General features: G+C 44.1%; 1 pseudogene; it reads right to left on the bottom strand.

Moving 5' to 3' along the window:
• Positions 1 to 21,805: 21,805 nt before the first annotated feature.
• LOC138480558 (GDP-mannose 4,6 dehydratase pseudogene) lies at positions 21,806 to 68,806 on the bottom strand (annotated as a pseudogene).
• Between the last annotated feature and the right edge of the window lie 3,283 nt (positions 68,807 to 72,089).

The following is a 72,089-nucleotide window of genomic DNA, read 5'->3' as shown; positions in this document are numbered from 1 at the left end:
TCATTAATGAGAAATTGTTGCAAAAAATTATGGAGAGGGAAGAAATCCCGAAATTTAGGATTAAAAACCAATATGTTTCTGGGTTGGACAGTCCAGACTTTGAAAACCGAATTACAGGCAGATGCATGCTTAAAATTAGCATTGGCCAGAAAACAATTTACCATAATGTATGGATAGTGAATGGAGCACAAAATGAATTTTACATGGGCAATGACATCATGCACAGAATGTGTATGGTGTTAGATTTCCTTAATCAAAAAATATGGTCACGCCTAGGTGGGCCGGCGCCTGAATTTGAAGACAAAAGAAGGGCTTATCATTGTGCACAACTAGTTCCTTATGCAGTCGAATTACAAATGAGGAAAAATACTATTGTTCCTGCATTTACAAAACAGTTTGCAATAACACTGCAATGCAAAAATGGACAGCAGATGAAAGGCTCTGATGCATTTGTATGCCTGAATGAATCCATAAAACAGCAAGGCCTGGATTATGAATACATTCCATTGGTAGACATTGGTGAGGGATCTGTAAAAATCATGGTAAATAATAAAGGTTGTCAGGACGTTCATTTAGAGGAAAACTCCCCATTAGGAATGGCCATACAAAAATCACATTATACGGCAGATTTAAATAACATGGTGATTGGGAATATTCCTGAAAAATATGTAGATGCCAAGGGCGAGTTGCCAGAACACCTGGACTCTCAGCCCAAAGGAATATTTAAAATTCACTCTGTGTATCCTTATGATTCAAATGAGACAGTGTGCTGCCATCAAGAGGATTGCATAATATTTAATTTAAATGAAAATGAAACAGGAAATCAGCCCATTGAAGTGGAAGCTGATATGCCAAAATATTTGAAAGTGGCAGCTCTACAAAAAGACACAGCCACACAGTTAGAGGAAAGCGCTGAGATTCCTTTACCAGAAGAGTTTCCAGAATTTTCCAGAATGGTAGAAGAGCAGATCTCCTTAGCGGATGCATGTAACAGCGATGAGGATCGACGCAATCTGAGGGAAATATTTATGGAGTTTAAGGATGTATTTGCAAAAGATGCTTATGATTGTGGTTTAACTGATTTACATGTGGCCACACTACCAGAAGGTTGTAGCAGAAATCCAGTGTTTGTACGCCAGTATAGACTACCGCTGGCATGTTTAGAATCATTGGCAGAGATTATTAAAAATTTGGAATCACGGGGAATAATTAGGCCCATTCATAGCACATCCAATACGCCTATTTTAGGTGTGTTAAAGCCAAATGGTCAATGGCGGCTGTGTGCAGACTTAAGAGAGTTAAATAAAAGATTACCAGTATCTAGATGGCCACTACCATTCATTGATCAGGGCCTAGCTCAGATACATGGTTCAAATGTATTTACCACGTTAGATCTCACATCTGGATATTGGTGTGTGCCATTGGCAGAGGAGATACAACACCTATTTTCCTTTACATTTGACAGGACTCAATATGCCTGGCTTAGAGCTCCGTTCGGGTACATCAATAGTGGGAGTGAATTTGGCATATTTTTGAGAAAGGCCATGCCGGATGCAGCGGAAAGAGGGACAATAGTTTATGTGGATGATGTCTTGATAAAAAATGAAAACCTTAAAAGCCATTTTGATGAAATAAGACATGTGCTTGGCCAATTGCAGAAAGCAGGCGCCAAAGTATCTTTGCAAAAAGCACAATGGTGCAAGAAAAAAGTGAACTTTCTAGGGCATGAAGTGACTGAACATGGGCTAAATCCACAAAGGAAGAAAATAGAGGCCATACAAAGATTAAAAAATCCTAAAAATGTGAAAGGAGTAAAAAGTTTATTAGGGATGACAGGCTATAACAGAAAGTTCATTGAGAATTATGCAGAAATCACTCAACCATTGACTAAACTGCTTAAACTAAATACTCCCTGGAGATGGGAAAGAGAGCAGTCTGATGCAGTGGCTAGATTGAAGGAATGTCTTGTAAAGGCACCATGTTTAGCATACCCCATAAAGGACAGGGATTTCTTTATAGAAATAGGCTTTTCTGAACATTGTATGTCAGCAGTGTTATCACAAAAACACGATTTGAATCACAAAACCATTGCATATGCAAGTAAGGCATTTTCCCAAGTTGAAATGAAATTTAATGAATGCGAAAAGGCCCTATTAACCACTGTGTGGGCGCTACAACATTTCCGCCCCATTATTCAGGGAGAAAAGGTGATTATTGAAACAAATCATCAACATTTGCAATTTTTAGAGAGTAAAAGAATTAGATCAGGCAATCTAGCGCAATCCAGAATCACTTCATGGACACTGGCATTACAAGGTTTTCCCGTAGAAGTAAGATATGGACAAAATAAAAAGAGCCCAATTGCTCAAGGGTTAGCTGACTTACATGACTGTGCAGCTGAACAAATAACAAATGAAATGGATGTGGAAGCTAGTTTACAGGAATTCGAACAATCACCACACAAAGCTTTTGATGAAAAAACATGCAAGGATTTGCCAACTGTATATGTGGATGGTTGTGCTTTTCACATTGAAAATGACAGTAATAAACAATTAGTGGCAGGAATAGGAAATGTCTGGTTGAAATGTGAAGGCGTTCCTAGTATAGGGATGAGGATTGGAGATAGGAGCAGTCAGGTGGCGGAATTGGCAGCCATCTATAAAGCAATTGCTACTGCAGTTGATAAAAAGTTCAGTGAAATTGTCTTGGTGACTGATTCTGACTATGCACGGAATAGCTTTGTGGAGTATTTGCCTGGTTGGAAAGCAAGAGGCATGGTTACATACAACAAAAAGCCACTTAAACATGGAAAAATGATACAAGCCATAGACAAATTGGTGTCAGAAAATAATTTAACAATATACTGGAGAAAAATTCGTGGGCATTTAAAAACACCAGGAGAGGATAAGGAGGGAAATGATAAGGCAGACCATCTGGCTAAGATTGGGGCTGTGATGGGAGAATTGCTACCTATTGATTATTTAATGGGTGAAATACAAATTGATGCAGTCACACGTTCTAAAGCACCAAAGGAGGTAGATCAACCGGTGGTGCAGTGGAGTCATGACACGCCAGACCAAGATTTGATTGAGGCACAAAAGAATGATCAAATTTTAGGAATCTATTATAATCATTTGATAGATCCTGAACAAAATCCTTTAACAGAAAATGATTGTATGGGAAAAGAAGAGTTGAGGGTGTTATTAAAGAACAAAACACGAATTAGATTACAGGATGGACTCATGATTAGAGAGTCCATAACAGGGCAAATACAGTGGGTAGTACCCCTTTCATTCAGAGGACTAATGCTACACCATGCACACGATGCCATAACTGCAGGCCATAGAGGTTCACAAAAGACATTAGAAATACTAAAAGATTATGCTTACTGGCCACATATGTCCCAAGATGTGGAATTATATACTAGAGGATGTCTAGTATGCGCCCAATTTAAACCTGCTTCACCAATGCATAGAGCACCATTGATGAAAAGAGGCCTAACTCTCCCATGGTCAGATTTGCAAATAGACTATGTAGGTCCTTTAAAAAGGTCGAGCAGGGGACACCGCTATATTTTGAGTGTGGTATGTTTGATGTCAAAGTGGATTGAGTGCATTCCCGCACCAGATTGTAGTGCGCAAACAGCAGCCACATTGCTGGTGAACCATGTGTTCTCAAGGTTTGGGTTGCCACAAAGAATTGAGTCAGACAGAGGAAGTCATTTCACAAGTACTCTAATGAGTAAGGTATGGCAAATACTAGGTGTGAAAAGGAAACTACATATCGCATATCGGGCGGCGTCTTCAGGTACAGTTGAAAGAAGCAATAGGTCTGTTGTGGACATTTTAAAGAAATTTGTGGCAGAAGCAGGTTCCAGCTGGGATTTGCGTTTACCATTGGTTTTGATGGCAATCAGGTCGACTCCTGCCAAAGCAACAGGTGTTAGCCCCCATGAGGTCTTAACAGGTAGGAAAATGGTGTTACCACAACACCTACTATATAGAACACATGAGCAAACTCTAGTGAGTGCATCCACAGTTCATGAATATATTGATGAACTGAGGAGGCATTTGCAACATGCATTTGCTTTTGTGCAGAGAAATCTGGAAAGAGCTGCTGACAGTGCTAAGTCATATTATGACAAAAAGACATCAGTAAAGGAATACAATGTAGGGGATCAGGTGTACAAGTTTCATTTTGGAAAAAGTAAACAGAAAAATTCTAAATTTCTGGCAGCCTGGCAGGGGCCATTTCGAATTATAGATAAAGTCTCTCCTGTAGTGTATAAAATTTTGAAAAATGAAGGTGAAACAGCAATAGAGCAGTTTGTCCATGTAAATCAAATCAAACCATGCCATCCCAGACATGAGATCAGGCAGCTTGAGCATGTGGAAACGGATAGAGTCCCTTGAGAAAATAAATGGGTGTGATCAGGAGGCAGTGACAAAGAAGTTAAAAAAAAGTTGATTGTTAGGATGGCACATAAACACTGTAATATATGTGAAAATATATAATATAAATAAATAAATAAATAAATAAATAAATGCACATATAACGGAAGCTCGTGGTTGGTGTGCAGAGAGAAAGTGTATTAAATATTGAATGCTGTCTTATATGTGTTTGTTTTCTTTAACTTGTGTTTAATTTCAGAAAAAAAAAAAAAAAAAAAAACGAAGTATTTTTACCAAGCATGTTTTATTTTTGGCAAAAGGATGAAGTTAGTATTGTGCTATGTACTTAATCTGTTTATTTTCTATTTTGATTTAGACAATTAACATTATTTGGTCGGAGGTTCTGGGACCAGAGGCCACGGGAGACGATGGAGTCCTGGAGACCGCGAGGACGGATTCCGGGAAAGCCCCAAAGAGGGGTGAAGACCAAGGCTACAAAGCGATCAGCATTGAAGATGATACCGATGACATGTTTAACGATGGTGATATTTGGAGGGATCTTCAAGAATTCAGAAGCACAGGTTGTCATTGAACCTGGACCAGCATCTGGTATCGCGGTGGAAGAGGCACCAGGATTCATCATGAGTGATAGAAGGATGATTTTCCAAAATATATACATTCCATTAAATCCTGAGATTTTGATTGAAAAACACTTGAACAATACCGGAATTAAGATTGAACAGACTAAAGAGTGGCTGGAAATAAGAAAAGAGGACACTAAGCAGTCAATAAGAGATATATTAATGCAATTGGAAAAAACATTCGTGAATTCAGCAGACATTAAGAAGAAGAGAGGAAAGAGAGGTGCGGTGATGCTCGCGATATCAATGGTAATGTCTATAATTGGAGCAATAATAGGTACTACAATATCAACAGCCAATTCTATTTCGGTAGGAACACTGAGTACTAAAGCACAACAACTGAGTATTGACCTAGAAATAATACAAAAGACATTAGATGGAATTAGAGGGGGACTGGATGAACAAGTAAGATTCATAAATGAAACTGCAATCATTCTAAATGAACAAGCGGATGTGATGCAACGGGCGACTAAAATAATACTTAAGCATGACAGAACTTTAAATGAAATATTGAACATAATGAGTCCTGTTGATAGACTATTAACGAATTATATGAGAGAAGTTCAAACTGCAGTTTCACAATTGATTCAAGGACATATTCCCTTGTATTTTGTTTCGCAGGATATCATTCGTCAAATGATAGAAAGATTGACCAGGAGGGAAATTGACCTTATACAGATAAAAATTGCATTCGAAATGGGGAATGCAATGCCGTTATATGTGGACTTGGAAAGACTAGAGATCGGATTTTTGCTATGCATCCCATTTGTAGCCCCTGAACTTATTTATCAAACGAAGTGGGTACACAACGTGGGATTTTGGCAAGAGGACAAATTCATTAAGATTAAGACTCCAGAAGTGGTGGCATTTCAGTCATGGGAACCTGAAGTTTATTTAATACCAAACCTGGAAACATGTGTAACATTTAAAGAACAAAATTATATGTGTCCAGGTAAACCGTTTGTTCCTGATGCCACAGATGCTATTTGTGGATTGAAATCTGACCCAAGTATATCAGAGGGATGTGAAGTGATTATTAGTAATATGGGGAGTGAAGAAATGGCACAGGCTAAGATGGTCAGAGGTAAATGGTTGGTCAGCACCTGTTTAAAGAACATGACGGTAGTACATTTAAACCATGGAACATACGTGGTTAAACAGGTAAAATATAATGTTTTTTATTTACAGGTTCCAAAGGATGCAATTGTGTCAATTGGGGGATTAACATTGTTCCATGTAACAAATGATGTTTGGGAAAGCCAAGTGGAAAATATCGATTTTTTTCAAAGGGATACTTTTCCAATAGATCCAGATGTGGAATATTTATTGAATCACAAAGAAAGACATGTTATGAAAATGAATTTGCGAAAAAACAATATTACAATTAGTAATCTGGGCATAATAGAAGTGGAAAGATTTAATTGGGGAACCTGGGGGGAACGCTCAATAGTGGGTTTGGCTATCCTGGTGCTAATCATGGGTGGATGGTTGATTGTGCTATCAGTAAAAATGAAAATGTTACTGATTTTACTGACTACGTCAGGAAGAGAAAGATATCCCAATACACATGCATTTTAAGAGAAAAAGAAAGAACAAGTTGTTTTTAGGAATTGGCTTGGATTATAGCCAAGTTCTAAAAAAAAAGGAGGGTATATGTAAGGATATTTGGCGTGTTACAGTACACAGTACAGCAATACTGCACAAGTAGCATTTTTTTTGCAGCACCACCACAAGGGTGCGGTGCATTGCTATATGGGTTAGCAGATTAACAAGGAAAGACAGACTATTCAGTCAAAAACGATTTTAACATATAAGATGCAAATCTATTTTTACAGTTAAAAGCACACGTGTTCATTTAAAAATGCACACTATTTTTCACCTGAAATGCCTATATTGCTAGAGACACATTTGAAAATTAACAGCTAACATATTAACCATTAACCTGACTAATAAAACCTTATTTTAATATAAATCACTAATAAAATGTGTTCTCTACTGCAGAATTAGGCATACTTTGAAAACCAGTTAAATGAGTGTGCAGATTTTTTTTCCTCTCTTCTCTGCCTGATTATCCGTGTTGTTGTGCACAGTAACTGCAGGAGGAAGGAAGTCAGATTGGCAACAATTGCAAATGTATAAGCGAAGCTATTGTTGAAGAGTAGGAGGATCAGAGATGATGGATTTCATTGGAACACGTCATAAAGAGGGCTGAGAGGAAAGTTTTAGTGGGCAGTAGCAGGGAAAAAGAGAGGAGACATCTTTCTGCACTACTGGGGAGAAGACCTGGCTGTGGGGGTGTCCTGCTGCAGTCGAGACTGGGGAAAGCTGAAAGAATTACCTTTCCACTGGCAGAGGCAGTCCTATCTGAAAAAGCTGAGAATTCCAGGCAATGACCCCGGCTTGAGAAGGCAAGCGTTCCTTTTTGTTGGAGTTAAGCCAAGAGAGCCACATTCACAGAGAGAAGACTCTGAACAGATAAGGTAATTACCTAACTGGGGGAGCTGTGTGTGTGCACGAAAGTATGCAGTCAGTGTAGAAAAATGAAAGTCCCGTGCGTGTCTTAATCAAGTGCTAATGTTGCAATTTAAGTTCTGTTCTCCGCCACTATAATTGCAGTGTGTCATTGAAAATGCTTTGATTGTTCCATTTTATTGCTGTAAAGAATGAGATCATGTCTAAATGCAACTTTTATAATACAGAAAATATTTGAAAACAGACGGGTGGTTTATTTTCTATTTACCATTACAATGCCAATGATGTGGGGAGATTTTTAAACAGTGCAATGGTCATTTTAAGACAGATGTGTGTATGTCAGAATCAGTATGAATAATTGTGAGTGACTGTAGTATAACTTGTTGGAGGTACATGAGCCAACGGGAAGAGAGACTCTCTGAACATAGCTCCCTACCGTATATAAGGTAGTGGAAATTACCACAAGACTACCACATATAGCTCTCTGTCGTAAATAAGTCAGTGAGTTTGCCCATGGTGGCGCACCAACAATATCACTGGGAATTGTGGTATCTCTAGAATGCAGGTCTGAGGTCTCTCTAGTGATCACATGAAAAATCTAAGCGAAGATAAGGGATTCTGGACATTGGGGCCACAAATAAAACAAGGGAATTATGCTCACCAAAATACCACCAACCACGTATACCAAATATGCAGGTCTGGGTGCTGAAATAATGCATGTCCATTGTATTATTGTTGCACATGGCCAAATCTGAATACAAAGAGTGATTATTGCTAAGTTATTTTTCGGCGGTAATAAAATACCGTCAGGCCCCAAATCTCCACAAAATACCCTACAGTACTCATCTTATCAACACTGTATTGGAGTGTTGCTGTTAATACAGGAACCTAATCATACATAAGCATAGGCAATGGCTTCAGCATGCACCATAGAAGTACAATATTCATAACTTGTAATTTTTGATGGTATAATAATGAATGCTACCTTATCAGAGTTTTGAATAATGTTAAACTTGTAATAACTAACTAACAATTCAAGACTTACTGCACACTTGTGCTAGTACAAACAATACATATGAATGACCACAATGCATACAAATCAGAGGCACATACAGGGAAACTAAGGTAAGGATGAAAGAAAAAAGCATCCTCAGAAAATGTTAATAACATTAAAGTTTATCTTCATGTATACGAACAATTTGTGTTTGAGGCCTGCTTATTTGCCCATGTGTGTGCACCATGAGCTGAGAGCAAACCCTAAGGAAAGTACTTTAAGAACATATGACAAGGTTAATGTCTAGATATATAGCACCTTTTTGAATTTTTATATTCCGACTGTCAGTGAAGAAAACCACCTGGCCTACATATGTCAGTGAACAAAAACAAGTGGCCCAGATATGTGATGCAATCAGTGATGTCATCAATCATATTTTTGTTATCATCTTTGATGTCCTGAGTATTAATCTTAGCAGTGCACAGTGGTGGTGCTAGTTATGGTTGTTTAACTTACCATAACTGGTGAATTTCTGAGGTTTTTCGGTTAGGTGTTTGCTCTAATGATCTGCAGTAAAGGATGTAAGGGCAATATAAACAAAGAGGGTGAGGAAAACCAATGTTGGCAGGTTGCTATGAAGAAATGGTACACTTCAAGAAAATGCATGCATTGAGAGCCTTAAAGTGTAACAGCACAGAGGACGGAAATCATTGGCAAATGTTGTGCCATTCCAAAGATGCCTTCATAAATTCTCAATAATAATGTATATATGTATGCATGCATGTAGGTATGAATGTTTGAATGTATGTATATGTATGTGTAAGATTTATAAAGCACTAACATAGCTAGGAAGCAACAGAGCCCTGTACATATCGGAATGATGATGCACCTAGGTTATTAGAGGTAGGGTGCAGAGATGGCAGAGCTAAACAGCAATTGGTAGGTAGGGGGGTGCACAAGACAGTTCTGGAGGCAGAGACGAAGGGCTGAGTGTAGCAATCAGCAACTGGTGAGCTGTTCTTTGGAATACAAGGTATTCAAGTATTTCTTGAAGTGTAGGATTTAGGGGGCAGTCTCATCTGCATTGCTACCTTTATCCCGAGACAGGGCGTGTATTTGGAAATGGCCTGTGTCCCAGTTATTTCCTTTCACAGAGTTTGTTTCCAGGCTATCTCATGACATCTGTTTATTTTTTTGCCTCCAGAGATACACAACGTACAATATTGTTTTCATTGTGACCTCTTTGAAGGTGATGGAGACTGTCTTGAACATGATGTGTGATTGAAGTGTTATCCAGTGCACACCCTTGAGCATGGGAGTGAAGTGGTATGCTAGAGGTCTTTCAGAAGGGCAATGTGTCACATACTACTTCTGGAGTAGGGTGTTCCACAATTCCAGGGGTAGATGACCAGGGTATGAACAACTGTTGAGAAACGTGACCGAGGAAGAAGCTTTTAAATTATGAAGTTCCATAATTGGGACCATGTGTGTTGTGTCGTCCTGTTGATGTGTGTTTTGAATGAAAGTTCACAGTTGAAGATAATCTACAATGATTTTACATTGGCTGAGGCTTAAGGAGCAAATAATTTGAGCTTCATGTTCATCAGTAAATAATGGACTTGCCCATGTTCGGAATGGTTTTCCAAAAGAATGAATTTACAGCATAGTCACCGAAAACAGAAATGTTTGTTACATTCATGACATACATGACTGAAGGTTCTCTCTGCATCCAACATGATTGAAGAACATGCCTCATTTGAAAGTCAAGTTGGGTTCAATAAGCTACAAAGTCCTCAATTTCACAATCCAAGTCTGATCAGTTTGAATTAGAGGTCACCATGTTCAATATATAGCATCAGGATGCATGTTAGAAATCATTATACTTTTAACAATAATTAGTGACATTGGACTTCAGTTCGTGGTCCATAAACGGTCGATATCAGCTTTTGGGATTAGGGTTATCATTGGCCACTGAAAGGTTCCAAATGGCCTGTCCACAAGATTAAAGCTGGACAAAATGTACATAATTGATGTGCTTGGATATTGGAAAAAAAACATTATAAAACCAGGCACAGTGGGACTTTGGGTTTTGCTGTTCTTCAGAAACACGCTGACCTCATTCAGTTTCCTAGAGAAATGTTCTCTTGCAAACATTCCAATTTCACCTTACTCAATTTGGGGATTTTAATTTGGCAAAGTGTTCCGTGGTTTCTGTTGATGCAGTGGTGGTTCTGATGTAAAACCATCTATTCATAATACAATTTAGAGAATACCGTCTTTATACCATCATAATCAGTCATCATATTTCCCTAAGAATTAGCTAGAACTGATATATGGATGCATTCAGTTTATGTGCTGAGATAAGGGAAGTCGATGTTCCATTTTCCCAGAGGGCTGTGTTGGGGTGGGGTGCTGGTGTTCAACATTTTAGGACGTCCAATTTCATTTCGTATGTATTCGTTATTTGGAATGCACCTATACACTCAAATTCATCAAAACAAGGTGGTGGAGTGGGGGGGGGATATTAATTCAAGGTAAGAACGGCTCTACTAGGTTTTAGGACATTCAGAAGGTGCAGGTGCTAAAACAAGAATGCAATGCAGGGAAGGGAAGAAGAAGAGGGGGAGGGAGTTTAAGACAGGGGAAAGGAGTGAGGACCAATACAAACACACAAGAAGAAACGAAAACAAAACAGAAACAAACTACTAGGCCTTGAGACAAACATGAAATGCAGGGGGGAGTGAGAGGGGGAAGGGAGTGCATGTCAGGGAAGAACAGGGGTGAAGAACAAAAACAAAATAAAAAAAAAACAATCAATCCTACTAGGCCTTTGGGACTTGCAACATGAATGCAATGGAAGGGAGAGATGGGCAAAGGGAGTAGGGGAGTGCAGGTCCGTTAGGAATAGGGGTTGACAAGCAAAACAAAACAATGATACTACTGGGCGTTGTGACGATATAGAACGTGCAAGTACACACACATGAAGTGCAGCAATTTGAAACACAGAAGAAAGTTGGGATGAGGAGACAGTGGGGAGGGCAGGAGGTGGGAATCGTCATCATAAGGTGAACGGGGGAAAACAGGTAAGCAATGACTGGTAGACAGAGGCCCCAACACAAGGACGCACAGACTGGAGAGCCTGCCACTTGGTGAGGGTGGCAACACCAAAAGAACTGCAGCAGGTAGGAAAAGAAATGGAACGACAAGCTTGAAATCACATCTCATGTTACGCAGACAAATTACAGAACATCTCACAACCGTGTGTTAAAATAGTGAGGTCTTGAGAATAACAGGAACAGATGTTAGGGAGAATTCTCTGTTTAGGCTGAATTTCCTAACCTAGTGAGTCCCCCAGCAGCTTTGCTGGATTTCTGGAGTTTGTTTTTTTCCATCCTGCCAAGAGTGAGACTCTTTTTTCCCCACTCTTGGACATGAATGTGTGTAATTCCTTTGAAAGTCAATGTGTTCTATAGGCTATGGGGTCTTTTACTCCATAGGGTCTCATATGTTTTTCTATGTGTGTTACACCGCACCCTACATGCCGTAACACTGGGGCGTCCTAGCGAACCTCCGTCATAGACTCCATACCCGAGGACTGACTAATGTCTCCCCGGGCATGTAAAGTCACCATTGGCTTTACTAGACCTAAATTTACTAACAGAACTAGTACAAACCATCCTATTGTGGACGTACTAGTAGGGGTCATTCGATTACTCCTGGGTCTGTTATTCGAGCGGGCACTGTCCCGTCCCCCCTCGTCGAGTTTTGGCTGGTGGCAGTGGAAACTACTTGTTATGTTCGACCCCGAATATAACCCTATGGGATTCTTCCCATTCTTGGAGATTGATACTTTTTCTCGTTAGTCTCTAACATACCACCAGTCTACTTATCTTAAATAAGTCTATCGGATGGTATTTTCTGCCATAACTCGGTTTTTAAAATGGCGTATGTGTTCGTCTCTGTGACTCCTAAACCAAAGGTTGAGCCCTTTGTTCCACTTTTGGCGGGCCTCTGTACAGAGACCCTCCAAAGTGGTGCCATTCTGTCTGGGTTACCACAGGGGTGTGGGAGGGGGTTTAGGCAACCTGGACCGAGTTGCCTTGCCAACTACGGTCGCACGCTGGTGTGATTGGCCCAAGTGGTGAGCCTCCCCGCTCACCACTTAGCATGTGTTGATTGACAGCTAGGCTGAATGAATGGGGGTTTTCTGCATAAAAGCAGGGCTTTTGGGACTGGATCTTCAGAAGTCGCCACAGGACCTAAGAATCCGACGAGGGTAAAGCTGAGCTGACCTGCAACAACGACACCTCCGGTGGAGTCCTACTGAACCGACTCACCACTTCCCGACGACAGAGGAGATCTCCCTGCCGGAGAGTCTCTTCCCCTGACTGGTGGGAACAACCAGTCCCTTTTGCTTTTTCTTCGCCTCAGGACGCAGTGGTCGAATTGCCCGTGCAGAGCACCTCGGCAACCGGATAGCCACTACCCCTGTACCGTGACCAAAAGGTGGTGCCTTGTGACGGAGCACTCCGCGGCTGGTCTCTTCCCTGGTGGTGCACCGGACTTCACTTTTCTTCGACGACGAGATCCTCTCTACTCTTGGCAAAGACCCGACATGCATCCACCACCAGGAACAACTGCCCCTGCCGGAGCTGTCTCTCCTCAAGGTACTGTGTCCGCCTGGCTTCCCTTGTTGCCGGATAGAGTGAGGTGTCTTAATCCTCGCCTCTCCATAGCATCGCCTCCAAGCTTTCTCTAGCGCATTGTTCTGAACTGGTCCAATCTTCCAATAACAATTTGCTACAAAGACTCGAACGCATTTCCACAAAGATACTTTTTTGGGACATATCGCCTTGCCTCTCTCCGAGTGGGCCTGGCCTCTGAACTTTATGATCTATTGTGGTTCTTGTTTTCTTGCCTTGCATTTTTCTCGTGAAGTATTGAACTGTGTTGATTTCGTAACCTACTTATTTTTCTCTCCCGTCCTAACGAATACTAGAGTGCCATCTAGGTTGAAGCATACACTTCTGTCTGCAAATAAGTGATGCTGGTAAAACCTAGACTTATCGAACTATTGTTAGGGGGATTGATCTTTCTCTTCGTAGAGTAATTGTAATTGAATTGTTTGCCGTGATAGTGCCAGAGTGTTTTCTATAGATGTTCCGTTATAAATAAATACCTTTATATATTTACACTGAAGCCTTGTTGCGTGTTTGCTTGTGTTACTGTGAAGAATTGCCCTATATTGTATACTCCACATACTGCTTAACTCTTCTTGAGAGAAGTCTGACTGCTCAGCCACAGCTACCAAGTGAATCTGTGTGGTACAGACTGCTACCAAGTGGGTTTACTGCCAAACACATGTAGTCCTAAATCTTTTGCAGTGGTCCCAGAGGGAACTGCACAGGTTTCCGCCTAACACTGGTGTACAGCGGTGGGATTTGTATTGAGTATACAGTTTAGAGTGCTTTTCGACACTTTAGGATAACTAACCACAAAGCTTAGCACTAAAAAGCAACTTTCAAAAACATGTCTACGATGGAAGCTTACAGTCAAGAATCCTTGTCAGGTGAAAATACTGAGAGTTTACGAGCTCTCTGTAGGCAAGAGAATCTTTCTGTAAAGGGCAAGAAGTTAGAACTAATAGAGAGATTGCTGGCGAACCAAAGTCTGGGTACTGGTTCAGAGGAACCAATTTCTCCAGCAAATGTAGATAACAGTGATGGTGTTGATCTAAATCATAATTGTGATGATAGTGATGAAGAGGCTGAAGAGGAAGGAGAGGCTAACGAAACTGTCTCCCCTGCTCCTCTACCTGCCTTACCAGCTGTGCCTACGGGGCCCATACCAGGTCCCACATGTAACCCTGCTTATTTTGAACTTGAAAAAATGAAGCTCGAATTAGAATACAAACGGTTCTTGGCTCAATCTGAACGAAACCAAGAGCTCGAGTTCAGACCGATGAATGCCCAGGCTGAGCAGAAGCAAGCTGAGTTAAGACTCAGGGAAATAGAACTTAATCACGAGTTAGAGATGAAAAATGATTCTCTCTCCTCTGGTTCCTCTAGGAGCTCCAGTCCCAAAAGACCCCGGATGCCGAAGGAATTAGTGGGTATGTATGAACCGAGATTGGATGTGTTGGATTGGTTAAAACTGTTTGAGTACAATCATGGGCTCCAGGACATCACCGGGAACGATTTACTTCCCTGGTTGTTCTCTAGGCTCCCTCCTGTTGCAACTGATGTGGTAATGGAATTGGGGGAGGCGGATAAGACGGAGTACGAAAGTGTGAAACTAGCTTTGATAGCTAGATTTGGGAAGACCCCTTCCCAGTATCTTAAGAGGTTTAGAACCCTCAAAAAGCATGATGGTACCCCTTGGGCTACCTGGGTGAGTGAAGGGTTGAAAAACTTAGAGGGATGGATTAAGGGTTACAAAGTGAACAATTATGAGGGTATGAAAAATCTTTTTATGTTGGAGTCGATTTATGATGCCTGTTCTCCTGAGCTCAGACAGCACTTGGCTGATTCGAAGGAATTGGATTCCCGGAAGCTGGCTAAGGCTGCTGACTTATGGGTTGCCAACAGGGCTACCCATAAGGATTCTGGGGCAACTCAGAAAAAGGATGAGGGAAAACAGCCTAAAAAAGACTCAAAAGAGAATTCTAATAACTCAAATTCCAAAGAGGGCCCCAAACAAAACCAGAAGGGTAAGCCACAAGGAAAACCGCAGCAGAATAGTGTTTCTTCTGGTGTAAAACCAGAAGGAGGCCAGAACAAGCCACCATTCCAAAAAGCATTCGGTAAATGCTTTGTTTGTGGCTTGACTGACCACGTGAAAGGAGATCCCAGATGTAAGGGTAAACCTTCAGGGGTCCAGCTTGTCTCCTTAGCCTTCGCTCCAAAGGAGGAAGTCCAAATGGCAAGTGGAAACTTTCTACTGCTAGCTGACAAACCCATTGGAGTCTCAGCCAGCGTTTCTTTAGTATCTCTGGGGTTGTGGGAACAACAGAATTTAGATGTCTATATTCTATCCCTGATAATACTAAAGAGTATTATAAGGAGTGTCCAGGTGAATGGTCAGGAGACTCCTGCCATTAGGGACACTGGGGCAAGCATAACTGTGGTGGATAAATCGTTTTTTCAGGCTGAGGATGTTGCTAAGGCACCCAAATGCCTCACCAAGTTAGCTGGAGGGCCTGTGCAGATGCTTCCCCAATTACCAGTTCTCATCCAGTGTAACGACATGACTGAGAAGATACCTGTCAGCATACAGAGTGAGGTACCAGGACGCGTACTGTTGGGTAACGATTTGAAAACTCTCGGAGTTGTATCGCATACTCCCAGACCTCTTAGTAAATGGTTACAGGAGCTAACCAGACCCGCAAGAGAGAGGACCATGCGCGGTACTCTCCAGGAGATGATGAAGAAAGAAATCACTCCTGCTCCACTGGAATTATCGGCGCTGTCTCAAAGACAACAGAAGCGAAAGGGAAACCTAAGACTTCTGTCCCGAAACCAGCAGCCGGCATTTCAGTGCAGCCAACACGGACTTCACCGCGGTTGTCCAAAGTTACACCCGTAACTCCACCTCCGGCTGAGGCTGAGAGGGAGGTACAACCCTGTGTGGTAGAATTAGACTCTGAGGAAGAGCTAATAGAAGGCCAGGAACTCATTGGAGATCTGGATCCTGTTGACCATCCTGAGCTGCAGTCTTTACTGGCAGAAGGTGGACCCAGCAGGGTGGACTTCAGTAAGGGACAGAGAGAATGTCCAACTCTGGAAGGCCTTCGCCACCATGCATAAGCTCAGGCTGAAGGGCAAGAGCCTGGGAAATACAGGTTGCACTGGGAAGATGGCCTCTTCTACAGTGAACCGACCGAGTCTGCACCTGGAGACTACAAACGACTTGTAGTACCCCAAGAGAACAGACCACAGTTCTTGCAGTTAGCCCACGAGATTCCTTTGGCTGGTCACTTGAGTTTCAAGAAGACTAAGGAAAGGCTCTCTCTCTACTTCTATTGGCCAAAGATGGGGGCCGAAGTGGAAAAACACTGCAGGAGCTGCCACACCTGCCAGACCTCTGGTAAGGTTGGCTCCAAGAATGTGGCACCTTTAGTGCCTCTCCCAGTTGTGGGAGTCCCATTTGAGAGAGTAGGGATTGACATTGTTGGTCCCCTTGATCCTCCAACCTCCTCAGGCAACAGGTTTATACTTGTTGTAGTAGACCATGCTACTAGGTATCCTGAGGCAATTCCTATGAGGACTGTAACAGCTCCGGCTGTGGCTAAGGCCCTCCTTGGTATTTTTACTAGGGTCGGGTTTCCTAAGGAAGTAATCTCTGACAGGGGGGTCACACTTTATGTCCCACTACATGAAAGCCATGTGGAAAACCTGTGGAGTTACTTACAAGTTCTCAACAGCTTACCACCCACAAACCAATGGGTTGGTAGAACGGTTCAACCGAACCATGAGGAGCATGATAGGTGCTTTAGAAGAACCCATTAAGCGTAAGTGGGACCTCCTACTGCCATGCCTTCTCTTTGCTTATAGGGAAGTCCCTCAGGAGGGAGTAGGTTACTCTCCCTTCGAACTTCTCTATGGTCATTCTGTCAGAGGTCCATTGGCCCTGATTGAGGAGGGGTTGGAGAGTGCTCCTTCCCCCAAGCCAGTCAGAGTGACTGACTATGTGATAGGTCTCCGGAGGAGAATGTCACACATGATGACGGAAGCAAGCGATAACTTGAAAGCTGGACAAGCATTGGTCAAGCACTGGCACGATCAAAAGGCTAACATGGTTGAGTTCGCTCAAGACCAGCTAGTTCTCGTTATGATCCCAACAAGGCAGAGGGCCTTGCAAGACAAGTGGATGGGACCCTTCAGAGTTGTGGGTAAACTCGGAGAGGTCAACTATCTGGTGGACTTGGGCAATCCCAAGGGGGCTCCGACAGTCTTTCACACCAACCGACTCAAAATGTATGTCTCAAGACCCGATGTAGGAGCGTTGCTTCTAGCATCATCCGAGGAAGAAGAAGAGAGTGAAGCTCTTCCGGATCTCCTCAGAGGCTTACCTTTAGGCGAAAAAATTGAAGGAGTAAATCTCTCCTCCAATCTGACACCCGAGCAACAAGAAGAGTGCAAATCTATGTTGAATCAGTTTGCCTCTCTGTTCTCGCTTTCACCAGGCTTGACCCCTTGGGGCCAGCACGACATACTCACTGGTGACTGTCTGCGGTCAAAAGCAGAGGATACAGAATGTCAGAAAACGTACAAACCCACATCAAAGGTGAGGTCAGCAAGATGCTCGATCTCGGGGTAATAGAGCCCTCTACTAGTCCATGGTCTAGTTCAGTTGTGTTAGTACCAAAGGCTGGATCTAAAGAACTTAGATTCTGCGTGGATTATAGAGCTCTTAATGCAGTCACCAAGACTGATGCCCACCCTTTGCCAAGAACAGATGAGTTGGTGGATAAACTTGGCACCGCCAAGTTCCTCAGCACATTTGACCTGACGTCAGGCTATTGGCAAATACCCCTGACGGACCATGCCAAGGAGAAAACTGCATTTTCTACCCCCGTTGGCTTATACCAGTTTAAGGTAATGCCTTTCGGATTGAAGAATGCACCTGCTACGTTTCAACGGATGGTAAACCAGGTTCTGAATGGGATGGAGGACTTCTGCATGGCATACTTGGATGACATCGCAGTGTTCAGCAATTCCTGGGAAGAACATGTAACCCACCTGAGAGACGTTTTGCAGGCTCTTGGACGAGCCAATCTGACCATAAAGGCGAGTAAATGCCAAATTGGACAGAGTAAGGTAGTCTATCTTGGACATGAGGTAGGAGGTGGAGAAATAAGGCCTTTGCTCAGTAAGATTGAAGCTGTGCAAAATTGGACAACACCTACTACTCAAACCCAAGCGAGAGCCTTCCTAGGCCTCACTGGGTACTACAGGAATTTCATAGAGAACTATCGGACCATAGCTTCTCCACTGAATGTCATCTCCTCGCCCAAATTCCCTAAAAAGGTTAGATGGAACGAGGAGTGCAATCAGGCTTTTAAAACCTGAAAAAGGCTCTTTGCCAAGCCCCAGTACTCAGAGCTCCTGATTACCGCCAACACTTCATTGTGCAGACATATGCTTCAAATGTAGGAATAGGTGCCCTACTCAGTCAACTGGATGGGAAAGGTAGGGAGCACCCCGTTTGCTTCATCAGCCACAAGCTGAAGGATCCTGAAACAAGGTGGGCAACAATCGAAAGAGAGTGCTTTGCTATCGTGTGGGCTCTGAAGAAGTTTAGGCCGTACTTGTATGGTTCTACTTTTGTCATTCAGACTGACCACCAACCCTTGAGATGGTTAATGCAAATGAAAGGGGAAAACCCAAAACTATTGAGATGGTCGATCTGCCTGCAAGGGTTTGATTTCACCATTGAGCACAGGTCAGGGTGTCACCACCAAAATGCTGATGGTCTCTCTAGGAAGTAGTCATCGACTAGAGGTATGAGATTCATCCAGGAGTGGATTAAATCCTCCTGTCCCTTAGTCTGGGGGGGGCGAGTGTTAGGGAGAATTCTCTGTTTAGGCTGAATTTCCTAACCTAGTGAGTCCCCCAGCAGCTTTGCTGGATTTCTGGAGTTTGTTTTTTTCCATCCTGCCAAGAGTGAGACTCTTTTACTCCCACTCTTGGACATGAATGTGTGTAATTCCTTTGAATGTCAATGTGTTCTATGGGCTATGGGGTCTTTTACTCCATAGGGTCTCATATGTTTTTCTATGTGTGTTACACCACACCCTACGTGCCGTAACACTGGGGCGTCCTAGCGGACCTCCATTAAAGGCTCCATACCCGGGGACTGACTACTGTCTCCCCGGGCATGTAAAGTCACCATTGGCTTTACTAGACCTAAATTTACTAACAGAACTAGTACAAACCATCGTATTGTGGACGTACTAGTAGGGGTAATTCGATTACTCCTGGGTCTGTTATTCGAGGGGGCACTGTCCCGTCCCCCCTCGTCGAGTTTTGGCTGGTGGCAGTGGAAACTACTTGTTATGTTCGACCCCGAATATAACCCTATCGGATTCTTCCCATTGTTGGAGATTGATGCATGTTCTCGTTAGTCTCTAACATACCACCGCTCTACTTATCTTAAATAAGTCTATCGGATGGTATTTTCTGCCAGAACTCGGTTTTTAAAATGGCATCTGTGTTCGTCTGTGTGACTCCTAAACCAAAGGTTGAGCCCTTTGTTCCACTTTTGGCGGGCCTCTGTACAGAGACCCTCCAAAGTGGTGCCATTCTGTCTGGGTTACCACAGGCGTGTGGGAGGGGGTTTAGGCACCCTGGACCGAGTTGCCTTGCCAACTCCGGTCGCACTCTGGTGTGATTGGCCAAAGTGGTGAGCCTCCCCGCTCACCACTTAGCATGTGTTGATTGACAGCTAGGCTGAATGAATGGGGGTTTTCTGCATAAAAGCAGGGCTTTGGGACTGGATCTTCAGAAGTCGCCACAGCCCTGCTGAACTGACTTACCACTTCCCGACGACAGAGGAGATCTCCCTGCCAGAGAGTCTCTTCCCCTGACTGGTGGGAACAACCAGTCCCTTTTGCTTTTTCTTCACCTCAGGACGCAGTGGTCGAATTGCCCGTGCAGAGCACCTCGGCAACCGGATAGCCACTACCCCTGTACGGCGACCAAAAGGTGGTGGCTTGTGACGGAGCACTCCGCGGCTGGTCTCTTCCCTGGTGGTGCACCAGACTTCACTTTTCTTCGACGACGAGATCCTCTCTACTCTTGGCAAAGACCCGACGTGCATCCACCACCAGGAACAACTGCTCCCGCCGGAGCTGTCTCTCCACAATCAAGGTACTGTGTCCGCCTGGCTTCCCTTGTTGCCAGATAGAGTGATGTGTCTTAATCCTATCCTCTCCATAGGGTCGCCTCCAAGCTTTCTCTAGCGTATTATTCTGAACTGGTCCAATCTTCCAATAACAATTTGCTACACAGACTCGAACACATTTCCACAAAGAGACTTTTTTGGGACATATCGCCTTGCATATTCACTTCCCGTGAAGTATTGAACTGTGTTGATTTCGTAACCTACTTATTTTTCTCTCCCGTCCTAACGAATACTAGAGTGCCATCTAGGTTGAAGCATACACCTCTGTCTGCAAATAAGTGATGCTGGTAAAACCTAGACTTGTCGAACTATTGTTAGGGGGGTTGATCTTTCTCTTCGTAGAGTAATTGTAATTGAATTGTTTGCCGTGATTGTGCCAGAGTGTTTTCTATAGATGTTCCGTTATAAATAAATACCTTTATATCTTTACACTGAAGCCTTGTTGCGTGTTTGCTTGTCTTACTGTGAAGAATTGCCCTATATTGTATACTCCACATACTGCTTAACTCTTCTTGAGAGAAGTCTGACTGCTCAGCCACAGCTACCAAGTGAATCTGTGTGGTACAGACTGCTACCAAGTGGGTTTACTGCCAAACACCTGTAGTCCTAAATCTTTTGCAGTGGTCCCAGAGGGAACTGCACAGGTTTCCGCCTAACAACAGAGTAGGCAGGTATACAAGAGGCAGGAATCAACAGGCACGTTGGCAGAAAAAAGTCGGAGTGTCAGGCGCAGCAGGCGGAGGAACAGTACAATTGAGCCGTTAGATAGCCTGGTGTAGCACAGGGTAACAGAGACAAGTTGAAGTGGTGCAAAAAGGGCTTTGAGAAAAAGACCGGGGGAGACACTTAGGAAGGACAGCCAGGCTCATGCCAGGGTGACACTATGCAGGCAGTAGACAAGAAAAGGATATGATGGCAGGGAGTGGAGCAGCAATGGACCAGAAGGAAGACAGCGAGGCCCCAGGTGGGAGGATTAAGTGGGCCGTATAAGCAGCCAGACAAGAATAAGGAAGTCAAGATGCAGGGCCCGGAGGCAAGGCTAGGGAGTGGCCACAATGCTTATCTTGTGGTCATAGTAGTAGGTCATTTTATTTCAACTAGATCCTTTAATAGGTAACAAAGTCATAGGAATAAAGAGAAATGATGCCACAGCTCAAAAATGCCCAAACTGCAATTGCAGTTCATCTTGTCTTGATCATTTAGGTAAATAGAAGAAGACACATCTGCCAACTAGTTACAGGTAACCATTTAAGTGCAGGATGAATATGCCAGCCACAAACTATAACCAACACCATTGCACACAGAGCAAATTTCCCCAGCAGGGCATATGATCTCTTCTGATATGCTGAAAGAAAACGTATTCCAGGAACAAGAGGTGTGAGTGGAAAAAGGTGTGTCATAGCTTAGGCATTAGGTTTGTTTTCCATGAGCTGCACATGCACATCTACCATTTTCTTACCGAGCTCATCAAAAGTGATTTTTACCTTCCGCCTACCTTCTCATATGCTTTTGTGCAGTCCCCCTGGAGGAATTCCACTTCCGTTGGCCTGCAATACTTGTGATCAACAGTCACATGAATTTTGCCTGTCTCTTTACTTCATTTTCGTCCTTCCCTTGCCACACAATGGTTTTCCCAATGTGCCTGATGGCTTTCTCCACAAATTCCCCAGTAGCTATGATAAAGTCTTCTGGTTTGTTAAACTGCAATATCATCCACATAGCCTCAACGTAGTCTCAGGCCTGACCTCAATCCCGCTTGGAGTCCAGATTCCCCAGGCTGAAGCGTTAAAGATCAGGTAATTTTACAGGTGACAAAATTAGCCCCTCTACTGTGACTTTCATGGTTGAACAGGATTCCATTAACAACATACAGGTTATATGCCTCCCTAAAGCTCACGACAACCTGGTACGCTTATAGTTTGGCAACACCATAAAGTGACCTGCGAGTAGTTCCTTCTATGAGATCTCTTGCACTTTGCCATAAAGCTTGCTTGTTGAGGCTTGGTAAAACTTGACAGAGTTTATAAGGCCACAAGTCTTGACCGGATCCACGACACTCAAAGGACCAACCCTGTCCACATCAGCGGTGTACTCTGGAAGGTTGAAGGAACACGTGATGTGGCTCTGGGCCTCCAGTTGGTACATCTTAGTCAGCTTCACTTTGTTTACTATCTTTACCAGGCAGGTGCTGTCCGTCAGCTCGCCATAATGCATCCTCATGTTTCCTTCAATGTGAGCCTCTCAGTATTCGGACAGGTGCTTGATCCGACCTGTGTGGAAAGAGCTTGATTGGCCCACAATTCCATGTACCTCATAGCCATTTTTCAACAGGAACTCGGCCAAGTATGAGCCATCCTGCCCAGTGATTCCTGGGCTTGCCGTACTCCGAGGAGAGGCGCTTTGAAGCAGCGCAGGTATGCTGATTTTGTGCCATATTCTGTACCTCCGGGGCTGCTAGCGAGGATGAAGATGGTGACAGGTACAAGTGAGAGGAGTGTTAGAAGGAAGCCGGAGTCCAATCTGTGCATAATTTCTGCATCATGCGGGAGGGCCTTGAGGAATTGGTGTTACAGGTGTGTTGGAATATATCAGGGTGGCTTCAAGTACAGGGACTTTAAGTGCAGATGGCCTTTCCAGGGGAGTGCCCAAGCCCCTGGCTGAGATAGGTAGCATATGGATTGCTTTATTCCTTCAACTAAAATGTGTCCTCTACATTAATCTCGTCTACTTACTCTCCAGGGAAACATTTATTAAAATTGAACTTGAGTGAACTTGACTTGTCAAAAATGTTAACTACAAGAGAAGCACAACAGAGAAGTTTACGGGGCAAGTGCAATTGCAGCACGCTGGTGGCGTTTGGTGAATGATCCTGCAAAGAAAATTAAATTGATCTCTCCTGGATGAAGGTGGATCTGTCCGCTTCAGTGTTGAACATAATTAAGATGATGAGGGGAAGAACATTCACACAGTGAAATGCTGAGGTGCAATTGAGCAGACACAAGCTCCACAGCATTTGAATTTAGTGAACAGTACTCTCAATCATGGCAAAAAAATGGGTCTTGAAGCTATATTCTGGACCCTCTGTTCCTCTGGCACTAAATCATCAACATGTCTTATTATTGCTGCCCAACGTGCCCTGCCTGGGAACTGTGAAGTCCACAGATATAGAAGTAACGGAATGTATTAATGACAACAGAGCAGACTTGTTAGGTATTCATTTCTCTTACAAAATAGTAAATAACAATTGGCTGGCAGAAACAGAAGTCCTGCTATCACTTTGTTGTAATGGGTTGTATGCAAAGGTTCTGCTTGTGACAGCATTTTCTAAGTCCCAGACTTAGAGTGTTGGGATCATATAGTAATCAGAGGTCTGAGGGTCTACACATGTGGTGTAATGCCTATGGTTAGGGCCAATGTATAGTACAGTTAATTGACAACAACAAATATAAAATGGTATTCTAATTACTGGTTGAGCTTGACATACACCCAACAAACCACTGGTAATTGGAGCACCATATTAAGCAATCCAACTATTCAAGTGCTATCATGGAACTTAAGGGTTCATTTCAACGTCCTCAGCAAGCAGGTTGCCTTCCGTACTGAAGAGGAAAAATGGGAGGGTCCCTTCCCCCAACCCACGTGTAAACTGTGGAAGACGACGTCACGGCCAAAGAACCTCTAGCCGCACGAGTATGCACCTCTGCCCACTGTCCAAGATCCCAAGCACACTGTGACCAGGCTCCACCTGTGAAACCAGGCCGCATCCCGCCCAAGAAACGTGGCGGGAACCAAGACGGAGCTGGGACCGATCGTATGGACCAGCTTGACTAAAAGCTTCGCAACCTAAGCTGCCATCGTTAGAGATGATATGACGACATAGCCATGATAGACAGAAACACATGTGCTGCCACACACCTGGATCAGATACACACCAATCCACATGAAGAACATGCTCAGTGCTATGACTTAGCAGACCGCATACACTCACAGACGTGCATCGTTATTATTTTTCATATAGGCCAGCAACCGCATCGCGGAAACGCATGACGCCGAAAGAGTTGTGTATATGCTTGCAGAGGCTTCATGCTACTAACCCTGGAGACAAGACTCTATAGATGGAACGATGTACAAGGAACCACACTGCACCCCAGAACCCCTTGCCCTATGATGCTTATGCCACAACATACAACCAAGCCAAAGTAGGCTTCAGACCAGAGCTGACAGGCCAGAAACAACTCATACGGAGCTACAAAGTGCTGAGCATGCAGAACAGCCCCTGGCTGGAGCCACCGCAGCCAAGGTCACGGTGTTGCAATCCACATTCCCTTCTCTCCAAGCCAAGGTGACACTCGCCACTGCTGCGACTACTCGAAGCAAAATATAAATCAAATCCCCATAATTCTGCCTCAAGCACGGTCTCTCAACACGTGACCCGGCCGACCTGATATAGTGCCAATTACCGAAAACTGAAGAAGCACTGGTGTCCCACGTCTGGGGCCCCTCTTGCAACAAAGTTGTAACAACTCAGACACGGCAGTAGCAGGACTTGTCCATTGTCTTTCACTGACACATAGTCAAACATTGTTGTCAGCACCAGGTACACTGCAGGCTGGGAATGACGATGGTCCCAGGCTTGGGGGCTCGCTGATGGACCAATCAGGATATGGGGGGCTAACCACTGACGACAATACCACACAACCAATCACTAACACTCTCCATGTATCATTTTCAAAGTAACAATTATTAGGGATGAACCAAGCATACAACCTGACCTCTACTCTACCAATAAATCCTTTCACTATATGGTCCTATACTAAACCTACCGCTCAGGGAACCAACCCGGAGTGGTGGTAGGTTGGGGGGTGAGCTTTCGCAGGTGATGCAAACTGTTATATCACTCAGGTACAAAACGGGCCTGCAAGCCCGATTACGATGAGAGGTTGCCTGGAACCTCCGCTCCATGCATTTGTCCCTGCTTGTTTCTTCTAATAAACAGCAGTAACTAATTGCTCTTGTGTGGCCCCTCTACTTCTTTCGGACAAGGAAGAAGTTAGGGCCTTCCGAGAGCTAGAGGTCCTCGGACCCTGGGTACTGCTCTGCCGACCACCAGAAATTACCCTAACATGTTGGAGGTCCCAGCGAGATTGTCTGTGATAAGGTGGCCTGGCAACGCAGCCCCCTCTGCCATTGCCCCTTTGGAGGACTGCAGGACCATTGCAGAACTGCAAGACGACCTGACTGCGCAATCCGGAGATTGGCCGTTGGGAGCCGACCGCAACATTTTCCCGCCCACGGTTGGTGAGTCTCCAGACATGGTCCAGATGAGGGGAAGTGGCGAGCTGATCGGGAGGGGTGTCTGCAGCCAAGCGGCACCGGCAGACGTGAGCCAAATGTGAGTATGCACCACACAACAAGCAATATTGTGTTGTGCCGGTGGGGGGAGGAATTGTAAATAGGGTGGCGGTGGTTCTTACATTGTCGCAAAATTTGGTGTATCAGTGTTGATAGGCACGTGAGTTGTAGTAGGGAACGGAGCAGAGGTAGTCCCTTCTTCTGTTGATGTGCATATTGGGTGGGGTGTCGAGTCCCTAAGTGTTGGACAGAGTGCTGCGCTGATTGGTTTACATGGCGAACACATGTCTGGGGGTGTGGTATTCCTATGAGTTGGCATTGTAGTTCGATGAGTAGATGAGATTTCCTATTAATTTAGTGTGTTAGCTTGGTGAATAGAGGACGGATTCCCGCAGTAGGTAGCTAGAGTCTCTCTCAGATAGTGGAAGATAATTGGCTGGTTAAGTTCCCCTCGTGAGCGAATGTATCACACACAAGGCAATGCAGCGGGTGCAGACTAACTATATTGAGATAGGTGATTAATGGATACTCCACCCCACATGTAGTGGCAAGACAGATGTAGGGATTGTGGAGTTTTCTTATGTGGAAAGTGGCACGCATTACATGTTCAAACTGTGTGTACGTAGTACGTTGTGCTAGCTGGTGACATCACCCATAGTGTATTGCATAGGACATCGTGTTTTTATGAAGATTGGAGGCGCGGCCAGTGGCTAGGGTGGGTTACAGGTGAGCAGGTGGCCGCGCACAGAGAACGCTGGCATGTCCTCGAGGAGGGGGCTGTGCCGAGTAGCGGTACCACCCGTGTGGGTGGCATGGTACAACCATACGCAGCACAGGCTGTGAGGCAATAAAGGAGAGGAGGGGCTCAAACAACAACACGGGCTTGCCGAGCAGTGGCTATCCCGAGAGGGTGGGGCAGCCCAAGAGCACACCACGCTGAATGCGGGATCGCGGGAACCTCACACGGCACGCTTTGAAGGGGGCCCTAGAAGCACAGAGCGGCGTGTCGGAGGACGGCGGCCCAGTCCAAGACAACAGAGAAATAGGTGTTGAAGTGATTAAGAGGATTTTAAGGCACATGTTTTCCTTCCTACTGGCAGCGGAGAGTCGGTAAACCCCAACTAGGGGCCAGGTAACAGTGGTATATATTTAAAAATGTCATTGTACTATAGGATATGAACCCACCATGGGTACCACACGTTAACATCACCACTCCAATACATTTGTCCAACATTGCCACCATACAGAGATAAGATAGTAAAGTACAGTTTAGAATGGAATAAGGGTACAAATGAAAGAATAAGAATTGCGTGGCCACCCAATGGTCATTTCTATAAGGAAGCTCAACATTAATTGCTGGTGTACTTACACAACACATACAAGGGGAAGAAGTTCACAAATCATTTAGAAATTTTCCAGCTTTGCAGGATGTTTTAGGGGTACGGCCCAGGGATGATGAGCATGCAAGAAGTAAAGAAAGAAGAGAGCGAGGGAGAGGGGTGCACTACTCCTCAGGTCCCTCCCGGCGGTGTCGCAGACAATGCTGAGGAGAGCGAAGAAGAGACAGAAGGGCTATACCCAATTAGATAATTAAAAGAAGCAGCCAAGCCCCTAGATTTGACAAGAGCAGAGGGCTATTCAAACCCTACATACAACCCTCCACCATATGCGTCAGGAGAGCATTACCGAAACACGCCACTTAAAGAGGTCACGGTAGGTATGGAAGGGACACAGATGAATGATGACGGCATAAGGAAAGCCCAGCTTGATTTAGAAGGAATGGATAGCAGCACAGGTGCTTTTAAAACTACAATGGAAATGATTCAGGCGCAGAGAGAGGAAGAGGTAAGTAGCATAGAAAAAGGGAACCGAGCAGAGGAGGAAGAAGAAAGGGTGGAAGCGAAGATAGCCAACCTAAAGAGAACATAAAGCATACCCATTAAGCACCTTGAACTAAAGGAACGAGAGAGGCAGGTGCAGCTGGGGAGGGAAAAAGGAGAGAGGATGGAACTTGAGCAGCAGGGCAAAGAAGAAAGGGAGCAGGAGGAGGCACTCATACAGGGTATTACAGAAAGGGCAGCGCGTATGGAGCAGCGGGGAATAGGAGAAGGGAAGAAGAAAGGGAAGAGGCTGACAGGGCGAGGACACTCTGGAAGAAAAAGATCCTATCAGACACGCACGTAAGTATGAAGAGGGCAGGATAATAGACACCATACTAGCGAGGGGTAGTGGAGAAGTGAGTACAAGGGATAGGGAGGCCCTGAGTGAGGTGAGTGGCGCCATAATGAAGGAACTACGCAGAGTCAAGGCGGACATGGAAAATCAGGATGAACGGCCAGGTGAACGAGCGCAAAAGGAAATGACAGGGCCACGAGGAGTAAGTCGAGTGCACGCGGTAGCGAAGTGGTGACAGCACCCCAGGTAGGGGTGGATACCGTGGATGAAGGAAAGTGCATGGACATAGATTTGGAAACGGTAACAGTCTGATAACTACGCCCAGGGGGTTTTGCTGTGACGAGGATGGGGAAGAATAATGCGGAGGACAGAGCGATGAGAACGGAGAGGGGCTTAGCAAGCTCTACATCACACGTACAGGCACAGGGTCATCATAGGAATGCAGAACTCAAAAAGAAAACACAGCCGGACAGGAAAGTACAAGCACGCAGAGGGGAGATACACTACAAACAGTAACATCGTCGGCCACACACACACCATATGTGAACAGGCTCAGAGACCTCCCCAGGCGCAGCAGGGAGGGGGCAGTGAAAGAGCACAACAAGGGCCATTCATACCAACACGGGGTACACAGGGGAACAGGGGACATGCATCATGCACGCAACCTCATAGACATATTTGATGAATTGTCCGATATGGAAGATGACACACTGGACATACAGACAACACAGCATAAGCGCACACCAGAGGACATGGCTGAATACACACAGATGCCCTTATTGGAAAGGTGTGGGACAAGGCCACAATATGTACCCTGGAAACATGCAGCCAAGGAGAACATTAAGTGCAGGCTATCCTCCTTAAGCGCAGGGGCGGGGAAATGGATATACGAAAAGGAAAAATTGACAGCAGGGCACAGTCTAGTGGTTGGTGACGTCAAGGGGCTCTTGATCTCAATTTTGGGCGATGCTGCAGATGACATTTGGAAGAGGGCGGGTTTCCCTGGGGTGACAATCAGCAACACATCGCACAACGGGTCACCATTTGTAAATTGTAGACACGTGGTATGGCAGGCATTAAGGGTACAGTACACTGACACATCAGACATAGGGGGGATTACGTCACGCAAAATGCATGAGGACGAGGATCCTGTTAAGTACATCCAAGAAATTCCGGAGAAGTGGCGCCTTGAAACATAGGAGCCGTGGGACAAAACATTAGCTATCTTTTATCATATACTGATACAGGGGCTCCCAGAAACCGTGCAGAGACAACTGAAAAAGTTGGTGGGAAAGGAAGCAAAGGCATGGCCAGAGATGCAACTAAATATAGTGCACCATTGTAGACTATGGCAAGAGAAGATGAAACAAAAAGAGGAATACAGGAAGGCAGATGAGGCAAAATTGGTTCTGAAAAAACTATCAGAATATGCCCTAGGGAGCGCCCATAACAAGCCCTGCCCCACAGGCGCAACCACTCGCACAGCAACAACCAACCATACAGCAACCACAAGTACCACCCATGACCCAACAATTGCCACCCCCGCCCACTACACAGCACCACAACAATATGCACAACCCATGGGGGAGGGTACATGACAATGGGCAATGGATATACGAGCAACTATAGAGGGAAAGCAGGTTTTAACAAAGGGATAGGATTTGGACCATCAGCACACCAACTGGGGGTGTGGGTTTCGAGGGTACTCCCAATATGGACAGCAGGGATACGAGCACAGGGGGATTTCCATGGCAGGCACGGAGCCTCCCACATGTTGGACATGCGTGTTGGTAGGACATGTAGCATGCACATGCAGGGCAAGACCGGCACAGGCAGGATGGGGTGAACAGGGACAACAGGGCTACCAAGGGGGACCAAATAATTACTATCAACAAGAGGCCCAGCAGACGGGTCAGGTGCAGATGGGAAAGCAATATAACGTGCCACAACCACAGAAACAACAGCAACTGCATGTGATGTCCAACACACAACAGACACCACACCAACATGCTCAACAACAGGCACAACAGCAAATGATAACAGCAAACAACAACATGTCCACACAGTGCAGCAACTAACACAATTACAAGACGATTCACAACAACCCATGGACACCACGGTACCGATGATGCGAATGGGGGGAGTAACGATCATGGGACATTACCCCTACACAGGTAACGGACAATCATTGTACCCCAAATAGGACAGCCAATGACTTCCTTGTTGTGTCCCATCCTGTTGGTAACACCTAACCCTGCAGAGAAACCACGCATAAAGGTGGCGATAGCTGACAAGACATTCTCCTTCGTAGTTGATGCAGGGGCCACTAGATCCTGCATCAAGGAGGGGAAGTTCAAATTGTCAGGCAATGCCATGCACACTCAAGGATTTTTATGGGGCTCGAGCGGTGGTTCGATTTACTAATAACATATCCTTATCTGCCGGAGATCACAACCTGTCTCTGCCCTTGTTATATTCAAAACAAGCACCAGTAAACATACTAGGGCATGACATCATGAGCAGATTAAATATGACTATCTCCTTCACTGACAAAGGCATAATATCCTCCACACCAGGCATACACATCCTCACAGTGAAACACATACTTCAGGCTTATTGTGGCAAAACAGTACCAGTGGACGCCGAGGTCTTCCAATATAGGACCGACATGGCAATAGCATGTCTCCCAGGAATTGTGGGTAAAGTGTGGAGGAGACCAGCCACCTACCTTTTCCAGCTAGAGATGTCCGCAGGAGATAATAATATATATTAGTGGACATTGAAGGAATAGTAGCTAGGCAGGACTGGATTGCTGTTCACGCTGTGGACGAGGAGGGTAAGGCATGGAGAGCAGTGATACCACTGGCGGAAGGGTGTATATGAACCCAGGTGTCAGATGAGGAACGGTTCTCAGACAAGGAAGCGATGGCGAGATGGTGTTCGGGATGAATGTCTACGTCTGGTTAAAAGTGACATACACGGAGGTAGCACAGAAAATGGCAATGGCACTAGAGGCACCCCTCCCAGCACCACCTGATTTTTGTGAGGAAGTCTTGGCTATGGTGCATGCCTCACTATGGATGAGTAGTCCCTATGATGTAGGTTGCATAAAAAGCATTTGCGGGGTGAAGATAAAACTAAAAAAGAGTGCAATACTGCCCAGAGTCAGACAATACCCACTGTCAAAAGAAACTGATGAAGGGATTTATGAGACAATAAGCGCACTAATAGAGAGGGGTATATTGGTACAGAATCACCATGCAATAATGCAGTGTACACTGTGCGCAAGGCCAAGGGAGGGTCTTGGCGTTTCATACAAGATTTGAGATTTGAGACCCCTCAACCACATTGTAGAGACAGAGTGCCCGGTGGCAGTTAACCTGGCCACAATATTGTGTGGGATACCAGCAGAAGCATCACGGTTCACTGTAATTGACCTCAAGAACGCATTCTTCTCATTAGGGGCTACTGCGAGTCACCATCCATTTTTAACAGAGTTATACAGATGCACCTGGGGAATGTTGAGCTTGAAATCACAGTGTGTAGCCTGAGAGCACTATATGTAGATGACATTTTCATCTGTAGCACCACCGAAGAGGATTTCAGGAGGGACTCTGTGAAGATGCTCACAGCGTTGGCCGAGAAAGGGCAGAACATAGCACAAAAAGGGCGGAACATCGCACCACAAAGAGCACAAACAATGATGAATACACCACAGCCACAAACAATACGAGAGTTGCAGCAATTTCTTGGTCTCTGCAATTATTGCAAAGCATGGGTATTTGACTACAGCACAAATATAGGACCCCTACTGGTAGCCCTCAGAGAAGCACAAAGAGGGGGCAGAAAGTTGGGGTGGACGAGAGAGATGACTGATGCATTCAATGAATTAAAAGTGGCCATATCAACAGCACCAGTCCTGGGCCTATTACTAACAGGAATTCTATATCTTTTCGCATTGCGATGGTGCAGTAATGAAAGAAGTACTCATTCAAAAACAAGCATGGAACACAAACCTCTTGCATTTTACAGCGGGCATCTAGACCCAGTAATGATAGGTCACTTCCCATGCGAATAGCACTTGGCTGCTGCAGCGTTTGCAATAGAAAATTCATCATCCATAACAATGGGATGCTCTACAACACTGTATGTGGAGCACGCCCTCTTCGCAATTCTGCACAAGCCAAAAAGCACACTCACTACCGAGAGGGCAACGGGATATGAGACCATACTATCAAGACCAGAACTGAAAATAGTGAGATGCAACAATTTTAACCCTGCACAGTTCATAGCAGAGGTAGTAACAGAAGGTGAACATGCTCACAATTGTAAATATGCCATTGAGTACTAGTTGTCCACTTGTAAGGTAGATGAAGACGCCCTCGAGGGAGGTGATATATTGTACATTGATGGGTCCTCAACCATTGATCAGAGTGATGGCATAAGAGGAACAGGTGCAGCCGTAGTGTGATTAACGAAGGACTGGACAAGCAAGCCAGTGAAATGCGTCAAATTACCCCCACAATATTCTGCAGAAGCAGCAGAACTAGTGGCCCTATTACTGGCTCTAGAAGAAAGTAATATCAAAAGAGTAACAATATATTCTGACAGTGCCTACGTCACGTCAACAGTACACTCAGGATTAATAAGATGGCTGTGACAGGGATTTAGAAGAGCAGATGGTACCCCAGTGCAACATGTTCTCCTCCTGGGTGAACTAATAACAGTAATCACATAACCACATGAGTTAGTAGCACTGGTGAAATTTCGGACACACACACACGGTGAAATCCAATATCTAGAGGAAATGAAGCAGCAGACTCCCATGCACAGCAAGCTGCATATTCTGGCGACATATGGGACCTCCAAGAAAAAACAAAAAGAGAGGTGAAGGGCATGACAAATGATAATGAAAGAAGGCTACACGCACCTCCCACCTCAGCAGCCCCAATGGCAGAAAAGGAGTTATGGGTAAAAAGAGGATGTACAATGTCCCCAACAGATGCACTATGGAGACAAAATAACACAGGGAAATTAGTTATGCCTCTGGCCCTACTAAACACAGAATAAGCCCAACTGCACCACCCCACTCATACAGGAAAAGAGGTAATTGCAGCACAAATAAAAAAGTTATGGTTCTGTCCCGAATTAAATGCACACATGGCAATCTTCATCAGCAATTGCCTCACCTGTGAACAATTTACAGCCGGTCCCACGTTACAAGTAATAAAAGGTACAATTCCATGGCCTGAAGGACCATTCCTACACCTGCACATCGACTATGTCGATATGATCAATATATGCTAAGGCTACCGATACATGATTGTGGTGGTATGCCTGTTCTCAAGGTGGATTGAGGCTGGCCTGTGCTCCCATGCTGATGCACTCCAGACAGCAACATTTCTGGTGAGGTAAGTGTTCCCGAGGTGGGGGGTCTGTGAAGTTTTAAGGTCAGACAATGGTCCCCATTTCGCGAATGAACTATTCCAGCCCATCACTGTGTTACTTGGGATCAAACATAGGTTTGCCTGTGCATACCACCCACAAGCCAGTGGTGTCTGTGAACATCTTAATGGCCTCTTAAAAGAATCCATTGTGAAAACACAGCAGGCGACTAAGAAGAATTGGCTTTACTGCCTTCCTCTAGCCTTGTTTGAGTTGCGAAACAAGCCTGGATCAGATCACCACCTCATGCCCCACGAGGTGAAAGAGGGGTACAACGTACTACTGAGGAGCTTTAACCGAAAGTGGAACGCTCCCAGGTTCATGGGTCCACACATAGTTGAAAGAGTGGCACCCGGGGCGGTAAAGTCAGTAAACAAAGACATCTGGACATGATATTGCTAAAGGACGTGTGGATTCTTTATTATTACTCAGATGTACTGTTTTTCTGCAAAAAGAGCCCCATCAAAAGACATTCTGGTTCCAGATTACAGAAAACGTTCACTGGTGCAAAGTTTGCCCTAGTGCTATTACGGCACAAGTGCAAAGTTGCACCATAAAAGCAGTAGGGCACACTCTGTACTGGTGCGCAAATGCATTGAAAGTTGACATTTTTTTCACTAGGAGCAATGTTTACATTACAATCACATCCAGAACAAGACCCAGTCATAAAAGCATTTTGAGAGACTGACTTAAATATTTGAATCATTGTAATGTTGACATTCAAAATCATGCAAAGACCGAGACATATTAAGAGTTTAAGAACTAATTAATGATACGGCATCAACTTATGATAGAGATAGGTGAAATTCCAGAGATTAGTGAACACCGCTACTGATTGACATGAATTATTAATTAACATGAAATAGATTGATGTTGGGATATTATTTTCACTTTATAACTAAATTGCATTGATGGAATACAAAGCAATATTTGAGTTATAGTGAAAACATTGTTAAGCCTAAAGTAATTGAATGACTGCAATGCAATGTCAGTGATGCACTGAAATGTATCCTACATCTAGCAGTTTTTGAAGTAATACAAAGAAATGTTTGTGAGGCAATGACATCCATTAAAAGTGTAACAGCTATGTAATAATAGGTGGCATGGTACTGGGCATTGTAAATCTATTAGTCATTGAAGAATGTAAAAGTAAAGACTATAGTGAAAGGAAACTCATTTTTCTTGTTTTAATTTTAATTATATCAAAACAATTTTTATAAAGAAGAGGATTTCAATGAATATAAATCCAAAGTCTGAAAAGTGTCTTTACTTGGGAAGGGGGTGTTAAAAATACTCATTATATGAATTGAGGTTCTCTTTGAGTACAAGTAGTGGATCTGTAGAATAGCTAGGGTAAAGTTCTTCACTGGGTTTAATTCTGCCGTGTATCCCCCCTGAGGTCTTGATCCAACCCAATGGCTTGTATGATCTTGGCAGCAGCCATTGCAAGTGGTATTCTGTCACCACTAACAAGTCTATACTGCCAAACTTCTTCTTCAAGCAAGATCTATTCTTTTAAGTGGTGTCATAGGTAGATGTCTCTGGCGTTTTCTGTGCCCGGGCAGGATAATATTAGCGGTCGAATGGTCTACGTCTGTTCATTATTTTTGCAATAGTGGCAAGAGTCGGTGATTGATTGACCCCGGATTTTTACGATCTCGTTGGTTTTTAAAATATTTAATCTGACTTTTAAGAGAGTGGCTCGTAAATGTCTGTCAGGGAATTTTGCCAAGTAGTTCCTAACTTGGTTCACCTTCTGTTTGGTGGCTGGTAAGTGAGCAGTTAATTTGTACTTTGAGGCTGATTCTTAAGTTTGGATCCAGTCCCAACGATTTAGTTGCAACTTGACTTTTGACGGGTTGTGGTCTAGCTCTCCTTCTGAGCTGCCGATCGCATCTAGAAGATTCCGATTTTTTCGGGCACACTCCATCAGAGTTGCATGTTTACTGCAGTCCATTTCATTTTTGATGAGTTCCAATATTTTGCGACGAGGTGTACGTTGAATCTTTCTATAACACAGCAGGCTCTTTCTATCTGACACTGCCTTTAATGAGACGAGACTTAATTATTGTCTAATACATGCCACAGGTGTGGAAGATGGTAAGTTCAATACTTTCCGCAAGTAAAGGCCATCGAGTTTGGCCCAAAGTTGGCCCGGAATCCTCAGCAGTGCTTTGGCACCATATGTAATTGCCAGAATGACCTTGGCCTTATAAAAATTAAAGGTTGGCATAAGAGAGAAGTGCCCACATTTTTTATCAAGAGCCATTGTCTGGGAAGCTAGAGACTTCATCTTAGTGATTAAGGTGAGCTGCATGGAGGATTCTACTAGGCTCTTGCTGACTGTAATGCCAAGGTATTTAAAGCTTGAGACTGTTTCCAGGCTGACTCCCTCTAAGTGCCAATGGAATTGGGACATTTTCTTAGAAGCTTTTTCCAGGACTAAGATTTTTGTTTTCACTGGGTTAATTTGAAGGTCGTTTTTTGTTAGATACGCTGAGATGTTATTCAATTGTCGTTGAAGACCTATTGCCATTTGATCCAACAAGATGATGTTGTCCGTATATAGGAGACATGATACCTTTTTGTCTCCTACTGTAGGTGGAAAAGATTGAGTGGAGGCGTCTAGGTCTTCATGTCTCTTATGTAGGCATTATAAAGTGTGGGCGCCAAAGGGCAGCCATGTTTGATGGCTCTTGCAGTGCGTATCATTGCCGACAAGTGGCCTGTAACATTCAGTGTCACCCTCATGGTGGTTCTGGAGTATGAGGCTTTGATGGGATCTGTTATTGGTCTTGGGAAGTTCCATTTTGACAGATTAGCCCATAGCTTGCGCTTCGATTCACCCTATCAAAGGCCTAAGTCGGGTCTATAAAGGCCATGTAGACTTTGGGTCATCCAGTCAGAATCTTGGCTTTCAGTGCACTGATCATCATGATGTTTGCCATCGTGCCAAGGCCCTTGACAAAACCTGATTGGAATTTGTCGAAGCACCATCCCTCTTTTGACCACAGTTGAAATCTGTCCAGGGCTACTGACGCAAATATCTTGCTGATTGTATCCAGGAGGGTTATTGGCCTGTAGTTATCAGGATTGGGCTTGTCTCCCTTTACAAACATTGATTTGATATTTGCAGTCTTTCAAGAGTCAGGAATTGTTTTTCTTAAGGCACACCTGTTGATGATTTCTGAAATAAGTTCAGCCCACACCTCACAGTGTAGTTTCAACTGGACATCAGTAATTCCGTCAGGGCCCGGAGCTCATGAGTTGTTCAGGCCCGCAATTTTCAATGTTCCAATTAATTGAATTGAGTGGCTGAAAGAGGACTTTATCAACGACTACATATCACTACAGAGAGAGCACTTGAGGTTCGTAGTAGAGCAGGACATAACCTGAAACTGGTTTATGGATTACAACTAGTGAATCATTATAAAAATGCAATAGTGTTCCATATGTGCTTATGGGAAGTGTAGGGGCAAATTGAGAACTATTACTTGAATTAATTGACAAAACAATCACAGATCTTGCATTTGAAAATCCAATCATATAGATGGTCAGACTGACTGAAAACAAGGTGAAATAATAAAGCAACTATTCTTCAACAGTGTGAAGAGATGGACTAGCAATAACACAAGATATTCAAAAAAGAGGCAAGAATGGCAAGCCCTGAAGAACTTCATATGGACCTTGACAGCAAGGTGAGATGAGATAGCAAAGCTGCCCACCCTAAAAAAAACAACAACAAAAAAACAATCTGAGTGAACTTTGGCCATTTGATCCAATAAGATGCTCGCGGGGGTGGGGTGCGAGGAGGGTTTTGAATTGAAATTGTACGGTCCATGCTAATAAAGGTAGTGGTTGCTATGATAACATCATGTCACCTGATTTCCATCCATCCCTCAGGTCTAGCAGTTTCCCTTATCAGAATGGTCATTGTCTCCTAGGTGGAGGAAAGTCCAACTGTCTGCCAATATCTTCTCCTTTTTTCCAGACAACTAAGAATATGACATGTAAGCTCCACTTCTAATAAATCACTTACAAAGGGGAGGTTTGAGATAGTCCCACAGTTAGCTTTGATCATAGGATCCTTTTTGGTGCCTTTTGAAAGAGGCAAAAGCCCTTCTTATTTAATATGCTAGGAACTATCCCTCCCATTAACAATAATTAATAGATCTTTAGACATGGCTGAGATACAATATTTAAAAAGATCTGTCCGGAAAGGGATCCAGCTCAGATGAAAATAGTTTCAGAGCTCTCACCATCCTGACTACACCAATACTTGTTATGAGACCTATGTGACCAAACTATATAGGGATTTCAAGTAGAATACCAACTTTATTCTGCTTCTGTAAAACATGCAAAGTGTTGATTTTTATCACAAAAGAAGATGCTAAATTACTGAACAAAGATAGAGCCTTTACTACAATATTCATAAACAAGACAGTCAGAAAATATACACATTTACAGTATTAACTGTGTGAAACCAGGGACATCTCTTGAGCCAGAAAAAAAGACTATGGGGGACCTCATTAGTAATCATTTGGAAAATGTGTTTAAAACCTGTAAACTATAACAAGAGAGATTCCACAAATGTCCAGGGCAGCCATCTAACAAACAGATAAAAGAGTTATGTACTTGAATGTGTAAGCTCAACACAATCAGTGTGAATAAAGATCATCGTTCCTGGAAGCCCAAAGGCAAGTCTTTCAAGAAAACATCACTACAATGTTCCGAATGAGAGCATTAAAACCATCATTTAGTGAATGGGCATCTCTGATTAACTTGGTATCCGAGCCTGACAGCAGGTGTTATATGTGCATCAACTCAATCAATGTGGCATATGTGTTCAATGCCTATTGAGTGCCTGATTATTCAGGTGACTATGGAAATCCAGGTAAATCTTGATTTACCCATGCTCTAATGCACCCAGCCGCAGGTGGCCCTATTCCTTACTGCCCATCCATCGTTAGGGGAAGCCCCTACTAGCCTGTCTCCCACCTACCATAACTGTCACTGCAGTCAGTGCGCCAACTTTATATGTCTCTATGTGCCTACCCATGCCTGCCAGCACATACTCTCAGACGTTACCCTATTGCATTTAACCTCAGAGTGTATTTTCCAAACTAGGCATTGCCCCAAGGTAACCCAACCTAAGAGTGCACTGGACCTGCATCGCGCAACCTCACGCCCAGACCATGATCACCTGGCTTATCCTTACCATGTTCCCCTTCTGCATCATGCTAGACAATGTACCCTGTAGCGGCAACAACTTCATAACCTTCAACGATGACCTAACCACTCTTGGATGCCCTAGGCACTACCCGATCCCTTGCCCCACGCCCCTCCTACCCTCCCAGCCGCCCTTCCCACCCAGCCTCCACCCCCACCATACCCCCTCCACAGACAATAGCCCCCTTGACAACACCATCTCCAACATAACTCCTAATTATAGTAGACCCAGTGTCCCATGCCACACTGTACCTCCCACACTGAAATCCCCATATTCTGTATGCTTTGCTAATCCGGATATCACGGCCCGCAACAACAGACTAGGTACTAGGTTCTGCCATATAACTAGCAACCACCCTGCAAAATTCAACACCAAAACTTTAAATAAATGAAAGACCCCCAACAAGCCAGAACCACTCCCCCAAAAAGGAGCCCTACTCAATGTCAGATCCCTGGCCGCACACCCCACAGAAATTGCTGACACCATTCTAACCCACGATCTCGACTTCCTTGCCCTAACAGAAACATTGCTACACGAGGCATCTGGACCACACCTATCGCTAGCTATTCCTACCAACTACTCCATCCTCAGAGCTGACAGACCTAATGGTAAAGGAGGAGGCGTAGCAATTATTTCCAAATCACTACTAGGCTGTAGACTTGTCTCCACCCTAACACTTAAATCCTGCGAGCTACTCACAGTCAAGATTCAAACCTCTCCCACAAGCACGATCACCCTTCACCTCATATATAGACCCCCATGCCCTCCTGACATCACTGCAAACAACACTGAAAATTCCAGACCACTAGCACAAACGATTATCCTCGGTGACTTCAATCTTGGCTACAACGACCCCAAGGACGCCCCAGCCACATCCCTAACTAACGCCCTAACTGAGCATGGATTTACTCAACTCAGTACCTCACCGACTAACCAGAAAGGTAGAATCATCGACTGGGTTGCAACTCTTAACTGTAACACCACCTGTAGGGACCCCCAACCTCTCACATGGATGGATTATTACCTTATCCCTCTCGAAATTCACATCAACCACACAGTTCCTAAAAAATGCCCCATGGCACCGGCCTGCCCAACCAGAAACAAGCGCAACATCACAGCTGAAGCCCTAGTACCTCTGGTCCTACCTACCCTTAACGCTCTACTGGACAATGCTGACCTTAACCTACTTGTTGACACCTTCAACAACTCTATGGCCACTGCCATTGACACCATTGCCCCTTTGAAACTACGTAAAAGCAAGCCAATAAACCACTTAAATTTCTGGTACACCCCCGAACTCAAACTACTTAGGAAAAAGAAGTCCAAAGCTGAACTCTCATGGAAATCTAACCCATCTTCTGAAAATAAATCCACCCTCAAGAACATCTCTTCGCTATACAAAAGTGAGATAATTTGCACCAAAATGAGGCCTACAACGTTAGGATAGATCAGGCAGGGTCCTCCACTAAAGAACTATTCAAAATACTAAAGGAACTAGAAAACCCCAATCCACCTCCAGATGCCTGCTCAAAAGATAAACCCTGGTGCACCAGCATCCAGAACGCACTTAACAACAAAATCATAGGACTCCAAACCAAAATTGAGGACAAACGTCAACAACTTATCAGCAATTCAACCACGAACCCAATCCTCAATGCACCAACGCCTGCCAAAGTTAATACAGCCTTCACCCTTAAGAAAGTAACTATTCTAGAAGTCCAAAAAATTATCACCTCCTTAAAACCATCCAACTGTAAAGGGGACAGCTGTACTGCACAGATAATAAAAGACGCAGCCAGAGACCTTTCCCCTATCATCACTAAACTAATCAACCTGCCATTTGCTAACAACTCTGTCCCTAGCAACCTAAAACAGTCCTGGGTTCTCCCTCTCCTAAAAAAACAAGCAATAGACCCAGCCATACCAACCAATTATAGACCCATCCCCACTGTCCCTTTCCTGTTAAAAATCTTGGACAGAGTCGCCTACATCCAGATTCAGGAGTACCTAGAATCCAACCAACTGCTAGGTATACTTCAATCTTGCTTCAGACCTCAACACGGAACAGAAACCGCTTTGGTTGACCTCAAAAGCCAGATTGATGAAATCAAAGACAAAGGCAATGCTGCAATCCTACTTCTCTTAGACCTCTCAGCAGCCTTCGATTTAGTCGACCACGAAATCCTCTGAAGCCACCTATCTATTGCAGCCCACTTCTCTTCCTCTGCCTCTGCATGGATACAATCCTTCCTGGCGAATAGAACTATGTGAGTTTTCTCCACAACAGCAGCAGCGGACCCTATCCCCATCGCATGCGGAGTCCCACAAGGCTCCTGTGTCTCCCCCACTTTGTATAATATATTTACAAAGCCGCTATTCGACAAACTGGACCGTCTGGGTGTCACCTACACCAACTACGCAGATGACACCCAGATCCTCCTTGCCATCTCGGGCAACTACAATGCGGATGTCACCCGGATTAACGAAATCTTCTCCATCATTCAGGCATGGATGGCCACCCACAGCCTTTGCTTGAATGATGAGAAGACGGAGCTTCTCCTGGTCGCCTCTCCCAATAACCTGGCTAAACTCAGTCCTTGCTACAATAACATTACCATAGACGGCAATACCATCCCTATTGTCAAAAGTGTGAAAACCCTAGGCTTCCACTTTGATGCCAACCTCAACCTCACCAAACAAATTAACTCGACCACCTCCGCTACTGCCTACACGGGTAAGCTAATCAGGGCTAGCAAACCCTTTCTATCTTCCAATAGCTGCCTTACTCTTGCCAGAGCTCTCATCCAGTCCAAACTGGACTATTGCAATAGCCTGTACCTAGGAGCCAATCAATCCATAATAAACAAACTCCACGTTCTCCAAAACAATGCTCTACGCACAGCACTCAACATCCCAAGGCGAGTGCACAACTCCACAACTAGAAAAGCTTGTAAATGGCTCTCCATACAGCAACAAATCTACCTCAAAACGATCTGCCTCACGTATAAGTCCCTTAATCACCTAGCTCCACCATATCTCACTAACAAATTTACTTTAAAAACCGCCACCAGAACCACCAGATCATCCAACTCCCTATGCCTGGTAGTGCCTAGATTTGCCCTAAAAAGAGCAGGAGGCGCCAACTTCACAGTGCTTGCCACCCAACTCTGGAACACACTACCACTTGACATCAAAACTATTGAATCCTTTCCGATCTTTAGGAAACATGTTATCAGCTGGTTACTGAACAAAGAATAGCACGTATTTATGTAAATTGTTGTACCATGTAAATTGTTGTAATATGCGATTGTATATCTCATGCCTGTAACCATATTCTTAAGCGCCCTTCTACCCACGCACGGGTCCGGAGCGCTATACAAATAAATAAAACAAACAAACAAACACTGCCCTACTAGGTCTCACCAAGGATTACTAACAAGGTATGTTTTAGCTTCAAATAATGGGAAAACAATGTATTGTACACCCCACAATGTCGATTTCAAATCCCATGCCAATTGGTCACTGTTGTAAACCTGCTATGTTTTGGAGCACTTGCTATAACAACACAAAGCTTAGGGATATATTTTGATTATGTGGCTATCCTCAGCCAGAAGCTCATAGAAAATGTACAATGACTTCATATTGTAACACTTGAAAGAGTCTGGGATAGCAGTAGACCAAGCCACAGGTTTCCTGACAGCAGCATAATGCATTGGGTAGAATTACAAAGACAGATGCCTGACCCCATCATAAGGGATGAAGGAGGCCGTGTGATTAAGGAAACCAGCCTGCTAAGGCCTTGTAGCCAGATCTGGTGCTTGGAGGTGATATTGGTAGAAGGAGTACCCACTAAACCATGTTCCTGCCCCATGTCAAACGACATGCAGTCTTACTAAAATGACGTTTATTTGGCATGCTTCCCATCTGTTGGTGGGGCTACTGCCTGAAGGTACACCCAAAAAGTAATTGGTTTAGACCAGCAATCTCTCCAGAGAATTCTGAGGCAACACTGTGTCCCATAAAACAGGAGGAACATGTGATGAGGATCTGCAGTACTGATGACATCTGTGTGGCGGGATGCAGAGCAGCTGCCATAGAGCTGTGAGAAGGCAGAGCAAATTAGAGTTAGACATTCTGTACTTTTGCCTGGACTAATGATGCCAGCCAATTCTTATGAAGCCTCACAATGTCCAGGACCTGCACAAACGTGGGGACATTAACTAATTAGTAGACAAGGTCTATCCAAATGCTCAACACAGCAGAAACTGTCTTATAAGGGTCCATAATAGACTGCACATTAGGGGTAAGGCCAATAAAAGGCCATAGCACAATTTAGAATGATTGAAGCAGTCATCCACTAAAGAGGTTGCCATCAGGATGGCAAGTACAGCATACAGAATAAAGGAAGGCAGAGGCAGTGCACACATACTGGCTGGCAGAGTGGAATGTGTTGTGGTTTATTGACAAGCTTATGAGTCCTAACAGCTTTCAGCCTTAGAAAGTTAAGAGGCCTAGGGGATGAAAATATAAAAACCTGAGACTACTGGATAATGATATCCATTATATCCTTTTTGGGAACTACATCCCTGAATTGCGATTGTTGCACAGTGAGATGGTTTAATATAATGACTGAATGTGTATCTGGGCACCATATTCCCTGTGGCAGCACAAAGGTAACTAGGCACATTAACCCTGGATGGTTTAAAAATGCCATGCTTGGTGCAATATATGTGTGTGCATGTGTGTGTTTCTTGGATTGTGTAAAGAATTTGACTGGCTGTCACCCTCCTGTTACTGTAATTGTGCAAAAGAGCAAGCTCTGCACTACATGCCAGGTACTGTGATTGTGGCAAAAAAGTGCTCTGGGTTCAATATAGTGTGACAATGATTGATGGAATCAGTTTTTCAGCAAGTATACTTTTAAATGTAGACATGGCTTTCCGCTTTAGTTTGTTGATCATCTTAAATTACTACTGGAAAGCCAAAGCATGATTGCCTTTTATTTTGAACTGTTGTGCAGGAAAAAGGAAATGCTCTAATTGAAACACATGAAATAATTATCTGATCGAAGATCTAGCCTTCGAAGGTCTATCCTCTATATGGCACCTTCGTTTGATCTTAAAATAGACATTAGCATAATTTCGCCTTTGTTAATAAGCATTGTGGACAAGGTATTTTGTGCTGTTGACCCAATGAAGAAATCTGAAAAAAGGGCATCACATGATGTTTGATAAAACTTGTTTTCACATGAAGTGACATCAGCAGGGTTCCACACTCACAAAATCATACATAGTGGTTGATAGAAATTCTTCAATAGTGGGCGTGGCTTGGCACTGTGGACGATGGCCGCCTGAGACCGCCGCTCGGACCCACCATGCTTGCTTTAATGGCTGTTTCCATGTACTTACCTGCTTTTTTCTTCAGTGTGCCCTCTCCTTCGTGTTGCAGCTGGTGGAAGGCAACGACTCTCCAAAGTCCAGCTGTCCTTGCTCGCGTTCCGGGCGAGCGCATTCTGACTCATCTCTCTTGAGCCTGCTGCTCCCGACAATGGCCGCCTCCTCTGAGGAAACATCCGGCATTGTTTGGGACGCAACGCGCAGGCTCGGGCCTTGTCGGCCTCCTTATGTGGAACAGTGCCACTGTATGCAGATAATATGTATTTCAAGATCACTGCCTAAGTACATAAAAGCAAAGTTTTCTTTTTCATTTAATTCAATGTCTGGTGGTCTTTTTTGGCGCTTGTTTGTTTTCTACTCAACGCTCACTGCTAGTGCTTACTGCACATCTTTCCACTTAATAAAAAAAACAAAGGACTGAAAAAAGGCATGGGAGAGGGGAGTGCATGAGCAAGAATTAAAGGAGAACTTATTTAAAATAACATTTGGAAAAAAGGAAGCAAGGAGAGGGAGAGGGAAAGGAAGGAAGGTGGGAAAAGAGAGGAAAATATTAAAAGAAAAGGGTGAAGACAAAGGATATAGAGGAAATAAACACTACAGCAACACCTATATTAAACAATCAGCTGATTGTATTCCTCTCTGAAGTAATTCTGAACCTGGATGTGCAGTTTCTCCTTTTTTTGTTGTTGATTTTTTAGACTGTTTCTGTTTCTCAGGGGTTTGCCATTGGATACTGCACAGTTGGATATTGCACAGTCTTCGTTTTTGTCCTCTGCAGTTTTGAGTGTGTAAGCATTTGTTTAGATCACCTTGCTGGCTTCGCCTCAGCCTGTTCTTTTCTTAATTAATTGTCTTCAATCTAGTGAACTCCCTTCTGGGTCCTTGGGTTACTATGGCCACTGGTAGGAATAACCTAAAAATGCCATCTGTCAATAAAGACACTAACCCTTCCTCAACCAACCTGAAAAGACCTTAGAGTGACTCACCTCCTCCACTCGCACCTGCAGATACAGCCATTGAGACTATTTTGCAAAAAATCAGAGCATTAAAGCCTCTCATTGAGACTACTAATCAAAAACTTCAGCAATTGGATGATAGGTGGAAGGGCTTTGGAAATAGGATGGACAACATGGAGAGAAGGGTTGGCTTTGTCGAGAATGTCTCCCCAAGGGTGGTGCTGCTAGGAAAAAACAGTCAAAGACCTTCAGAAAAATATGAGGAGTTGGAAAACAGGAGTAGGCGTAATAACCTGCACATCTCTGGTCTGCCTGAGTGCTGTGATGGTACAGACCCCATTGCATTAATTCAGCAGTTGTTGCCTGCCCTGCTCCATCTGCCTCCAGATTCTTCATTTAACATACAACCTGCTCATCGCATTGGTCCCCCGAGAGATTTTGCATCCCCTCGCCTTCCTCCCCGTATGCTCATATTTGACTTGCTTGAATGCACTCAGCTTCAACTTATAATTTCAAAAGTTAAGGAGCAAAGATCCCTAATTTGGCATGGTAACAAACTGCATATTTCGCAGGATGTGGCAAAGATTATGGCTCAATGCAGAAAAGAATTCTTATCCTTCGGCCCAGGTTTGAAACAGCTTAACATCAGATACAGATTATACCATCGCTGCTCCTTCAAAGTTACTCATGACGGGCGCACTGCTATTTTCGATGATCCCACTGATCTAAAGTCCTTTATTTGTTCCATAAATACTGAGGGCATGGATACATCATTACCCTTGAATGCCCCCTCCTCCTCTGGAACATGATGCTCTTAAACATTCATCTGTGTGAACTCTATTCATTACCGTGATTAACTCTGTGCTATAATCTTGGTGGGTCGGGCACATTTGTGGCGACCTTCTACTGCTGTGGGTCGGCTTTTTCCATTTGACAGCTCTGTTGCTGTCACCTACCCCTATTGCTTTTTCTCCCTTTTTTCCCATTTCCCAGTCTGATTCTCTTATTGTTGTTATGTCATATCTTTTTTTGTTTCTCTGAGGTTTTTTCCTCACTTTTTGTCTCCTAATATGCTATTTTTGGTCAGACTTCTGTTTCCTATCCCCTCGTATTTATGTGTTTTCTGTTTATGTTAGGTCCCGGGGTATGGGCTGTCCTGCCTGGTTTCTACTTCATTGAATCTTTTTGTTCAGGCATTACACATTTTATTTTGGTATGCTCTCATTCAGCTCTCATTACAGGTTTATATTTTGCTCTTACATTTCTTTATCTGTCACCATGATATTTAAATGTGTATCTTGGAACATTAAGGGATGCAATAATCCTATTAATCATGAGCATAATTTTAGGGGGGGCAGGGGTGTTTGTCCCCCGCAACTTCCATGGCACGCCATTTTGTCCCCATTCATTTGGCTGGGGCACCTTTTCTTCAGATGGCATGTCCCCCCCCAACATTTTCAGCAAAGTTACTCCACTGCTATTAAGTGTCACAAAATGATATCCGACCTCTCTATTGCGAAAGCGATGCAATTCAAATCCATTTGGGTCAAGGATGTCATTGTGAGTCCTGTTGTGGCTAAGAAAAGTGGAGTTACTATAGATTGCAACAAAAAATTGTCTTTCAAGATTGTGGGCCAGGATGCTGACACTAATGGGCGGTGGGTATGGGTCAAACTTCTGATCGGGTCAGAAAATATTTCGATTTTGAACATCTATCACCCTACACTACCTGACCCAGGTTTTTGGGTTTCCATGAAGCAAATGATTTTCAATAATGGTCTCACTAATTACATCATGTGTGGTGATGTTAATCAGGTTCTCAACCCTGTTTTAGATAGGAAATCTAAATCTGTGTTCAAGAGTTCCAGGACCCTTAAATCCTTAGGTGTCTCAATGAAACTGGCCTAGTAGATACTTGGAGACTTTCTTATCTAACACAACTAGAATATACATTTCAATCGCCTCCACATGACACACTCTCACACCTAGACTACATCTTTTCTTCAAAATCTCTCACCGGTACCATTATAGACTCTACCATTTCAAATATAATTTCTGACCAAGCCCCTGTTTGTATCTCCGTTAATTTTGCAGACATTAGAAAGCTGTTGTCTAGATGGAGGTTTACCAACAGTTTGTTGCATGATCAGCAGTTCATCCAATCAGTTCACTCATTTCAACAACAATCGTTTGCCGAAGTTCCAGATAGTTGTTAGGAAAGATTCTCTTTACTGCACCTTTCCTTCTATCTTTATGGAACCCCCAAACTTGTTGCTTTTATTTTTCAATCTGACCTGTATTTTTTGCAGTACAGTGAAGCCTTAAGCTTCACTGTACTGGCCTTTGCTCACATGTTATGGGGAAACTGAAATGCCCTTAAGGCTATCAGTACTGGGAAACAGTGTTTCCCTTAGTCTTGTGACTGTGTTGCTACTTGTGGTTACTTTTGTGTCACCTGTGGTAACTTGTTATTATTGCACACAGCAGCTTACACTGCAATGCAATGGGGTTAATTTTGTTTTTCCCTAGACTAACACTCAAATGATTTTTTGGTTATTCCGAGGTGCTTAAAAGATGGGCTGGTGGCAGCAGTTAATTTTCCCCACTTTTTGGGCAATTTCGTGTTAGCTTAACCGCATTTACTGTGTTTGGCTACTAACTGTGGATACTGGGCAAACATGGCCAGCTATGAGGTTTAACGTCCATTTTTTTTTTGCATCTTGTTGTTTAGCCTTCTTCCTGGCCTCACAGGTCAGAAAGATCCTTATAAGGACTTCCAGTGCCAGGGAAGGCAGCAGCTTTTGGAGGGCTACTGGAGGGCTTTGTGTGTTTGCAGGCAGGATGTGGGCTGGGTCAGTCTGACCCCAATACACATCCTGGTTTCTGTGTGTCTGAGTGGTATGCATGAGTGTTCTCGCCCAGTGATCCTGATTGGACCAATATGGGGTGTGTGTGTGGGCTAGTTCTGCCATTGGCTAGTGGGAGTTTCGACTCCTACCTGGCTTTTAGGATAAGAAGAGGGCCCCTGCATGCAAATCTCAGAGATCCTGGAAGAACCTGAAGGAGACAAGAATCCGTTCAGCTGAGAAGACCCGCAAAGAAACCTGTAACCTGTCTGAAGGAGGCCTGGCAACCAACTTCTGCTGCAGTCCTGGTGGAGCTCTGTCTGTCTTTTGATCTCCACTAGACCTGCCAAGGTGCTACGATCCCTGGATTGGAGGGACGATCCAATCCCGCAACCTACTCGGAGCCCAGCACAAAAACTACCTTCGGAAGTGGCCGGGAATCGTCCTGTGCCTGACCAGCTTCGTTTTTGGGCTACTGAGTTATCTTCATTGCAGTTCTGAGGTTCCGCCTAAAACTTGGGACACCCTCAGATATCACTGCAGCGACACCCTCTGCGGAATTTCGGCATCCTAGCACCAAGGGGACCCGAGAAAGACCGGAAAGTCCGCCCGCGGCTATTGAGTCCTGCTGCATCACTGTGCGTGGCGTGCAAGGTCCGAAACTTGCTGTTCTGACCCGCATCCAGGCCCGAGAAGGGCACTGCATCATTTGTTTCTACATTTCTTCATCAAGACTCCTTGCACCAGCAAAAGATCCTAACCGGAGAATCACTCAAACCTGCAACCTGTGAAAATCGGGGACCGCAGAATCCGGTGGGAAAATCAAGCCAGGACACTCTTCCTTTGTTCTGGAAAGTCTTGGGAAGATTCGGAGTGAGGGGGGTAAGTTATTGAGTTTTTAACATATCCCTACATTCCCATTGTAAGTTAATGGACTTATAATATTCTTTATTTTAAACCTATTGGCTTTACCAATGCTTGCCTTGGCAAGACTTGTAACTGTTGGGGGGAATTTTGTCTATCTTGAACCCTGGCTCTAAGAATCCATCACTGGACCGCAGAGACCCTATCTAGATTTTCTCCTGCCTCCTGAGTGTTGTTTCTTTGTATCCTGAACAATAGGGCACAAGGCCCCAGGCAATTTAGGGTTGGACAATATTAGTTAGAGGTAAATTCTCGGTGGACCTTTTTGTGTTTAATGCTCACCTGTTCATTCACTTGCAGGAGTATCTTGAGTTGTATTATGCACTTGAACCTGTGACTGTATATATGTATTTTAGTTTAATGGTATTGGTTGATAAGTCTACATGCTTGTGTTCATGTTTCTATAGTGTATTTGGCCATAATTAAAGAACTGCATTTTTATACATCCTGTCTAAGGGTAATTTGTGACTCCCATTGTGTGACCTCATTGTGGACCCTTTACACTCTCACCCCTCTGAAGATCTTAGCCTAGACCGCCTGTCACTGCTACGTTAAACTGGTTTGGCTACAGCTTCCCAGAGTTGCCCCTGTCACAATATAGGTTGGCCTTCTATACATGTGTCCACCAGGCCAGAGTATAGGAAATCAGTCTTAACAAATTGGTGTATAACAGTGGGATGACCCTCTCCACATAACATCTGTGTGTTTTGTGAACAGAATCAGTATTGGGTACCACAGTGTAGATCACTGGTGGTGTGTCCAGATTATACTTACACAAGACACTATAATATTTGATTGCCTTGTGGATATAAGTCATCTACTAAACTAAGTATCATGGAAACAATCACTTTCACCACTTTGAGTTCCTTAAAAGTGGAGCAATTGAGAAGGTTATGTGTTAATAGAGGCTTGACAGTCTCTGGTTTAAAAGCTGAGTTAATTGTAAACATTTTGGATTTTGAAAGAAACAAAGTTGTGCCTATCTAAACTAATGGTCTTGATAGTGGAGCTGGGCTAGACCCAGCACCAGTAATGTCATTACTGTCACTCCAGTGACTGGTGTTGTAGATGAGGAGGGAGAAAGTGCATCCTCTGAACTTCTGGTTGAGGCCTACTCTAATGCTGAGGCATTGTTCAATTTGAAGTAAAACACCCTCAAGTTCAAGGAAAAAGAACTTGAGTTTGCCATGGCCAAATCGGAACTGAAGAGGGTTAAGAAGCATAAAGATAGGGATCACCAGCTGGAGCTTGCCAAGATTCAGGCTTCACAAGGTTCTTCCAGAGGATCTGGAGATGGTTCTGGGTCCTCTTCACATCCTACATTTCCTAAGGATCTCCTGAGTATGTATGAGGAAAAGAATGATATAATTGACTGGCTTGTAACTTTTGAATATGCTTGTGAGGTACAAGGAGTGAGTGATGCTGACAGAATTGCACGGTTGCTCAGCAGACTGCCCCATTCTGGCTGTGGTGCCATTATGGAAATGTCAAAGGCTGATAGGTTAGACTTTGTAAAACTTAAGCAATCTCTTATCCTCAAGTTTGGAAGTTTGGGAAGTCTCCTGCCCACTATTTGAGGAGGTTTAGAGAATATATAAAGAAAGAATGTATGACCTATGTAAGTTTTGTTGCAGATTCTCTGATTAACTTGAGTGGCTGGTTATAAGGCTATCAGGTAACCACTTTTGAAGGCATGATTCATTTGGTCATGCTTGGACATATTGTTGCCTCTTGTTCCCCAGAGCTTAAGCAGCATTTGGCTCATTCAAAGGAGTTAATTCCAAAGATGCTAGCCATTGTTGCTGACTTATGGGTTTCACATTGAGTGTCCCATAAGGACAAGCCTGCTTCAGGTAAGGAGGAGGGAAAGAAGCAGAAAGAGAAAGAGAAAGAGGGTGGGGATACTGATAAAACTATGTCCAAGAAGGCCCACAAAAAGTTTAATAAGGGGAAGTCATCAGAATCAGTTCAGGGTAGTGGGACTAACCCTCCCAAGCAAGTAAGCGGCTACTCTAAGCCCCCCTATGTGTCAAGTGCCAGTGGGGCTTGTTACACTTGTGGAGGAAGTGACCACAGGAAGGGGGAACCCAAATGTAAGGGTAAGACCTTGGGGGTCCACTCTGCTAGTCGGGTCTTCTCTCAGTATGAGGAAGAAGGGATAGCAGGGGTGTCCTTCCCTTTAGACTCCATTCCCTCAGAGGAAGAGTCTGAAGTTTGTCTAGATTCCTTGGAAACTAGCAGTGCTGGAGCCTTGGCTCTCACATAGTAATAATTCTGATGAGGATAGTGTTCAGGTAGTAGGTGTACGTACATCTACTGTTAGAAACACTGGGCCCAGTCCTACTGAAGTAGCATCCTTCATGGTAAACCACAGGTTCTTGCCAGAGTTCCTGTGGGGGATACTCAGTTGGCTGGTAGGCCCTCTGTTAATGTTCCAGTAGCACCTGTCATTCAAGCTGTGAATAGAGAAATGGTCAGGACATCTGTCAATGTCAGGAGAGTGGTTCCTAGAAGAGTGCTTGGTGAGTTGAGTCTTCAGGACCTAGGTCCTGATAGGCCTTCACCAGACTTTTCAAGCACTATGTCTCAGAATCAGGCTGTTTTAGCCAAGCCTAAGAGAAAGCCTAGGCCTAAGGGGAAACCCATGGCCAGTGGAGTCACAAAAACAGGCAGAGGAAAGGCGGAAATTCCTCCTGCCTTACCTACAACTGCTGTTGAGGTAGTTGGAAGTGTCCCCACTCCTAGTTTGGAAGAGGGACCCCCAGAAAACCTGGAATCCTATGGGTCTCCTCAGCTGCCTAGTATACAGGAAGAGGAGAGTCCTAGGAGAACAAGAAGTATGGGCCAACAGAAAAGGAAACTATCATGGTTAGGCCTATGGAGAAAGGTCTGCTTCCAATTGAAGGATTCTCCTCCAGTGAAACACAGAATTCACCAGGAAGGTGGGTTACTGCAAAGTAAGCCAACAGAGCCCAAGAGCCCACCAGAGCAAACCTTGAGAGGTTGGAGGTTACTCAGGTTGTGAGGCCCTTCCTTCTACAGTTCGTGTGTGACATTCCCCTTGTGATGCACGCTAGTGTCAGGATATCACCTGGGTGGTCTAACACACATTCCTGCTGCTCCATGATGGGGGTCCCAAAAGAAAACCAATGTAGGGGTCTCACTCTCTGTCACCAGGTTGACAGAAATGAGGCAGGAATTCAGTTACTCCAGAGTACACTTTTAGGAGTGAACTCATTATTACCAGAAACCATGCCTAATTTTATCAGCCCTTTGACTCTGGTGACCTCAGGCAATAAATTGCAATCAGGGATTACTGATCATAGTCCCATATGCCTTTATGCCAACCCACAGGGAATGACTGCCAAGTCAGTCATTGACACCATGCTGAATGACAGCTGCAGAGGTAGCTCTTCTGCTATCATCAGTAGTGGTCAGACCCAGTGGAGGGTTGGGGAAGTGACCTGTCCAGTGTCATCAAGCTGTCATCCACAGGATGGTCTGAGAGAGGGATCTGTCAGATCTCTAAGGAGTTTGATTGGAGCTCTCTGTGAGCCCCAGAGAAGGAGGTGGGACCTTCTCCTGTCAAATCTGTTCTACAAATCACTGACTACTTGTCAGTGGTCTGGGCCCTGCCATGTTTCACAGCTTGGCAAGGTAAACTATTCTCAAGACTTTGGTGAACCTAGACAGGTTGCCATAGAGTTTCCTGTGAATAATATGGTGGATTTTATCTTGAGAGATACAATTGGAGCCCTGCTTATAGCTATAGCGTGGGAGTCAGATAAATCTGTGTGCCTTCCCATGCTGTGTCAATGCAGCCTTTCAAATGGCTTCAGTGAGGATGGCCTAGTGTCTCCTCACCTGACCCCCCATCAGCAAGGTGAGCTGGAGAGTTTGCTGAGGCAATCACCCCCCTTGTTGTCACTGACACCCTTTATAACAGGATGGTGGGAACCAGACTGTATACTGGGAATAAGTGAATCCACCAAGATTGGGTGTTGTGGTGGTTCAGAACAAAGACAAAGTTCTGACAGTTGGTGTGAGATCCACCCTGTGTTGGAACAAAGAGTGTCTGAGGATTCTAGCTGTCAAGAGTTCAGTTCTGAGGAACTGAAGGGATATACATGTAAAGCTAGTTTTGGATTATGTATGGACACTAGAGCTCTGTGTTCTGTCCCCAAGACAGATGCACACTCTTCACTAAAGGGTTACACCTTAGTGGGTCAGCCCTTTATTGAAAGGTACAGAGGCTGTTATGATCTCTCTGCATGGTATAGCAGCATATCCCTGTCAGTCTGTGCTGAGGAGGAGACAGCAGTTTCAGCCTTTTCAGAGCCCTACTTCAGTGTATGGTCTTCTGGATTGGTGGCTGCAACTGACACCTGTCAACTGAGCTTAGCCCCTGTTCTGAATGGAAAAATGGATCTCAGCAATACATGTCTGGAAGACACGGCAGATTCAACCCCCACTTGGGAGGAACTGGGTCTGACTCAAGAGACTGGGAGTCAGGACTTTCATTAGGCCAACTTGTTCAGAAAGACAGCCAAGTGTCAAACTGAACAAGAGCCATTGGCCTTCCTCTTGCATGAAGTTGGTGTATGTGGGAACAAGATGCAACCTCTTGTCAGTCAAGTACTTCATGTACAGAACTGGGCAACCCCCACTACCCAAGAAAGCCCAAGTGAAGACTTTCCTGGGCCTCACTGGGAAATACAGGAGTAAAGTGGCAGCCTATAGAAATATAGCTGTCCCTCTGACTGTCCTCACTACTCATAGGGGACCTAAAGGGTTCTTATGGACTCCTGAGTGTGAGAAGGCCTTTACTGGCCTGAAAGAATCCCTAGGTCAGGCCCCTGGTCTAAGGGCACCTGATTTAAAGAGAACTTTCATAGTGCAGACAGATGCCTATGACACTGGGATAGTTGGAAGACTTTCACAGCTAAATGACAAAGGTGAGGAACACCCTATATGTCTAGTCAGCTACCAGTTTAGGAGTGGAAAACTCAGTTGGCTCCAGGTGGAAAAGAGTTGCTTTTCCATTGTATGGTGCCATAGGAAGTTGAGGTCCTACCTCTATGGGACTCACTTCACTGTGTTTGCTTCCCCTCAAACCTTGAAGTGGTTGATAGATGTTAAGGGAGAGAATCCAAAGTGGCTCAGGTGGTTCATGAGTCTTCAGGCCTTGAACTTCACTATTGGGCATAGGCCAGATCCCAAATGTAGCAATGTTGATGGGCTGTCCAACAGGGTTAACCGACTGGAACAGAGGACCCATCCAGGGGTGGATTAGCTCCCCCTGTCCCTTATTCTGGGGGGGCGCGTGTTAGGAAAGATTCTCTTTACTGCACCTTTCCTTCCATCATTAAGGAACCCCCAAACTTTTTGCTTCTATTTTTCAATCTGACCTGTACTTTTTGCAATACAGTGAAGCCTTAAGCTTCACTGTCCTGGCCTTTGCTCACATGTTATGGGGAAACTGATATGTCCTTAAGGCTATCAGAACTGGGACACAGTGTTTCCCTTAGTCTTGTAACTGTGTTGCTACTTGTGGTTACTTCTGTATCACCTGGGATAACTTGTTATCATTGCACACAGCAGCTTACACTGCAGTGCAATGGGTTCATTTTTTATTTTGCCCTAGACTAACACACAAAGGATTTTTTGGTTATTCTGAGGTGCTTAAAAGATGGACTGGTGACAGCAGTGACTTTTCTCCACTTTTTGGGGAATTTCGTGTTAGCTTAACCGCGTTTACCGCGTTTGGCTACTTACTGTGGCTACTGGCCAAACATGGCCGTGCCACAAGGTTTTTCATCCATTCTTTTTGCATCTTGTTGTTTAGCCTTCTTCCTGGCCTCACATGTCAGAAAGATCCGTATAAGGACTTCCAGTGCCCGAGAAAGCAGCAGCTTTTGGTGGGCTACTGGAGGGCTTTGTGTGTTTGCAGACAGGATGTGGGCTGGGTCAGTCTGACCCCAATACACATCCTGGTTTCTGTGTGTCTGAGTGGTATGCATGAGTGTTCCTGCCAGGGATCCTGATTGGACCACTGTGGGATGTGTTTGTGGGCTAGTTCTGCCATTGGCTAGTGGGAGTTTCGACTCCTACCTGGCTTTTAGTATAGGAAGAGGGCCCCAGCATGCAATTCTGAGAGATCCTGGAAGAACCTGAAGGAGCCAAGAATCCGTCCAGCTGAGAAGACCCACAAAGAAACCTGTAACCTGTCTGAAAGAGGCTTGGCAACCAACTTCTGCTGCAGCCCTGGTGGAGCCCTGTCTGTCTCTTGTACTCTAGTAGGCCTGTGAAGGTGCTATGACCCCTGGATTGGAGAGACCATCCATTCCTGAATCCTACTCGGTGCCAGTGCAAAAACTGCCTTCAGAAGTGCCCGGGAATTGTCCTGTGGCTGACCAGCTTTGTTTTTGGGCTACCAAGTTATCTTCGTTGCCGTTCCGAGTTTCCGCATGAAACTTGGCACACCCTCAGCTGCCACTGCAACGACACCCTCTGCGTGATTTTGGAGTCCTAGCATCAAAAGTCCAGAAAGTCTGACCACGGCTACTGAGTCCTGCTGCATTGCTGTGCACGGCGTGCACAGTCCAAAACCTGCTTTTCTGACCCGCCTCCCGTCCCGACAAGGGCACTGCATCATTTGTTTCTGCATTTCTTCATCAAGAGTCCTTGTACCAGCAAAAGATCCCAACCCGAGAATCACTCGAACCTGCAGCAACCTGTGAAAACCTGTGAAAATCGGGGACCGCGGAATTCGGTGGGAATAGCAAGCCAGGACACTCTTCCTTTGTTCTGGAAAGTCTTGGGAAGATTCGGAGTGAGTGAAGGGGGTAAGTTAATGAGTTTTTAACATACCCCTACACTCCCACTGTAAGTCAATAGACGTATATTATTCTGTATCTTAAACTTGATGGCTTTGCCGATACTTGCCTTGGCAAGACTTCTAACTGTTGGGGGGAATTTTGGGCTCTGTCTATCTTGAGCCCTGGCTCTAATAATCCATCACTGAACCCCAGAGACCCTACCTACATTTTCTCCTGCCTCCTGAGTTCTGCATCTTTGTATCCTGGACAATAGGGCCCAAGGCCCAAGGCAGTTTAGGGTTGGACAATATTAGTTAGGGGTAAATTCTCTGTGGACCTTTTTGTGTTTAATTTTCACCTGTTCATTCCTTTGCAGGAGTATCTTGAGTTGTATTATGCACTTGTGACTGTATATATGTATTTTAGTTTGATGGTATTGGTTGATAAGTCTAAATGCTTGTGTTCATTTTTTTATAGTGTATTTGGCCATAATTAAATAACTGTATTTTTATACATCCTGTCTAAGGGTAATTTGTGACTCCCATTGTGTGACCTCATTGTGGACCCTTTACACTCTCACCCCTCTGACGTTCTTAGCCTAGACCGCCTGTCACTGCTACCTTAAACTGGTTTGGCTACAGCTTCCCAGAGTTGCCCCTGTCACAATATAGGTTGGCCTTCTATACATCTGTCCACCAGAGTATAGGAAATCAGTCTTAACAATAGTGACACTTCAGTGGTCAACAATTGGGATGCTTTTAAAGCTGCACTTAGGGGCCATATTATAGCCTGTTCTTGCAGAAAAAAAGAAACAGCATAAAAGGCATCTCAATGATCTCTATATCCAACTTTCCAGTGCAGAAAAACAATTCTATTGAGCCTCCATGGAAACAAACCTCTGCTCAGTCCTTGCATTACGTTTTCTAAATTAATAATGTGCTTACTAAGCTGGCTGCTGGCACTCTATAAAAATATAAAACCAAGATTTACCAGACCTCCAACAAAGCTGGGAAGTCGCTTGCCTCTTAGCTTAGGAACAAAAAGGAAAACAACATATATCTCACGCATCAAAGACAAATCTGGCACTACCCTTACTCATCCTGATGATATCTTAAATTGTTTTAAACATTTCTATTCTGATTTATAGTCTCCCAAAGCCACTATACCCTCTGCGAACATGGAATCCTTTCGCAGCAGTATCAATAGACATTCTTATCCCCAGATTGATCTTACTCATTTGGATCGCAATATCTCTCTTACTGAAATCACCCGTGCCAGTAAGGGGCTGGGTAAAGGGAAGGCCCCGGATTGGCTGGCAACTTTTGAATATAACCATGGGTTTTGGAACATTACAGGGAATCAGTTGATTCCTTGGCTCTTTTCTAGGCTACCCCCTGTTGCATCTGGTGTTGTAATAGAAATGAGAGAAGTTGATAGAATGGATTATGAAAGTGTGAAACTAGCTTTAATAGCTAGGTTTGGGAGGACCCCTTTCCCAGTATCTTAAGAGGTTTAGAACACTCAAAAAGCTTGATGGTACCCCTTGTGCTTCCTGTGTGTGTGAATGTTTGAAAAACTTAGATGGTTGGGTTAACAGTTACAGAGTTAGCACTTATGAAGGTATGAGAAATATGTTTATGTTAGAGTCTATCTATGATGCCTGCTCTCCTGAGCTGAGATAGCACTTGGCTGACTCAAATGAGATTGATCCCAAAACGTTGGCAAGAGCAGCTGACTCATGGGCAGCCAACAGGGCCACACATAAGAATTCTGGGGTCACTCATTAAAACGATTAGGGGAAGCAGCACACAGGTGAAAATACAGATAACTCTAAATCCATCCAACGAGAAGAGGCCCCCGAACAACAGAAGGGTAGACTCCACGGGAAACCTGGTAGGTCTAGTGAATCCTCTGGTGCCCAACCAGAGGGAGGTCAGAAGAAACCCCCATTCCAGAGAGCATTTGGAAAATGCTATGTCTGTGGGTCAACTGACCATGTGAAAGGAGATCCCAAATGCAAGGGTAAACCTGCAGGGGTCAGAACTGCCTCCTTAGCCTTCTCCCCAAAGGAAAAAGTACAAATGGCTAGTGCCCACTTTCAACTATTTGCTGAAGCACCCTTGGGTCTTCTGAATCCTTAGAGTCCATGGGTCTGGGTAAGAAACAGAATATGTGTGGGTATGACTCCATTCCATCAAACGTCAGAGGGTATTATATGGACAGTGTCCAGGACACCCCTGCCATGAGAGCCACTGGGCCAGCAGAACAATTGTGGATGAAAGCTTTTTCAAGCCTGAGGATGTTGGTAAGGCACCAAAAGGTCCCACTAAATGTTCTGGAGGCCCTGTCCAGTTGGTTCCTATTCTAACAGATCACATTCAGTGTAATAATATGACAGTGAGGATTCCTGTCAGTGTCCAAAATGAGGTGCCTGATTGGGGAATGATTTAAAAACTCTAGGAGTAGTGTCAAGTACTCCCAGGCCTCCCAGTGAGAGAAAGCAGAACCAAACCAAATTGGCTAGAGAGGCAACCTTAAAAAATCACTCTGAGCCTGTGGGAACCTCTACAGAGACCCCCACTGTAAGCCCTTGGGTTGGTAAAGCGACCTCTAACCAAGGCAAATCTGAGACTTGTATAGTAGGGAAATGGGAGCCCCAACCAAGCTCCATCATTGCCCATCCAATTTTAAAGTCTTTGACCCCCCCTGCTTCTGAGGAAGAGATGGATAGACAAATTGGACTCCTCTTTAGGCCTGTGAGAACTGGCAATTCTTAAAACTGGTGGAAAACCAGGAAAATAGGTCTAAGGCTAAACACCTAAAGACTGTTGGATCTTCTACTGAAGACTCCAGTATAAATCCTAGTCTTAGGAGGGACACTTCTAAGCCAGGTAAAACCTGATCTCAGAGGAAGTGGAAGCATGTACCTTGCTTGACCACAGCCCCTCCAACTAAGATACCTGAGACCCAACCTGCTCTTGAGAGAGAGGTCGTGAGCAACCATGGAGGCCCATCTAGATCTAAGAGATTCCATTCTAAGGACCCCTTGAAAAAGTCTATTGTAGTTTCAGAGGTTGTCACAACTTCTGAGGGACTGTTAGATCAGATCCCCTCTACCTTAAAAAAAAGGGATGTACCACAACAGGTTTGTAGGTAATATACCTTACAAATGAAAACCACTAATCCAAGGTGGCATAGCAAGGGTTACAAAAGGTTGCTGGTGTACTCTGCAGGCCATTTAACCAACTTGCAACAAGAGATCCATCCTGGTGGGGATTAGATCCTGCTGTCCCTTAGGCTGGGGGGGATGAGTGTTAGGGAGATTTATCACCAAAGTGCTAAATTCCCTCTACCTTGGAGCTCTCCAGTTCTTTCGCTATATTTTGGGACTTTGAACTTTTCATTTTTAGTGTGTTTTACTTTTGTGTTCTTTGGATATGGCGTTTTAAAATAACTCCATAGGCATCATCTTTTTCTTGTGCGTCACACAGCACCTTCAGTGCAGTGGCACAGTGGTGTCTTTCAGACTTCCCAAGGTTTAAATACCTTCTCTGGGACTGACTACTGTCTCCCAGAGCATGTCAAGTTAAATTGACTTTACAAGTCTCTTTAAATTTACAGACCCAGCACACACTATCTCCTATAGAGTGCTGGAGGGGTTGCCTAGCAACCCCTGAATCTAAATACTGATGTAACACTCAAATGTTACCCTTTTCTACTTGAAAGGGCTGGTGGCAGTGGCTTTTAACAAACTACCATGATTTTTTCAGACCTCAAACACCAGTAGCTAAAAATCAGATCAGCCATGTTTTCCAATATGGCACCCAAGACTTGTAAAAACAGACTCCGGTCGACTTTTTTTGCCGTTTCTTTTAGGAAAGTCCCTTCTTGTGTTTAACTCTGCATGCCAAACCAGGTTTGGTCCCTTTGTTCGTTGGCCTTTGGTGGGGTTCAGAGCTGAAGCCCTCCTCTGGCACCTGAGTGTCTGGGGTGGGCCGGATGTGAGGGAGGTGCCCGAAACTCCCTGTGCTTAGTCTCCTAGTAGACCTGAATGCACTCTGGCATGATTGGCCAGCTGGTTGTCTGGCAAGGACATTCACCCTGCTGTGTGAGTGTCAGCCAGGCTGGAATGAATGGGGGAAGACTGTTTAAAAGCAAGTCTCTGGGACTTGGAAAGCAGAGTCGATCAGTGGAACGAAAGAACCGAAGACGAGCTGAAGGAAGATGACTGCTGCAACTCTTGGTCCACCGGTGAAGCCCTGATGCAGGTCCAAATTGCCTGAAACTCCATCGACAGAGAAGCCCTTCAAGCTGCACTTCTTCCCTTGCCTTTTGTGGGAACAACCAACTCGCAAGTCACCTGGACACTGTCCCTATACTGGTCGAATTTTCTTCAGAGTGCTTTTGAAAACCGGATAGCCAGAGGGAAGGATACTAGTTTGTGGTCTTTAAGGCACTGACACCTTAAACCAATGTTTTGCCAAGCTTGTGGCCTCTTCCCTGGGCAGTGCAGGAACCTCCCAACGTCCTCCTTCGTGTCCCCACGACTAAAGCTCAGGAACAGCGAGATATGCAGGAACTGCCAGGAACAACTGCCTCAGCTACATCTCTTCTTCATCTAAAAGGAAGTGAGGTGCAGAACTCTGTTCGGCCGTGGTGAAAGTTTGTGAAACTCTCCCAACCTTAAAGGCTTGTCCTTCCCTAAACCTACATCTAACTTTTTGCCTGACCAACTACTTCTAAAAAATCGTGGAAAAGACCTAACCGTTTACTACCAGAACTGTGCTCTCCTATACAAGACTCTGAACCATTGACTTTGGCCCAGGCCTATTGCATTGAATAGCTGGTTGTAGTGAACTGAAACTATTTGCCCTACCTCTAAAAGTATTTGTGCTTTGATTCTTCTTAACCATGTCTTTTTACCCCCTTTTAAAGTAACTGAAGTGCCATTTTGCACCCACTTCAGGGGTGCTGAACTTGTTTAGAAACTGATTGGTTGTGTATTGTAGTATATTAGATTGTGATATTGAGCTGCTCTTAGTAGTGGAATATTTTTCAACTGACTGTGTAAATAAATGTATATTCTTTTACCAAGAAACCTTGAGTAAGTGTTTGTTTGAATTACTGTGATTGCTAGTCCTTTGTGTAACCCCTTGTACTGCTCACTTTACTCTTGAGATAAGTCTGTCTGCTCAGCCACTGCTACCACATTGCTGTGTAGTACAGGCTTGTACCAAAGGAGAAATTGTACTGACACTTGTAGTCTTAATTATGTGTAGTGTTCCCAAAGGGTACTGCATGCAATTCTGCCTAACAGCTTGATGCAGAGAAAGACTTTGATCGGGTTAATTGGGACTTTAAGCTTCAATCCCTAAAATGGCATGACTCTGGTGAGCATTTTATCTCTCTTATTAACCTTCTTCATTCTTGTCCCAATCGTCGATTAGTATTAATGGCCAATCCACTCCCTTCTTTTCTTTATGCAGAGGAACCAGACAGGGTTGTCCCCTTTCTCCCATTCTTTATATTCTATCTTTAGAACCTTTGTCAGAACTTATCAAATCAGACAAGAAATATTCATGAAATCTCCAGTGGGAAATCCAGTATTAAAATTGCTGTGTACGCTGACAATATTCTTATCCTTATTAACCCCAAACTCCATCTCCCTCAGCTGCTGAAGACACTTCACCAGTTTTCTTTAGTCTCTGGCTATAAGTTCAACAAAGACAAATCTGAGATTCTACCCCACAACTACTTTTCTATCAAACATGACCTAGATGTGTTTGGGTTTAAGTGGTGCAACGATTCAATTAAATACCTTGGTCTTCATTTTGCCTCCTCAGTGGGTGATACCATTAAGCTCAACACACAGTCATTGGTCAACAGACTTTAAGAATTCACTTTGATGTGGTCACCTCTCTACCTTTCCTGGTGGGGTCGGCTTGACACCATTAATATGATGCTGTCCCCCATTGTTTTATATCATTTGAAATTGCTCCCGGACCATTTGTCCCCCCCATTTTTCAAGTCTGTCAACTTTATTCTTCTCAATTTCTTATGGGGCTCCAGAAAATGTAAGTGGATTGCTTTTGCCAAGCTCAAAGCCCCATATGATATTGGGGGCGTCAGGTTCCCGCACTTCAAGCAATATCACTCAGTGTTTCTTCTTAAATAATCCTGCTGCTGGTTTGCTCCTCCTGAATCTTCGGACACTCCCCCCTCGTGCGAATTAGAGAAATACTTGGCACATCCCTGTGACGTTGCTGACCTTACCTATGTTTTCAGTCACTCCTCGAGGATTTTGTCTGACCCCATTACAGACACTATCTATGCTCTACAATTCTTTCTCTTCCTCCACCCTAAGACTACATTCAAGCACCTCGCTCTGTTTCTTTATAATAAACATATTACTATTAAGTAAAGGCATCTGATTTATTCAGCAAATAAGCAATGGTCCTTTCATTCTCTCATTTCAACAAATAAAAAATCTCTTATCCATCCCTATTCTGGATTTCAACTTCTATAATAACTTGGTCAATACATAGTTAGACGCTCTCTATCATTTCTCTAACGCCATTCTATCGCCTGATGCCCCTAGACTTCTGCTGCTGACCATAATTTACGTTGTCAAGTTTCCACATTTTACAATATATCGAGTTCTGGGATTGCTAACAAAGACTTAAACATACATATGAACCTCAAGAGAAAAGCCGTTTGCCAACCTAGTCGATCTCTAAAGGACATCCATGCATGCCCAGTCTGACTTTGAAAGCATATACATTAAATCATCTTAGAATAAAAAAAAACGTGCATATTGTGCAAAATGTATTGAGTGTGTGTGCACGTGTGTATGCGGCCGTGTGCAGCATTTACACACTCTAAAAGTGTGCCTATTTTCCCTTTGGAGCCAAAGAAGTGGCACTAACTGAGAGTCGGAGGCATTGATGCAGCATAATGATAACCTGTCACAAGGAACTTTGGCAGGTATCTCACAATTAAGAGAACAGCAATGCATATGTTAAATGCCCAGTGCATCTTCCCTTTGTTAAACCTATCTCAATTGCACTAATTTACTTTGAAAAAAGCCTGCACTGTATAATGATGGCTATGTTATTAATATACCTGTCAGTGAGGAACCTGTGACCTAGAGGTACCACATAGAAATTCTCAGCAGGTGAATTACCATTCTTGATTCTGGGTTATTTTGTTGGGATTGGATCCAGAGGCTGGCATTTTAAGCACAAATATATTTGGGCCGAATTAATCTCTGAATGTGCAACATTCTTCTGAGCTATCTTACTGGGTTTGAAACCTGTAACATAATGGGTACATGCAGATCTCTCGGCAGTTTGTTGAAGCACATGTTACCATTCTACAGGTTCTGCTAGTATCAGCGTATATGTAATAAAACTTATTCAAGTGGTTTACCTAGAAATATCAAGATACCTGCCTGTCTGAATAAGTGCTAAACAATGAGCTATGTACACACAGACCTCTGCAGTAGTGGAATTAACTCATTGTTCTATTGTAATGGTGTTGGCATATTTGTATTGTGTATTAGTTTAATTAAACCTTACACATTAATAAAAGAAGCACAGTTTCCACATAGAATATCATGTAGTTACACGTTCAAACATTATTTAGCATGCATACATTATTTAAATTTGTTGCCGTAAATTAATTAGATTAATCTGATATAAATACATGATAAAAACGATGGATGAGCACCATCTCTGGATAGCACAGTAAGTGCTCAACTCGCCTGAGTTTTCTTTTGGGCGTGCAGCAAATTCACCATCTCTGATTCAGGCCTAACACTAAATGTAGCATAGCCTTACTGCAATATATAGACTGCAGAGTGCATGGATAATTTTTCAACAAGTGTACACACTTTCATGGTTTTATAAATTGATGTTTATGCTTGACAACCCTGCATACAGATGCTGCACATGTATCTCATATGTTTTCATACTAGGACATGATTGTTTGACTTGTGGCTGGCATGCATTCCCTTCAGTATACATATTATACCATTTAGACAAATGCAGTTGGAACCGTCATGATACAGCTAGATCTCGGCAGTGCTGCTTTTATCAACTATTGTCATAGTAACAGTGACTTGGGGCTTGCACACGGATTTCAATATCACGGTCATAGCCAGCTGCACTATATTACTGGGATTGAGAGATGTGATTTGCAGGTTACACGCAAATCTCTCTAGCAAGCATGCATATTGTATGTTGTGAACTTCAGCAAAACAACATCCTACCACGTCATTTTCACAGGATGACATTTCATTGCCTTTGTTGTATTTTTAGAGTGGGTCGCAGGGAAAGTAGCATAGGAATAAGGAGTCTGGCGGTGGGAGAGAAGTGGAGAGAAAAGAACGTACGGTTGCCACTCCAATACAAATATAAATACAACGCTGAGATGTCCATTGCTGTTGAACGTGCCAAATCCGTGAACTTCATGGGTCTTCATACCGCTGAAGCAGATACATTAACTTTCAGAACTATCTTACGTATACAAGGTCATACTTCATACATGGGCGTTGGTGACAGAAAGGGCTTTGCAGCAGGAACATGCACTCATTTCCCATACTGTGACTGCAGATGCTGCAGGTTTTACTATCTGCCTAGCAATGCTTGCATTTCAGTTTTGACCTCTTCTGCCATTAGCTTCCTCAAATCAAAAATGTCCTTTCCACCCACATCCTCTAGCACTTTCTCTCTATTCTTTTAACCTTTTTCTACCTCTCTCTAGTATGTTCCTTTCTCGCCTCTTCCTCTAAACCCCTTCTCTTGCAGCATCTGCCCCTATTCACGGATGTCGTAAATGCCTCTTGTCAATCAGGGTCTATCCCGCCTGAGTTAAAGGCTGCAACAGTAATCCCTGTTTTAGAAAAACTTTCACTGGATTCCTCTTTGCCATCCAACTTTTGCCCTATTTCGCTTTTACTTGCTCTCATGAAGCTTCTGGAATCACTGGTCTCCCCTCTTCTGTCTTCCTTTCTCGAGCTATCTGATCGCCTTGACCCAGCTCAGTCTGGCATCCGACCGGGCAGGGGCACTGAGAGCGTTCTGGTTTCTGTCTAGGATGACATGGCCAGGCTGCTGGATGTGGCGGGTGTCAGAACCTTGATATTACTAGACCTATCAGCGGCCTTTGAAATGGTGGAATATTCTACCTTGCTATACCACCTGGCCCAAATTGGCATATCTGGCCAAGTATTAGCCTGGCTTTTTCCTCTTTCCTGGCTGATAGATCGCAATCTCTTCTGCTCTCCCCTTTTTCTTCTAATTCTTGTCACCTTAGATGTGGTGGCTCTGCTTTGTCCCCCTTTCTCTTCAACATTTACATCTGGGCCTTAGTGTGCTTCATCCGCTCCTTTGGCATCAGGTGTTATTCTCATGCTGACAACAACCAGATCTTTATCGGGCTGAGGTGTTGTGCCTTCATCAGTGCCTGACGGCCCTGGGGGAGGGGATGGGCTTAAACTGGCTGAACTTGAATGGGGACCAAACGGAGGTGTTGGTGGTGGGTTCTCCTCCTGGCCCTTCACCCTGGATCACTTCCTTCTGTCCTTCTTCTTTGGGTTCTCTCCCTGTCCCTACGTTGAAGGTGAATAACTTGGGTTTGATTTTGACAGCAACTTTGTCTATGGATGCCCAGGTATTATTTATTTGTCAGACTGGGTTTTTCCATCTGAACATTTTAAAAAGGTACTTCATTTGATACCGCCATCTTTGTGCCCGCCGGTTGTGGCTGCAATGGTGTGAAGTAAGTTGGACTATTGCAATTCTCTTATCTTGCACAGCCTAAAGGCTTGGTCCACCGACTACAACCCCTTCAAAATCTTTCAGTGCAGGTAGCGACAGGTCACTTTATGGTGCCCAGATTTCTCCAGTCCTACATTGTTTGCACTGGCTGCTGGTTGCCCAGCATATCGAATTCAAGGCGCTAGCTATTGTGCATCGAGCTCTGCATGATCAGGGGGCAGAGTACTTTCAATCTAAATGTATACGTTATTTCCCGAAGCGCTCCCTGTGATCTGAATTGGCTGGCCTGCTCTGTGTGCCACCCTTTTGACGCTCTTTCTATATTGCTGTGGCACAGCTGTGGAACAAGCTGCCCCAGGCAATGAAAAAAAATATCTAACCATTTGGCCTTTCGGAAGGCCCTTAAAACACATCTTTTCTAAACTCAGTGGCTGATGGCCGATGACTGTTAATTTTGGGCTTCTTTTTTTTTCCTCTCCAGCGCAATGATGCTTCCGGGTGCCCGTGCGCTATACAAGAAGTCATACCATAACATAACATAATATAACATAACATAACATAACACAACATATTCTCTCTCAGCCTTTATTTATTCTGTCACATATTCTTGTCCCCGCTTAAATCTCTTTATCTACCTAAAGACTCTGTTCTCTTGCTTTCTCTATCCCCTCGATTTGCAACCATTGGAGTTCTTCATACTATTCTGTATAACCATTTTTCTCTACTTCTCTCTCACTTCCTCTTGCTGTCCTAGCTCGCCGTGTTCACCTGTTGTTCAATGCATCCTCGCTGGTGTTTAGGACTGACTTCACTAAAGAGTTCTGCATCTTGCGCACTGCCACTGGTGGTTTGTTGCAGTCTCCTTCTGAATTAACACACCATAATCTGAAAGTGAACCTTTGTAGTTTCTTTGTTATGCGATACACGTTTTACTTATTGTGAATGCTCGGATACAATGAAGCTTTCCTTGTGAGGCTGCTGCATGCTTGGCATTTCCTCATGCAGTTTCTGACTGCGCAAGTGTTCCTGCGAATAGCACCTCGGCATATCCAAGAGGGAAGGAGAGGGAAAGACAGAGAAAAGACACTGGGACAGATCACTTCCATCATTGTGGGAACAGAAACAATCAATATTACACAAAGTGTAAGGTTTATTCAATCTTCTGGGTCATGTTCTGCCTGGAGACAAGCATTCTGAAGTTCCCACATCACTGGTGAAGATCCTAATCATTTGTCTAGCAGGTTCCCAGGTCTTTCATGAGTCTCTTTACTGGCCCATCCATGCAAAGTGTTTCATGATCATTCTCTAAACATGTGTTTTCATTCTCACTCTCAGTAGTGCTATGGAGAGGTTGTCAGTCTGAGGGGGGTATGTCTCTCTTCTACAAAGCTGCTCTCGCAATGTTCTACCTGCGACCATTGTCTTGCTTGATGTGAATTGTGGTGACTTTGCTCACTTTTTCTGGGTCTCTATACTTAGACAAAGAGCTTTTGATCTTATTCAGCAGTCTCACTTTACCATGCCACCTTCTTGGATGTGCCTTTTATTTATATTTGTAAAAGTCAAAATGTGTTTGTGGGTTTGTGGCTTGGCGATGCGTTGTTCCTTATACAATTCCACAGTTTTCACCAATCTGCACCAGATTGTCCATAGTTACCTGAATAACCTCCTGGAAAATACTGGTTAAATGACATTTGGACACACCACCCCTTTCTCAGAATTTCAGAAAAAAACAAACATGTGTGTGTGTTTGTTGCTTGGTGAAGCATTGTTTAGCTGTTACGACCTGCAGACATTACTGGCAACAAGGCATCTGGACGCTCCATCCGTTTTGCGGGATTTCTGTACCTTCACATATGAGAAGGTTGCCTGAAATCATCGAACATCAATGTGGTCATAAAAGGACCGAGGAACAAAACTTGAGGTCCCAAACCACATTTCAAGGCACTAAGTTGCACAATTTCTGAAATATGCGCACCACAATGCACCACAATGAACTGCACCATGCCAGGGTGAGGCAACAGGTTGGGAGAGAGCACAGAAGGTGCCAGTATGTGGCAGCACACCAACTCTCACCTCCCCCATTGGCTGCTCGCGGGTATGTCAGCCAGCCACACATGCCCATTCTCAGTGCAGTTTACTTAAGGGTGCAAAGCACATCAAGCAATAAGCATAGCTGTAATGCGACATACAGGATCATTGATTTTCAACAATTGATATGTGTGGTGTCATGTCTATTTACAGAACCTGTTTGGAGAACAGGTAGTTTTTGCGAGTTTGTTATAAAAATCTTTGATAGCTTCTTTATGTTGCATGATTTGGTATCTGACGATTCATATTAGGAAAATTGGGCAAGCTTATCGGCATCCAAACCGAGTCATTCGATGCACTTGGACATTTGCAACAATATCTGTTTGCCATTACCTTTCATAGGGCACACAATTGTTCACTTTCTTTGAACATCAATTGGTTCTTTCTACTTGGCTGTTGGTCTGTGGATGATATGGTGTTTTCCTCTTGTGTTCAGTTGTTTTACTTCTCAGGTAGGTGACATATTTTGCATGCCATTACCAATGCTGATCTCTTTGGGGTACCTTTTTTTTCGGGAAGACTCCTTCCATCACTGATATAATAGTCAAGGTAGTCATGTTGGGAATGAAATGATGCTCTCACCATTAAGCGAGATACTCAACTATAACTGTTGCATACTGGCAGTCTTTTTCAATACTGTTAAATTGGAAAATAAAAATAAAGCATACCATGTTTTTCCCCAGGGTGGTTGGGAATATCTATTATTTGGTGGGAACCTTGTCTTTTCGCTATTTTTACAGGCCGATCAATGGAGACTCATTCATTCGACTTTGGATTACCTGATAACAAATAATCTTCTCGCAGGTATTTCTTGTGGAGGGTGGAACCCAAATGGGCAGCATTTGTTAGTCAATAAGCGGTCTCTGTACGGGGGGTGAACCCATCTCTTCTCAGGATTAGCATATTGGCCACATTTATCTTCCACTAATTTACAGTAGGGTTGCAGGACAATGGTAAAGGCTTTGTTGAAGGCCACCCTCTGCTCACATATCATTCAATTTTATCTAGGGTTTGATCTTCCTTGGTATGTGCTTGTCATTCATCTTCCATTACAGCAAAGTCTTGTTCAGGTTCATTACCACTGAGCATGTAAATGATGCACTCTTCATCCAAGAACTCCACATTTCCTTTCTTTTGCAATAGAAGCCTGAAAAATCAGTCAGCTTGCTGATATGTTCAACCTGTACACAGTTCTCTGTGGTCTGCACAGATTTTGCTGTGTGGGCTGGTTCTGTCCATGACGTGTACCGCACTCGCGTTGTATTTCGTTTCACTCTCCTTCTTGCAAGAAGACGTTTCTTCAGAGGTGTGTACTTTGTTGAGCAATGTGGGATCTTTGGCTGCTAGCATTTTCTCTGGTGACTTCAGCTCTTGACCTATGAACACGAGCATGTTGCATATCTAAGTGTCAGTGGATTATGCAATCTCACACTGTCACGCACCATTTCTCAGACCAGTAATGAAATCATTGATCATTTTTTTAGGACAGTGTACTCTTTTGTAGAAAAACAACCTGTGCATCCCAAAATTGTCACTGGGTCTGAATATTTTGGAAATCCTTCTGGTGGCTTCCGTGAGTACATCCAGAATGTCATTGGGGGTCATTACCAGTTTGGAGGCAGCCATGGTGCTGTTGGCACCATGGCTGCCTCCAAAGTCGTGCCTGGGTCCGGGTTCTCTGAATGGGGACTTACCAGGTCATTCCAACCTTGGAGGACGCGGTAAATCCCCATTCAAAAAACCCTTCCCCATTCCCATTGAGCCCCCATAGCGCTCAATGGGAATGGGGAGGGAGCTAATAACAGGCCCGTTATTAGCTCCCTGGTACCTTAGCGGCTCCCGCTAAAAACAGCTGGTTTTACCAGCCGGCCTTAGTGGGACCCACTAAGGGACCCCGGATTGCGGCATTAAGGGGTTAACGGCACCGGCATCCTTACCGGTGCCGTTAACCCCTTACCGCCACACTCGTAATGACCCCCATTGTCTCCCTCTGCTCGTACTTGGGGCAGACTCTTGTACATTCTGTGACCTTCTACCACACGGTCGTTCAGAGTTGTTTTCTTTTTCCGCTAAGCTACAAATGCAGTGCCAACCGTGGTGTAAACGTGGGTGTAAAACTTTTTTCACTGTCTCCATGTGATGGGCAGTCTGCCTGGAAACTGCACAAAGGGTGGCAGAGCCATATAGCAAATTGCACGTTCTCTTAGTCGGTAAGTGATGCTCAGAACATACAAGTTTGGAGATAAGGATGCAAATAATTGTTTTGTGAGGACATCCCCATACTTAAAACGATGATGGGGATGTAAGCATCTCCAATCGTAGCTATCGTCACCCTTGTTGTGCTCTCACGAATAAACACACTGTACTTTCAAACTGAACCTCTGTAGTCTCTTTATCATGCTGCAAAGGTTTTTCTCAATGTGCGTCTTCTGATAAACTTGAGCTTTGTGCAAGGCAGCTGCATGCTTGGCTGCTTGGCATGAAGTCTAATTTCCGCATGTGTCTCCTCACTGTGCAAGCACATTTCAAGAAAGCACCTTGGAACATCCAGGATTGGGGACTGGGCAGCACACAGTTTACTTCACTGGTGAACATGCGCAGTGGCGGCTGGTGAGTTTGAAAGTTGGTGGGGCGTAAATTTCCCAGGGCGAATTTAGTAGCGAGCGCGCGTAGCGCGCGAGCCCACCCACCCAACGGGGGGTGCGGGGGGGTTCTCCCCCCGTGAAAATTTGGGAAAAATGGCCTACAAAATGTGCAATTTACTGTCCAAAAAACCCACCGAAATATGAAAAAAAGCATTCGGTTTTACATATTAATGGTGGTACACTATTCTTACGTGTGCAAGTGTGATGGTGTATTTTACAGCAGCTTGTATTGAGAATAGCTGGTACTATGTTGTATGCATAAAGAAATTCATTATATAGTCAGTAATGATGGAAACATGTTTGTCATGCTGTTACTGGCATTCACATGCGCTCATCCTCTTACTAAGGTGGGATTTTAGGCATTTTCTGAAAGGGGGAAACTAAGCTAAAATATTACTTTAGTTTTTAACCACTTAATTAATGCGACATTTGTCCTACCTTTAATGGCCGTCTGCCTCGCTGAGTTGCCATTGCTTCAGTTTCTCAAACTTGCAACACGTGGAATGCACAGGTCTCAGAAATAGCACATACATATTGCATGGAGAAAAATGCAACAGAAATAATTTACTAAGTTTATTATGTTGAGTGCTTTATTGGCAACCAACAACCATAACATCAAAACATACTTCACATTTCTCACTGTTCTGTCAAATAGATCACTGCAACCTTACACAAAATCCTAACATACATAAGGCCATTGAAACAAAGAACTCAAGGTAACCCACAAAATAACTGCAAATAGCTTGTTTGTAACAGAACATTCACTGGTCAATCATTTTGAAAGTTTGTACACAAATTGTGCACGTCTATTTTTCAGAGAGGCAAATTTATCAATAGTCCGTTTATTGAAGTCAGGGATCTCTTGAATTAGTTGTTTTTCCATGGACAGCATGGCCAAAGCATTCAGACGATCCTCAGTCATTGTGTTTCTCAAGAATGTTTTAATTCTCTTCAGGGTGGAGAAACAGCGCTCAGACTCAGCTGTTGTCATGGGTGTAGTAATCAGAATTTTTAATAACTGCATTGTCTCACTAAATGCTTCTTCGAGATTGTTTTCAACAAACACTTTTAATAAAGAAATTGCCCCACTTGAACTACAGAATTCCGGTCTCTCATAAACAATTGAAAGCTCAGTGCGCAGTCTTTCCTTGTTTAACATGGGGTACGCTTGGACAGTTGCATTCAGTGCATCATTGGGAAAAGACTGTCCATGTGTTTGAAATAGGTCACTCTGCAACAATTTGGCCCCCTCCAAGTGGTTAGTAAATGCAAAGCGTTCTTGGGCTTGTGTAACTATAATATCACATACTTCTTTAGCCAAACGATTCAAAGTGTTCATATTTACATTGCGACCTGAAAAAGTTGCCTCTGATGGAAGTTTAGCTTCCAGATTGTCCGTGCTTTCACGTACTCTGCCAATGCACTTGATAAAAGTTGCAGTAGCTTTCTGCACATACACAGAGTCAATGTCTCTCTTCTGAAGCTGGTTATATAGAATGTCGACATGGGGCATTATGTCATTGAACAAAAAAAGGAAGAAAAGGAACTCCTTCTCTTTCAGAGTTCGAATGAATCCCTGGGCCTCATGCACAGTAAACCCCTCAAAATCAGTCCGTCTTTCAATAATTTTCTCAAAGCATGTACGGAGTGCTTCTCTGTGGTCATATATGGCTTCCACTACCCGAATATGGTAGCTCCAGCGAGTGCGAGATGGTTTTGGAAGTCTGTGATCTGATACCTCATCTAGAACTGCGGTTCTTTTTGGAGAACGAGAAAAAAATGTACAGGAGCCAGAGATATCAAAAAAGAAAACTCGAACTTGTGAGATATTTGAAACAGCCTGTTCAATGATGAGGTTAAGCTGGTGTGCATAGCAATGTACATAATGTGCATTTGGATACACTTCAGCTACTTTCTTTTGGACTCCACCAGAGACCCCCGTCATTACACTCGCACCATCATATGTTTGCGCAATTACTTTTTTTTTTGTGGCAATCTTCAGGGAATACTTTGTCCAATTTTTCCATTAT

Source organism: Ambystoma mexicanum, chromosome 5p (assembly GCF_040938575.1).
Source record: "Ambystoma mexicanum isolate Mex_15411 chromosome 5p, UKY_AmexF1_1, whole genome shotgun sequence".
In the NCBI taxonomy this organism is placed as follows: Eukaryota; Metazoa; Chordata; class Amphibia; order Caudata; family Ambystomatidae; genus Ambystoma; species Ambystoma mexicanum.
Note: the sequence above shows the minus strand (reverse complement) of the source record. Positions and strands in the feature narration are given on the sequence as shown.